The sequence below is a fragment of the Pantherophis guttatus genome, chromosome 2 (assembly GCF_059756535.1).
Source record: "Pantherophis guttatus breed Tessera chromosome 2, ASM5975653v1, whole genome shotgun sequence".
Taxonomy (NCBI): Eukaryota; Metazoa; Chordata; class Lepidosauria; order Squamata; family Colubridae; genus Pantherophis; species Pantherophis guttatus.
This window is the reverse complement of record NC_142064.1, coordinates 278,527,925-278,600,013: the sequence shown is the minus strand read 5'-3', so window position 1 is coordinate 278,600,013 and position 72,089 is coordinate 278,527,925. Positions and strand designations below refer to the sequence as shown.

The 72,089-nt window shown below is 42.2% G+C and overlaps 2 protein-coding genes across 2 annotated transcripts; both read left to right on the top strand.

The window, feature by feature from the left end:
* The first annotated feature begins 7,060 nt into the window (after nucleotides 1-7,060).
* LOC117668165 (vomeronasal type-2 receptor 26-like) lies at nucleotides 7,061-7,975 on the top strand. The gene has a single exon (XM_034421875.3). The coding sequence runs from the start codon at nucleotides 7,061-7,063 to the stop codon at nucleotides 7,973-7,975; it is 915 nt and encodes a 304-aa protein (XP_034277766.3).
* Nucleotides 7,976-43,089: 35,114 nt separating this feature from the next.
* LOC117668166 (vomeronasal type-2 receptor 26-like) lies at nucleotides 43,090-52,106 on the top strand. The gene is made up of 3 exons (XM_087885335.1): nucleotides 43,090-43,275; nucleotides 43,701-43,827; nucleotides 51,208-52,106. The coding sequence occupies exons 1-3, from the start codon at nucleotides 43,090-43,092 to the stop codon at nucleotides 52,104-52,106; spliced, it is 1,212 nt and encodes a 403-aa protein (XP_087741461.1).
* The last annotated feature ends 19,983 nt before the right edge of the window (nucleotides 52,107-72,089 follow it).

Here is a 72,089-nt window from a genome sequence, read left to right as displayed (position 1 = left end):
TTGAGGGGCTGCCACAAAGAAGACGGAGTCCACCTATTTTCCAAAGCACCAGAGGACAGGACAAGAAACAATCGATACAAAACTAATCAAGGAGAGAAGCAGCCTGGAATTAAGGAGAAACTTCCTAACACTGAGAACAATTAATCAGTGGAACAGCTTCCCTTCAGAAGTTCTGGGTGCTTCAGTGATGGAGGTTTTTAAGAAGGGAATGGGCAGCCACTTTTCTGAAATGGTATAGGGCAGTGATGGCTAACCTTTTTGTTACTGTGCGCCGGAGCGCTTGCATCCATAATGCAATGCGTGTGTGACCCCCCCACACCCCTACCCCTGCGCATACCGAACCCTGTGCTTCTCCCACCTCCGTCCATGTGCACACGACCCCCCCACGCTCCCCCCACCCCATTTTGGGCCTTGTAGGCCTCTGCAGCCTCCTGGGAGCAAAAACGGCCCATGGGAGGGCTGCACTGCACCCCCCCCCCCGTACCCCCTTTTGGTCCTAGTAGGCCTCCCTGCACTTATAACCCACAATGCAATGCGTGCTCGACCCCCACCCCCCTGAGCACTCCCTGGCCTGCCCCATGCATGCGCGCACGTCTCCCATGAGTCCCCCGCACATGCACGGCAGAGACCCAAAAATCAACTTGCTGGCAGGAAGCGTGCATGCATGCCCCTGTCCTGGGGCAATGGCTCCATGCCTGCAGAGGGCTCTGTGTTCCACCTGTGGCACAGGTGCTATAGGTTCACCATCGTGGGTATAGGGTCTCCTGCTTGAGCTGGGGGTTGGATTAGAAGACCTCCAAGGTCCTTTCCAGCTCTATTCTAATTTCTAAATAATTTAATTAATCTTCTCAGGAATTCCTCTTTTCAGATATTGTGTCACATTGTAGCCATTGGGATAACTGTGAATGTCATCCCTTTCCAGTTCCATGCATGCTTGTCATGTCCTATTTACCTTCTTGAGTTAAGATCCTTATGTATCTCCATTTAAGTCAAAGAAGCAAGAAGTAAATATGACATTGATATTGAATTTGGACAGTGATGTGATACATAATTTATGCAGGAAACAAAGACAGGAAAACTGGTACCTCTTGTCCTTCTTGATTGCCATCCGTGAGATCAACCAGAACCCTCTGATCCTACCCAACATCACTCTGGGCTACAATGTCCATGACAGTAACTTCAATGCAGAAATGAATGCTGAAGCCCTGCTGGACCTGCTTTCTACAGGGGAGGCAAATGTTCCAAACTACAAATGTGGAAGAGAGAAAAACCTGCTGGCCCTCCTTGAAGGCACCGATTCTGACCTCTCCTACCATATTGCAACCATGCTGAGCATCTACAAAATCCCACAGGTAAGATTTGTGGATTTGAGACAAGGTCTTAACTGATTTTGACCTAGGAAGTTCCCAAGCATTTAGCAGATGGGCAATAAATATTCAAGCTGGACTGCAGACAAAAAAATAGTTTTTAAAGGGGTGTCATAAAAGATGTTTTAGCGTTTTCCTGTTTTCTGGCAGAAATTTATTTTTCATTTATTAGGTCAATGAATTTTGAAAGGTAAAATCAGGTCCCTGAGGGAACATATTAGAAGCACCAATCTGTCAACCTTCAACCCAGTGAAAAATACTACCATTTGGTTCCAATCATTTATGAATACTTTACTGCAATGCTCTGGGATTTCTCCTTAGCAAGCATGTTTAGTGGTGCAGGCGTAAGGATGCTTATTTATCCAACTTTGAAAGCAATATGAGGAGAGATACTACACAGTCTGTCAAGGAAAAATATGAAACTCAAGAAATGATCACTCAGATCCAACTATGGATCTTGTAGTTCTTCCTAAGTGCCAATCTTGTTTCATAGTTCTTGGATGAAATATGCCCAGGGCTAATAGGTTGGTCTGGGATCTCAAAAAACAGAATAAAACAATGGCAACCACATTCGTATACTTGCCAGAAGAGCTGAATGGATACTTCCCTGTAGTCAACTGTTGCTTTATCTACTATATCAAACCGAACAGGGCACTGGTCTGTTTATGCACTGCTGGCTAAGACTAAAGCTAGGATCCATAGTATCCTTAAGTTGGTTTCATGGACATAAGTGGTACATATGATGGCAATATCTTTAGCTGTTCTTGGTTGTCTGTAAAAAGTAAACACATTCTGAAATGTGTTTCTTGGTGTTAGAAAGATAATTGGGAAAGTGAAATGAAATTCTGGGAGGCTTCATCTCTTTTGGAAGTGTAGAATATTAGGGAGTTCAATACTTTGCATCTGAATAGACACATATATTAAACAGTTTGATTTAACTCATAGTTAGAAACAGCTGGTGATAATGGAGAACTGGACCTCCCTTGAAGAAATAAAATTAGTCTTGCTCCCTGTCACAATTATCTCCCACTTTACAATTTTCTTTAAAATTTAAAGTAAAAAAAAAAATTGATTTTGCTGGGCATGATCACTTTCTTCATTTTTTTCTCCAGATCTCATATGCTTTTTTTTCTGATGATATGAATGATCAAATCCAATTTCCTTTTTTCTACCGGATGCTCCCAAAAGAAGGAACCCAATATGCAGGGATCATTAAACTGCTGCACTATTTCAGATGGACTTCAGTGGTTCTTGTCGCTCCAGAAACGGACAATGGAGAAAAGTTCTTGAAAGCTCTAACACCTTTACTGGCCAAAAATAGTATTTGTGTTGTTTTTGTGCAGTGGATCACAGTAGTCCAAACTAGGCCATTTAACATGAACCGTGCTTTGTACTACAAATGGAGACAAGTCAATGTATTTATTTACTATGCAGAATCTACTTTGCAGAGTATGTATTTCTATGGGATGGAAATCATCGAGAACATATTTCAATTCTTGGTAAAACCTAAAATAAAAAAAATCTGGGTGGTGACAGCTATGTGGGATCTCTCTTTCAATTTGAGACCCAAAACTTTCCGATACGTTGATGGTATTTTCTCTTGCTCCATCCAGTCAAAGAACTGGATAAAATACGACACAGCTGAAGTTCTCTACTCTTCAATGAATCAGTTTGCCATGAAAGCTTTTACATGTTCATTTGAAAAGCATCCCTTCCCTGCTAAACGGTGGTTTAGATGCAAAGAGAGAGAAGAACTGGACACTCTGTCGCAGGAGGAGATTGAAAACACCCTTTCTCACAACCATCATATTTACCACACCATCTGGGCTTTTGCAAGGACCTTAGATGCTGCCTCTTTCTCCAGATCCAGGGAGAGGCTGATAGGTGGACATGCCTTGAGAGTGGAAAGGCTGCAAGCTTGGCAGGTATTTCTTGCTCCATCAGAGAGATCTCCACTAAAATCAAGAATCGTGGATCCTACCAGTAATGTTATTAATTACTATCAGTTGAAAATGGTAAAGTAAATGCAGTATAACATATTTGTGGGTGGACACCAGAGTTTTCTCAAGAGGTATTGATTCTCGGTAATGACCAGCTACATACTCTAGATTGGGATTGAGACTGATATGGCATGGAAGAGGTCAATTTTGGGAATAAAATAGGCTCCATGAAGAGACTGCTGCTTCTGTATTCAAGAGGTTCTGTTCTGTGAATGAGCTCCTTAAGAGAAACCTTTTCTTTATCTATTGACACCACATATTTAATAAAAATCTTAAAGGCCATCTTTTCCAGCAATGGAGAGAAAAATATTCCTAATGGTCGCTTCTTGCTATCACTAACATCTTTGATCTGGGAATTGTTGCTTCTTGATTTACCACTTAGGGTAATAATGAAAATGTTGGGCTAGATTTGTGGAGACCCAAAAGGATAGTTGTAATGGGGAAGAATCTGAGCAGGGAATGCTATGTATACAGTACATCTTTAAGTTAATGAAGAAGAGGCAGGCTGTTAAATAAATGCATGGCTTTATGATAAATAATATTTATAATATCAAATTCTTTCCAAAAATGAAGATGGTTCACAGGAACTCGGATATAAAATCAGCAATGAATCAGGACTGAGAAGGTGACTTTAATTGGTAGAATTTGTCTGGGCTAGAAAACAATGTAGAATTGGGCTTGGTGAGTACTTGGGTGGGAGATTTACAGAAAATCCCAGGGTTGCAGACTGGACTGGGGAGATGCAAAGCATATCTGATCGAAACAATAGCAAATGATTCCGATGTTCTTGCCAAGAAAATTCCATTGATATGTCCATAAAATGATCAGAAATTGAAGGTTTCTTCAACCAAAAAAAAAAAAAAAGAAAAGAAAGAAAAAGAAAGAAAAAAAGAACTGAAAAAAAAGAAAAAAAACCTTGATTTCTTCATCGAGTGAATCAGAAAACCTAAGCTCGAGAAGGTTGTAATTGAAACCAAGTGATTCTTCTATTAAAGGCTGCAGTTTTTCTTACTGATGTTATCCTTACCCTGCCAGCTTCATCATTTCCTGCAGAACACTCAGTTTCACAACAGTTCCATGGATGGGGTGTATTTGGCCAAGAATGGCGAGTTGGCAGCTGACTTTGACATTGTGAACTATGTGACATTCCCAAATAGATCTCTCCTTCGAGTGAAATTTGGAAGTTTTGCAAGAGAGAAATCCCAGGAACCCAGATTTGTCATTGACCAAGATACCACTGTATGGCCCCAGTGGTTTAACAAGGTAGGAAAAACCAACTCAGTCACCATATTTCTAATTTTTTTATCACCAGTACTAATAAGTACAACACATTCTCTCTGCATCTCATTTACAAGTATCTGTGGGAATCTCACTGTGACTGGAGAGAATCTCTCCCTAAGGTTTGTGTGTAACATAGGCTACTCTTTTTTTTTTTCAGTTCAAGTGCTGGGGTGAGGATTCCTGCATGAAACACGATTTTTAAAAATTTTATAACTCCAAATTGCCTGCTTTGCACATGATATTGGGGAGCTAGCAGTCCTAAGATTCTTACCAGTGGTGGGTTCACCTGAACCGGTAGCAGGGGAGGCAGCTGGAGGCTCTGCCGACCTGCCCAGACATCTCTGTGCACATGCAGGAGCTTCTTTTTTTAAAACAAAAAAAGGTTTTTTTTTTATTTTTAAACAAAAACAAAACGTAAAACAAAACCATCCATTACAATTAAAGAAAGTGTGTCGATCGGTTACAAATCTTTTGTGCTTAATCCCATATTCATAATTTACAAGTTAACTAATTTCTCATATTTATCAATGTTATATTTCTTTGTATTATTATTCTCATTTGTCATTTATTTAACAATGGCATTTTCATCCCATAAAAAAAGCCCTTTTCATATATTACATTATTACATTTGTTCCATATTTCATCTTTCATTTCCATGCTTTATTATCTAGCCATTGATAGAATAAATCCCATATCATATAATATTGTTCATCTTCCTGTTCTCTAATTTCAAATGTCAATTTACTCATTTCAGCACATTCCATCATTTTCTTAACAACTTCATCTTCTGTAGGTATTTTCTCCTCTTTCCAATTATTAGCAAATACAATTCTAGCCGCTGTTAAGACATTCACCATTAAGTATCTCAGTTCTCTGTTATATGTTTCTGGTAAAATCCCTAATAAAAATATCTCAGGTTTAAAATCAATATGTTTCTTTATCATTTTTTCCAAACATGTGTGAATTTTAATCCAATTTTTTTGGCTTCTGCACATGTCTACCACATATGGGAATATGAACCTGGAGTCTGATGACACCTTCAGCACTTCTCCGATTTATTCTTAAACATTCTGGCTATTCTCGCCGGGGGTAGATACCACCTGTAAAACATCTTATACAAGTTCTCCTTATATGCTGTTGACATTGTCATTTTATAATTTTGTGACCACAATTTTTGCCATTTCTCTAAATCAATCCCATGACCAAAATTTTTCCCCCAGGCAATCATTGTTTCTTTAACTTGTTCTTCTTCCAGTTTTAACTGTAATAAATAACCATACAGTTTTTTAATTACATAGTCATCAGAACCTGTTAAAATTTTATCTAAATTTGTCAAATTACTGTAAAAACCCTGTCTTAGAATCTTCATGATATCTAGACTGTATTTGCATATATGAAAACCAATCCATTTTAATCTCTTGTTCTTCTAATTCTTACTTTGATTTAAGTTCACCCTTTTCATTCAATAGTTCACAATATCTAACAATTTGTTCCTTTCTAAATGTTATTGAGTGTGAGAATGCGTCAATAGTAGATAACCAGACTGAAATTTTTAAATAATATCTTTTGATCTTCTCCCAATTTAATCACACGCAGAAGCTTCTGTGCATGGGCAGAATTGTCACATGCATGCACGCACTCCCACTAGCAAACCGGTAGCGAAAGAAATTGAAACCCACTACTGATTCCTACAGAAGAAAACCTATAGTGAATAATAGAAAAGACAGGAAACTTTTGTAGGCAGAGTTTTGTAGAAAGAATGGTTTTGGGGAGCTGTTTTAAACTATCACAATTCACTTCTCAGTTTAATAAACTGAATACATACATTATACAGTAACCCGATAAGGATTAGTCATAAGAATGTTCCCAATTTTGCTGTTTCAAACATATTTGGACTATATCTGAAATTCCCATCAAAAACGTTACTGATTCTACCTTACTATTCCTTTATTCAACAACTCATCCTTAAACTGTATTCCTTTATGTTCCCCATTTTTTCCCTTCTGCTTAGAGTCTGCCTCCTTCCAGGTGTGTGGAAAGTTGTCAATCTGGATTTTTCAAAGTGGGTCATGAAGGGAGGCCCATGTGCTGTTACGACTGTGTCTCCTGTGCAGAGGGCACCTTCTCCAGTCAGGAAGGTGGGTGAAAAAATCAACAGCAAAAGCCTCTCTCCGAGGGAGATGGACACTGAAGAAATATGACAATAAATTAATACTTCCTGTAAATGTTTTGCCTCTGTGTTGTACCTTGCTTGTTCTGTTCATGAAACAAATGATAAGGAACTGGGAAAAGGACAATCCCTCATTAGTTCATACCTAACTTTTATTATTCCTTTTATTCTACTTAGGCAGTTACCCTATAAGGTTTTCTTGTTACTGGTATGGAAAAAAAATAAAACAGAAAATATTAAAAATGTCCTTCTCTTCAGATGCAGATTATTGCACCAAATGTCCGGACGATCAGCATCCAAATAAGGAGCAAGATCAGTGTCTCCCTAAGGAAATAAGCTTTCTCTCCTATCAAGAATATTTGGGAATCATTGTGGTTTCACTTGCAGCCTTCTTGTCCTTAATTACTGCCTTAGTGTTAGCAATCTTCACTAAATACAGAGATACTCCCATTGTCAAAGCCAATAATCGGAACCTCTCCTACATCCTTCTCATCTCACTCCTGCTTTCTTTCTTAACAACCTTCCTCTTCATTGGACGCCCAAGGAGAGTCACCTGCCTTTTTCGACAAACAGCCTTCAGCATAATCTTCTCAGTTGCTGTTTCTTCTGTATTGGCCAAAACAATCATGGTGGTGCTAGCCTTCCTGGCTACAAAGCCAGGAAACAGAGTGAGAAAATGGCTAGGAAGGAGTTTGACTAACTCCATCATCCTTTGTTCTTCCAGTATTCAGGCGGTCATCTGCAGCATCTGGCTGGTGGTCTCTCCTCCATTTCCTGATTCTGATATGCACTCCCAGTCAGGAGAGATTGTACTTCAGTGCAACGAAGGCTCTCTTCCCATGTTTTATGTTGCTCTTGGTTACATGGGCCTCCTGGCCACCATCTGCTTCATAGTGGCTTTCCTGGCCAGGAACCTCCCTGGGACCTTCAACGAAGCCAAGCTGATCACCTTCAGTATGCTGGTCTTCTGTAGCGTCTGGGTGTCTTTTGTACCCACCTACCTGAGCACCAAAGGGAAGTACATGGTTGCTGTGCAGGTCTTCTCCATCTTGGCCTCCAGTGCTGGCCTGCTGGGCTGCATCTTCATGCCCAAGTGCTACATTATTTTAATAAGACCAGATCTGAATATAAAGGAACAGCTAATAGTGAAAACATAAACCATTCATTTTCTGCATTTTTCCTCTCCAGATTATAAATTTACATACATCTTCTATCTCAAAAAATATTTGTATCAGACTTTAAGTTGTGTGGACTTCAATTTTTACAGATTGTAACAATGATGATGTCAGATGGGAATTCTTGGAAGTCTACACATTTGCCAAGACTGGCAAATGCTCTTCTAGAAAATTCTTTAGTATTAGAGGTGCAATCTCCACTTTAGTGGGAAGCACTTTCTATCTGTTTAAGATAATGGATTTACCTTTTTATGGCATTGTTATATTATTATTACTATTTTCTCCTCTCTCAGTGTGAGTCCCATTACCCAACACCCATCTGTGCCCTCATGGATCCCCCTCCTCCTGCATATGTGTGGCAACTCCAAAACGATGCATTGTGGCAACTTTGAACGGTGCACTGTCTTGGACATTGATCCACCCATCCATCCATCCATCCATCCATCCATCCATCCATCCATCCATCCATCCATCCTCTTGATCATTTAATCAACCTTCTCAGTGGTTCCTTTTTTCAGATATTATATATCACAAGTGTCACTCACGCCTGTCACATACTATTTATCTTCCTGAATTAAGAACTTTACTTATTTCCATTTAAGTCAAAAAAGCAAGAAGTAAATTTGACACTGACATTAAGTTTGGATAGTGATGTGATACACCATTAATTTATGTAGGATATTTAAACAGGATAACTGGTACCTCTTGTCCTTCTTGATTGCCATCCGTGAGATCAACCAGAACCCTCTGATCGTACCCAACATCACTCTGGGCTACAATGTCCATGACAGTAACTTCAATGCAGAAATGAATGCTGAAGCCCTGCTAGACGTACTTTCTACAGGGGAGGCAAATGTTCCAAACTACAAATGTGGAAGGCAGAAAAATCTGCTAGTCCTCCTTGAAGGCACTGATTCTGACCTCTCCTATCATATTGCAACCATGCTGAGCACCTACAAAATCCCACAGGTAGGAAGACAAACTTGCAACTTCTAGTACTTGGTACATTTCCATTCTGGAATTTATCAGAACCATCCCAAAATAGGAGATATTAAATGATGGAATAGAGATATAGCTAGCACAGTGTTTTAATGGCCGGATGAACTTCCTGTCGCCAATGCGGAGTTTTGTTCAACAGATACATTCTCAGTGTGCCCAGAGAGAGAAATATCTGCCTCTACCTAGAATCAAACTCCCAGCCTCCTGATTGTGAGGTGAGAGCTCCACCTCTAGGCCACCGCACCACTCCAGAAAAAAAAAACATTCTAGAATACAGCGATGGAAACTTACTTTCATAAACTGACAAAGTTATATGAGTGAGTGCATGACGAAACTAGAAATGTTAAGTCTCTGTTTACTAGTCTATATTCCTGCCTAGGAGGAAATATTTATCAATTCCTCCATATGATCATTAAGCAAATTCATGGGCATCAGTGGGCAATTTCTTTAGCTGTTTCTCAAGAAGTGAACAGGTTCCCATTCTGAGATGTGTTTGTCGAGGCGCTTGAAGACAGAAGAAGAGCCTTGGTAGTACAGTGGTCTAAGGCACCCTGTTATTAAGCTGGTTATTAAGACCAGCTACCTGCAATTACTGCAGGTTCAAATCTCGCCAAGGCTCAAGGTTGACTCAGCCTTCCATCCTTTTTAAGGTAGGTAAATTGAGGACCCAGTTGTGGGGGCAATAAGCTGACTTTGTATAAATATACAAAAGGATGAAAGCTATTGCTGAGCACATTGTAAGCCGCCCTGAGTCTCCGGAGAAGGGCGGCATATAAATCAAATTTTTTAAAAAATGGCATGAAATTCTAGGAACCTCTTTCCTTTCTGGATTAGAAAAGATAAGAAAATCCTAGTTAGTTTTTGATTTATGACCATTTAATGATGTTTTGAAGCTGTGAACACACTGAAAAAAGTGGCAAGACCCATCCTTAAAGTTATGCATTGTACTGCTCCCACATGGGGATTTCAATTTCAACTGGTTCGTATGTCAGGGTTCCAAATAACACCCCCAACAAAATCAAACTCCAAGGCTTGTGATTCCTCAAAGCTAACTTCTATTAGAGATGTCATATTGGCACATCTGGGAAAACCCGAATCTGAAAGCTTCCGGGTTTTCCTCACCCAAAAGAAAGTTCAAGACTTTGCCCACTTCTCCCACATGTCCACCAATGCTCCAATCAGTTCCTTCACGAACCGAAGACAATCTCCACTTTCTTCTCTGCACAGCTGTCGGACACCATGGACTTGAACTTCTCTGTAAAGTTTTGTTATGGCTAATTCTACTTCTCTCATGCAATCCCCTCTCCCAACTTCCCACAGTAGGATTGTGGCAGGCCTGGATCCTTAAGGCACAAAGGTAATATGGCTTCCAGGCATGACATCGTATTTATGATGATGCAGAGTTTTTGCTATCGTGTGATTGCAATTTGCAACCTTCTTGAACGACTTACAAAAAGCAAAATCAATGGGGGAATGACATGACTTGCTTAATGATTACAGGGTTGTAAATTGAAGATTACCTGTGTTGGTTTGACATCTTACCCAATTCTAAATTAGGAAACTGTTTTCACTTGAAGCTGGTGTTTCATCAAAACAAAATCTATTGCAGAAATCCATATGTTAATTAAATTTAATTAAAATTTGAAATGTCCAAAGAAATAATTGAATTTTTAATATACTGTATATCCATGTTTTCTCTGCAAACAATTCATATGGACAACCAAATGCCCTTCTTCAAAAAGATGGGACCCTTCTTCTCATTGTGGACATTATATTCCAATTCCAATTTTGAGATATAAAAATGGAAAATTTGATTTCATCAGTCATTATAAATTTCTTCCATTTTCTCCAGATCTCTTATGCTTTCACTTCCGATGATATGAATGATAAAACCCAGTTTTCTTTTTTCTATCAAATGCTCCCAAAAGAAGAAATCCAATATACAGGAATTGTTAAGGTGATCAATTATTTTAGATGGACCTCAGTGGCTCTTGTTGCTCCAGAAACTGATAATGGAGAAAGGTTCTTGAAAACTCTAGCAGCTTTACTCTTGCAAAATAATATCTGTGCTGTTTTCTCACACAGTATATCAGGTTCCATAGGAATACATTTAAAATACCCTCTAATATATACGTGCAATGGAAACAAGTCAATGTATTTATTTACTATGCAGAGTCGACTTTGCAAAGTATTTATTTCTATGGGATGGAATTTATAGACCAAATATTGCAATTTTTGTTAAAACCCACCACTGGAAAAATTTGGATTGTCACAGCTATGTGGGATCTCACAATGGCTTTAAGAGACACCACTTTACAACACATTGTCAGCATTTTCTCCTTCTCTATCCAGGCAAAGCAAAAGATTAATTATGAAAATTTAGATCACCTTTTGTCTTCAATCACTGGCTTCGTTGACAATGCTTTTGTGTGTTCACTCGAAACTGTAGGTGTGTAGGAAATGAAAATATTGCCTATTAATCTATTAGATTTGATAAGGCCTAAGTGATAGATAGCAGGACCCAAGAAAGAGATATGAACTAAAGTCTTCATCTGGGATGGTTTCATAATGACAACGAACTATTTGTAGTCTGCTGAGCTGTTACAATTTGTATAATATGATTTTGCAAAGTAGATAGTTTTGAGAGTATATTTGAACTAGAACAATGAAACTGTGAGAAATAAGGAACTGAAAGTAGCAGATGAATAGAGGTTTCAGATGTACACAAGTGAATATAGAAACTGATGGTCAGCAAGAAAGAACAAGGAAACAGTTTATGAAATGTTGCAAGAAACATTTCATTTCACAACATCTGTATGTGGCTGTTAGAAAAAGTGTATAAATGATAGTGCTCGAGATCAGCTCGGGGTCATTGGCTTATAGCTGTCCTTTCAGGACCAGCTATGTCATTGGACTACATTGCAATGAGTTATTGATTTAAGTAATGTTATGATATTGTGATACTATGATATTCATGTTCCAAATTGCTCATGAAATAAAGCTCTGAATCTTAAAGTAAGAATTCTTGTTTGTGTTGCTATCTTTTGTTTCTTTTCATTGGATTTTTCCATTTTTCTTCTGGGTCCTTCACTGTCCTGCTTTGCCCTGAAGACTTTTTTGCCTTATCGGCTTCAGAGAGATGGGGAAGAATTCATCTAAGGAGCTTTGGGGACAATTAATATATGCTATGATTGATGTATTGGGACATTTCACGAAGAGACTGCAGAAGGAGAAAAGGCACTGCAGCTTGTTGGTAACTTTTAGGTTCAAAAGGAATTTCTTCATCTGAAGTTTCTGAAAAAGCAGGTCATGCATTTGGTGTGATTTTAGTGTTGATGGATCCCCAAAGACTTTCTCATCCCCAGCAGCAATTTAGGACAGACCTGATACTGAGAACAGCCCATTGTAAAAGAGAGAGAGAGAGAGAGAGAGAGATAAAGAAGATCAGCAACAAATGAAGGAGCAGCAACTCCATCTGCCAAAATTGACTCACCAGAGAAAAACTTGACTGGATGGACTTGCACTGAAGTTGTAAAGGGGACGTATAGCTTTATTTGCAGAGATGATCCCACCAATGAGATAATCACCAGGCTTGAAATGATACTTCCAGTCTAGTGCATTTCGTGGTGAAGTTAAGGAGCATTTTGCCTTCAGCATCTCACAGGTTATCTGGGAAAGCAGAAGCAGAATAAGAACAAGATTCTCTCTTTGCATTTTTAACCACTTTACTTGTCCCAAGGAATGAGGAATAGGATTGGAAGCAGGCAAAGTCTAAGACTTCGGTGATTCTCCTGATGCAGTGTGAAGCAGGAGAAGTTTTATCTCTGAAGGGGATCTTAGGAAAAAAGTTCTTCTTCCAGTCATGCCTTGAATGTCAGTTTTCTGTGGAGCAATTACAGTACTGTCGCGTCAGACGCAAGGCCAAGATATCATCCCATGTCCTCTCTGTTCTGATATTTATGTCAAAGCCAGTCGTAGGAAAAATCCCTGGAGATTCATTAAGAAGACAACGCAAATCACCATATTGAAGATTTTAACTCTTGTGACACCCCAAATTTGCTCTGCAAAGCCAAGAAAACATGTTTTTCAAAGGTGCTGGAGGCTGCTCACTCATCTCTGATGATTTCCTGAAGGCAGAGATTTTAGCTACCTTTTCACCACAGAGAAGGATTCTGATGTAATGGGGGAATGTAGCAGTTTAGGAAACCTGACCGCATAGATCTGAAGGGCATGGATAAGAACAAATAAACATTTATTTCATTATATTTATTAACTTTTTAAAGCATCCAATAGCTGAACCTCTCTGAGCAGTTTACAATAAAACTCACTTTTAAAATTTCATGTATTAGGAAAAACAGTTTGGTGTAGTGGATAAGGAGCTGGCCTATAAACCAGGAGTTTCTGAATTCCTGGGCTGCTCATGAAGAAGCATCTTGGTATGCATGTTCACATTTCCCAGGACAATCAGCCTGGGAGTCCTCAACGCCAGATCCAAGGCCAAAGAGAGGGAGGCTGAAAAGAGAGGGAGACTAAAATCACTTGGAATCACTGTAGCCTTGACTCCTCCTAGATAGATATGTTAGGGGTGACTAGAGCATTGTCTTGCTTTATGTAGCACTCCTTTGATTTTTGGCCTCTGAAGATAGCATGCTATCTCAGTTGTCTTCTGCCATTTGCTAGTTGGTCACTTTCCCTCCCAGTTGTATAGGCAACAGGAATAGCAATGACCATTTGGGTCTGTAAAATTGTCAGTGCTTGTTCCAGAAGAGCTGGATAGCATGAAGAAGGCTGTGGGACATCCCTTCCTAAAGATGTCATCATGGACTCACTGATCCCTTCCTGAAGATGTCGTCATGGACTCACTCATCCCTTCCTGAAGATGTCATCATGGACTCACTGATCCCTTCCTGAAGATGTCGTCATGGACTCACTGATGTTAGACAACTACTGACAGGTTCCCAACCAGTCCTTTTGAAAAAAAGGTTGTTGATAATGTAGTAGTGAACCAACTTCACAGCAACCTAGATAAAGTAAATTATCCAGATCCTTTTCAGTCAGAGTTCAAGCCTGGACTTGAAGTCAAGTGTTCAAGTGTCCAAGGTTGAGAAACACTGCCCTAAGGTATATTCAGAAACTGCACTTGATTCAAAACAACCCACCTATTTTTGGGTTGCAACGAGTGCAAATCCCACGCTTCTGAGGGTTGCCTTTTCTGTTGCAGCCCTCTATTTTTAAGCAGCCTCCCTGTGGAGATCAGTCTGGCTCCTTGCTGGTCCCTTCATTTGACCTGAAGTTGATTTGATGCTTTTATTGTTATACTTGTATTATGTTTTTATTATGTAAGGGATACATTTTATATTGTGATGACAGAGAAACATAAAATAAAATGCCCCCAAACAATGGGAAAATCTTGTAGAACAGTGCAGTTAAAAAGCTGGAAGAGATTCTGGAATAAACCAGTGAAAATTATCCTCAGAATTGTAGTATTTTTAGGAGCTACCCACAACGAGCCTTGAGAAGAGCCTTGGTAGCACAGTGGACTAATGCACTGTTATTAACATCTGCTGCTTGCAATTACTGCAAGTTCAAATCCCACCAGGCTCAAGGTTGACTCAGCCTTCCATCCTTTCAAAGGTAGGTAAAATGAGGACCTAGACTGTGGGGGCAATAAGCTGACTTTGTATAAATATACAAAAGTATGAAGGCTATTGCTTAACGCATTGTAAGCCACCCTGAGTCTCTGGAGAAGGGCGGCATATAAATTAAAGCAAAAAACCCCTCAAAAAACTGGAATTGTCAAAATAACTGGCAAAATTAAAATTATTTGATCACATAACATTTAGTTTACAAAGGCAAATTTTTTAGAATCACGTATGTATTACAATGGATATAAAACTTGACTTGACTCTGCAATGCTAGCATTTGGTGAAGCAAATGGCTTCAGATGAGACAGTAGTAATAATAATATAATAATAATATAACTATGCCATAAAAAAGTAAATCTATTATCTTAAACAGATAGAAAGTGCTTCCCACTAAAGTGGAGATTGCACCTCTAATATTAAAGAGTTTTCTAGAACAGTATTTGCCAGTCTTGGCAAAAGTATAAACTTCCAAGAATTCCCATCTGACATCATCATTGTTACAATTTGTAAAAATTGAAGTCCACACAACTTAAAGTCTGATACAAATATTTTTTGAGATAGAAGAGGATGTATGTAAATTTATAATCTGGAGAGAAAAAATGCAGAAAATGAATGGTTTATGTTTTCACTATTAGCTGTTCCTTTATATTCAGATCTGGTCTTATTAAAATAATGTAGCACTTGGGCATGAAGATGCAGCCCAGCAGGCCAGCACTGGAGGCCAAGATGGAGAAGACCTGCACAGCCACCATGTACTTCCCTTTGGTGCTCAGGTAGGTGGGTACAAAAGACACCCAGACGCTACAGAAGACCAGCATACTGAAGGTGATCAGCTTGGCTTCGTTGAAGGTCCCAGGGAGGTTCCTGGCCAGGAAAGCCACTATGAAGCAGATGGTGGCCAGAGGCCCATGTAACCAAGAGCAACATAAAACATGGGAAGAGAGCCTTCGTTGCACTGAAGTACAATCTCTCCTGACTGGGAGTGCATATCAGAATCAGGAAATGGAGGAGAGACCACCAGCCAGATGCTGCAGATGACCACCTGAACACTGGAAGAACAAAGGATGATGGAGTTAGTCAAACTCCTTCCCAGCCATTTTCTCACTCTGTTTCCTGGCTTTGTAGCCAAGAAGGCTAGCACCACCATGATTGTTTTGGCCAAGACAGAAGAAACAGCAACTGAGAAGATTATGCTGAAAGCTGTTTGTCGAAAAAGGCAGGTGACTCTCCTTGGGCGTCCAATGAAAAGGAAGGTTGTTAAGAAAGAAAGCAGGAGTGAGATGAGAAGGATGTAGGAGAGGTTCCGATTATTGGCTTTGACAATGGGAGTATCTCTGTATTTAGTGAAGATTGCTAACACTAAGGCAGTAATTAAGGACAAGAAGGCTGCAAGTGAAACCACAATGATTCCCAAATATTCTTGATAGGAGAGAAAAGTTATTTCCTTAGGGAGACACTGATCTTGCTCCTTATTTGGATGCTGATCTTCCGGACATTTGGTGCAATAATCTGCATCTGAAAAGAAGGACATTTTTAATATTTTCTGTTTTATTTTTTTTCCATACCAGTAACAAGAAACTTATAGGGTAATTGCCTAAGCAGAATAAAAGGAATAATAAAAGTTAGGTATGAACTAATGAGGGATTGTCCTTTTCCTAGTTCCTTACCATTTGTTTCATGAACAGAACAAGCAAGGTACAACACAGAGGCAAAACATTTACAGAAAGTATTAATTTATTGTCATATTTCTTCAGTGTCCATCTCCCTCGGAGAGAGGCTTTTGCTGCTGATTTTTTTAACCCACCTTCCTGACTGGAGAAGGTGCCCTCTGCACAGGAGACACAGTCGTAACAGCAAATGGGCCTCCCTCTATGACCCACTTTGAAAAATCCAGATTGACAACTTTCCACACACCTGGAAGGAGGCAGACTCTAAGCAGAAGGGAAAAAATGGGGAACATAAAGGAATACAGTTTAAGGATGAGTTGTTGAATAAAGGAATAGTAAGGTAGAATCAGTAACGTTTTTGATGGGAATTTCAGATATAGTCCAAATATGTTTGAAACAGCAAAATTGGGAACATTCTTATGACTAATCCTTATCAGGTTACTGTATAATGTATGTATTCAGTTTATTAAACTGAGAAGTGAATCGTGACAGTTTAAAACAGCTCCCCAAAACCATTCTTCCTACAAAACTCTGCCTTACTTTCCTGTCTTTTCTATTACTCACTATAGGTTTTCTTCTGTAGGAATCAGTAGTGGGTTTTAATTTCTTTTGCTACAGGTTTGCTAGTGGGAGTGTGTGCATGCACATGACAATTTTGCACATGCATAGAAGCTTCTGCGTGTGCACAGATGTCTGGGCAGGTGGGCAAAGCCTCCCCCCGCCGCTGCTACCGGTTTGCCCAAACTGGGGCGAACTGGTAGGAACCCACCACTGGTAGGAACCATAGGACTGCTAGCTCCCCAATATCATGTGCAAAGCAGGCAATTTGGAGTTATCAAATTTAAAAAAAATAGTTTTTCATGCAGGAATCCTAACACAGCACTTGAACTGAAAAAAAAATAGCATATGTTACAGACAAACCTTAAGGAGAGATTCTCTCTAGTCACAGTGAGATTCCCACAGATACTTGTAAATGAGATGCAGAGAGAATGTGTTGTACTTATTAGTACTGGTGATAAAAAAAATTAGAAATATGGTGACTGAATTGGTTTTTGCTACCTTGTTAAACCACTGGGGCCATACAGTGGTATCTTGGTCAATGACAAATCTGGGTTCCTGGGATTTCTCTCTTGCAAAACTTCCAAATTTCACTCGAAGGAGAGATCTATTTGGAAATTTCACATAGTTCACAATGTCAAAGTCAGCTGCCAACTCGCCATTCTTGGCCAAATACACCCCATCCATGGAACTGTTGTGAAACTTGGTGTTCTGCAAGAAATGATGAAGCTGGCAGGGTAAGGATAACATCAGTGAGAAAAACTGCAGCCTTTAATAGAAGAATCACTTGGTTTCAATTACAACCTTCTCGAGCTTAGGTTTTCTGATTCACTAGATGAAGAAATCAAGTTTTTTTTTCTTTTTTCAGTTCTTTTTTTCTTTCTTTTTCTTTCTTTTCCTTTTTTTGGTTGAAGAAACCTTCAATTTCTGATCATTTTATGGATATATCAATGGAATTTTCTTGGCAAGAACATCGGAATCATTTGCTATTGTTTCGATCAGATATGCTTTGCATCTCCCCAGTCCAGTCTGCAACCCTGGGATTTTCTGTAAATCTCCCACCCAAGTCCTCACCAAGCCCAATTCTACATTGTTTTCTAGCCCAGACAAGTTCTACCAATTAAAGTCACCTTCTCAGTCCTGATTCATTGCTGATTTTATATCAGAGTTCCTATGAACCTTCTTCATTTTTGGAAAGAATTTGATATTATAAATATTATTTATCATAAAGCAATGCATTTTTATTAAATATGTGGTGTCAATAGACAAAAGGTTTCTCTTAAGGAGCTCATTTACAGAACAGAACCTCTTGAATAGAGAAGCAGCAGTCTCTTCATGGAGCCTATTTTATTCCCAAAATCAACCTCTTCCATGCCATATCAGTCTCAATCCCAATCTATGAAGCTGGTCATTACCGAAAATAAATACCTTTTGAAAAAACTCTGATGTCCACTCACAAATATGCTATACTGCATTTACTTTACCATTCTCAACTGATAGTAATTAATAGCATTACTGATAGTATTCAAGATTCTTGATTTTAGTGGAGATCTCTCTGATGGAGCAAGAAATACCTGCCAAGCTCGTAGCCTTTCCAGTTTCAAGGCATGTCCACCTATCAGCCTCTCCCTGGATCTGGAGAAAGAGGCAGCATCTAAGGCCCTTGCAAAAGCCCAGATGGTGTGGTAAATATGATGGCTGTGAGAAAGGGTGTTTTCAATCTCCTCCTGCGACAGAGTGTCCAGTTCTTCTCTCTCTTTGCATCTAACCCAACGTTTAGCAGGGAAGGGATGCTTTTCAAATGAACATGTAAAAGCTTTCATGGCAAACTGATTCATTGAAGAGTAGAGAACTTCAGCTGTGTCGTATTTTATCCAGTTCTTTGACTGGATGGAGCAAGAGAAAATACCATCAACGTATCGGAAAGTTTTGGGTCTCAAATTGAAAGAGAGATCCCACATAGCTGTCACCACCCAGATTTTTTTTATTTTAGGTTTTACCAACAATTGAAATACGTTCTCGATGATTTCCATCCCATAGAAATACAAACTCTGCAAAGTAGATTCTGCATAGTAAATAAATACATTGACTTGTCTCCATTTGTAGTACAAAGCACGGTTCATGTTAAATGGCCTAGTTTGGACTACACTGATCCACTGCACGAAAACAACACAAATACTATTTTTGGCCAGTAAAGGTGTTAGAGCTTTCAAGAACTTTTCTCCATTGTCAGTTTCTGGAGCGACAAGAACCACTGAAGTCCATCTGAAATAGTGCAGCAGTTTAATGATCCCTGCATATTGGGTTCCTTCTTTTGGGAGCATCCGGTAGAAAAAAGGAAATTGGGTTTTATCATTCATATCATCAGAAACAAAAGCATATGAGATCTGGAGAAAAAATGAAGAAAGTGATCATGCCCAGCAAAATCAGCTTTTCTTTTTTTACTTTAAATTGTAAATAAATTGTAAATTGGGGGATAATTGTGACAGGGAGCAAGACTAGTTTTATTTCCTCAAGGGAGGTCCAGTTCTCCATTCTCACCAGCTCTTTCTAAGTATTAGTTAAATTAAACTATTTAATATATGTGTCTATTTAGATGCAGAGTATAATATTCCCTAATATTCTCCTATACTTTCAAAAGCTTTCCAAAATTTCATTTCACTTTCCCAATTATCTTTCACAACAACAAGAAACACATTTCAGAATGGGAACCTGCTCACTTTTTACAGACAACCAAAAACGTAATGACTTTGCCATCATATGTACCATTGATGTCCATGAAACCAACTTAAGGATACTATGGAGCCTATCCATTCCTATGGCAAATGGATACCAAGTATTTACTCTTAGCCAGCAGTGCTTAAAGAGACTAGTGCCCTGTTCAATTTAATATACTAGATAAAGCAACAGTTGACTTCAGGGAAATATCCATTTAGCTCTTCTGGCAAGTATACGAATATGGTTGCCATTGTCTTATTCTGTTTTTTGAGACCCCAGACCAACCTATAGCAGGGGTGAAATGCTCCCGGTTCGGACCGGATCCCCTGATCCAGTAGCGATGGAAGTGGGTGGTTCGGGGAACCGGTAGCAAAAATCCCTGCCCCCCCCCCCCATTGCCTAGCTGAGCCGCGCAATCATCAGAGGCTTTTTTTTTATTTTTAAAAGTATTTTTTCTACAACCTCTTTGGCCGAAAAAATGCTTTTAAAAGTAAAATAAAAAGCCTCTGATGATCACGCGGCTCAGCTGGGATCATCAGAGGCTTTTAAAAGCATTTTGTCTACAACCTCTTTGGCCGAAGAGGTTATAGAAAAAATGTTTTTAAAGGGAAAAAAAGCCTCTGCCGATCAGGCAAATCAGCTGGGATCGTCAGAGGCTTAAAAAAAAGAAACAGCTTCTGCCGATTAGGCAGGTCAGCTGGGATCGTCAGAGGCTTTTTTTTTAAAAAAAGAAAGGCTCTGCTGATCAGGCAAGTCAGCTGGGATTGCCAGAGGCTTTAAAAGCATTTTTTGTAGAAAAAATGGTTTTAAAAGTTTTTTTAAAAAAAGTTGGCCACACCCACTCACTCATATTACCACCACCACCACCCCACAAAGCCATGCCCACAGAACTGGTAGTAACAAAATTTACATTTCACCACTGACCTATAGCCCTGAGCATATTTCATCAAGTCCTAAACCAGATTGGCGCTTAATGGTCACTGATGCCCTTGTCACCTCCCGCCTGGACTATTGCAACGCTCTCTACATGGGGCTCCCCTTGAGGAGCACCCGGAGGCTCCAACTGGCGCAGAGTGCGGCCGCGCAGGTGGTAATGGGAGCGACATGGCGTTCCCATGTAACACCTCTCCTGCGCGAGCTGCACTGGCTCCCGGTGGTCTTCCGGGTGCGCTTCAAGGTTTTGGTTACCACCTTTAAAGCGCTCCATGGCTTAGGACCCGGGTACTTGCGGGACCGCCTACTACCACCAATAGCCTCCCACCGGCCGGTACGCTCCCATAGAGAGGGGCTCCTCCGGGTGCCGTCAGCCAAACAATGCTGTCTGGCAGCCCCCAGGGGGAGAGCCTTCTCTGTGGGGGCACCTACTATCTGGAACGAGCTCCCCCCAGAGATACGGAGGATCCTGGATCTGCGCACCTTCCGCCGCGCCTTAAAGACCTTACTATTTCACCAGGCCGGCCTGGCCTAATTTTCCCCCTCTTTTATAAAAGATTTTTAAAATTTTAAACATCTTTTAGTATTTATATATTCAATTTTAAATTGGTTTTAAAAGTCTGGGGTTTTAAATTTGTCAGGGCCAAAATTATTTAATTTGATTTAATTTGATTTTATTCTATTTTTTAAATTTTGTATTGTATGTGTTTTTATTGTTTGGCTGTGCACCGCCCTGAGTCCTTCGGGAGTAGGGCGGTATAGAAATCTAATAATAAATAAAAAAAAAGAAAAGAAGAAGAACTACAAGATCCATAGTTGGATCTGGGTGATCATTTCTTGTCTTCCATATTTTTCCTTGGCAGACTGTGTAGTATCTCTCCTCATATTGCTTTCAAAGTTGGATAAAGAAGCATCCTTACACCTGCATCGCTAAACATGCTTGCTAAGGAGAAATCCCAGAGCATTGTGGTAAAGTATTCAAAAATGATTGGAACCAAATGGTAGTATTTTTCACTGGGTTGAAGGTTGACAGATTGGTGCTTCTAATATGTTCCCTCAGGGACCTGATTTTACCTTTCAAAATTCATTGACCTAATAAATGAAAAATAAATTTCTGCCAGAAAACAGGAAAACTCTAAAACATCTTTTATGACACCCCTTTAAAAACTCTTTTTTGGTCTGCAGTCCAGCTTGAATATTTATTGCCCATCTGCTAAATGCTTGGGAACTTCCTAGGTCAAAATCAGTTAAGATCTTGTCTCAAATCCACAAATCTTACCTGTGGGATTTTGTAGATGCTCAGCATGGTTGCAATATGGTAGGAGAGGTCAGAATCGGTGCCTTCAAGGAGGGCCAGCAGGTTTTTCTCTCTTCCACATTTGTAGTTTGGAACATTTGCCTCCCCTGTAGAAAGCAGGTCCAGCAGGGCTTCAGCATTCATTTCTGCATTGAAGTTACTGTCATGGACATTGTAGCCCAGAGTGATGTTGGGTAGGATCAGAGGGTTCTGGTTGATCTCACGGATGGCAGTCAAGAAGGAGAGGTGATGCCAGTTTTCCTGTCTTTGATGCCTGTAGAAATTATGTATCACATCACTGTCCAATTTCAATGTCAATGTCATATTTACTTCTTGCTTCTTTGACTTAAATGGAGATACATAAAGATCTTAACTCAGGAAGGTAAATAGGACATGACAAGCATGCATGGAACTGGAAAGGGATTCACATTCACAGTTATCCCAATGGCTACAATGTGACACAATATCTGAAAAGAGGAATTGCTGAGAAGATTAATTAAATTATTTAGAAATTAGAATAGAGCTGGCAGGTACCTTGGAGGTCTTCTAATCCAATCCCCTGCTCTAAGGAGGAGACCCTATACCATTTCAGAAAAGTGGCTGCCCATTCCCTTCTTTAAAATCTCCATCATTGAAGCACCCAGGACTTCTGAAGGGAAGCTGTTCCACTAATTAATTGTTCTCAGTGTTAGGAAGTTTCTACTTAATTCCAGGCTGCTTCTCTCCTTGATTAGTTTTGTATCCATTGTTTCTTGTCCTGTCCTCTAGTGCTCTGGAAAATAGGTGGACTCCGTCTTCTTTGTGGCAGCCCCTCAAACACTGAAATGTTGCTATCACGTCACCCCTCGTTCTTCTTTTCTCCAGACCAGCCAACCCCAAGTCCTGCAGCTGTTCTTCTCCAGGCCTTTAATCGTCTTAGTTGCTCATCTTTGCACTTTTTCCAAAGTCTCAACATCTTTTTTGTAATGTGGCGACCACAAATGGGTTCAGTAGTCCAGGTCTGGTCTTACTAAAGTTTCATAAAGCGGAACTATTACTTGACATGATTTTCATTCTATGCCTCTGTTTATACAGTCAAGAGACTTACTCTGATCTCTTCTACTTAATTTTGAAGTATTCAAACTCCAAATTAAAAACGGAGCAATGGACGAAATATTTCATGTCTACCTCTAAATGAGGTGATTCCCAGCTGTAACTAAGTTTTTGAAGAACTTTGCTTTCGGAATCTGTCATATTTATCTTAGATATGGATTGCCATGCCTAATTTTCATCCAGTGGAAAATATGTCCCTCATTTCAGGCAACCACTCAGGTTCAGCTGCAAAAGTCTGAAGTAGTCTCTCTCTCTCTCTCTCTCTCTCTCTCCCTCCCTCCCTCCCTCCCTCCCTCCCCCCCCTCTCTCTCTGCTATTCTGCAGTGTAAATTCAACCATAATTCAATAGTCTGCAATTGGAAAAACACCACCACTGCCACTTAGCACTTTCTCTTTCCTGCTAGATGCAGTTTTGCATATCACAACAGAGATAATCGTAACTCCCCAGTTTTTCTGACGGTCACCCTCTCTGGTGTTTCTTTATTTGTGCTGCAAGTTCTCTTCTACATTTGGCTGCATACAGTTTGCATAGCAAAGGAAAGGAACATTATTCTTCTTTTTCAACGTTAGGAAAATTCTGAGAAGGGGAAATCTGAAGATGTTGTGCTACTTCAAACTGCACCAAATTTAGATTTGCATATGAATAGAAAATCAGTGAGAGCTTTACCTCGGAATTATGGATCTCCCTGATCAGAACACTAGACTTTTTGCTTCACACTTGAAAGTTATGGAGCAATGTTCTTTAAGCAGATTTTAAAGAAATCTGACCAATTGCAGGGTTTGAAGGAAAAAGCAGCACTCTTGGCAATCCCTTAATCTTGATAAATCCCCAAACCTTTGTCATTTCCAATAGCAATGTAGGTAAAGAGAAAAGAGAAAAAGTAAAATCAGTAGGAAATGGATTGGCAGCAAAGTGACCTCCACATAATGACTCACCAGAGAAAAAATTGGCTGGAGGGGATCACGTTGAAAGTGTAAATTGATCGTATCGCTTTCCTTGCCGAAATTACTCCACCAATGACATAATGGCCTGGCTTGAAATGATTTCTCCAGAATTTTCCATGTTCTTTTAAAGTCAAGGGGCATTTTCTTTGTGGACTCTCCCAGGATACCTGGGCAAGCAGTAGCAGAAAAAGGAGAACCATTATGTGCATTTCTGGCATAGCCACTGGCTCATCCGAAGCCATTTTAAGAAGGATCAGATGGAGCTCAGTTCTGCGGCTTTGATGACTTTCCTGATTGAAAGGAAACCCAAGGAAAGCTTTATGTCTGAAGGAGATCTTAGAGACTAAACCCACTTCATGTTTCCTTGTCTTCAGTTTCAACTCCCAGTGGTCCAGGAGGCATATAGGATTGTCAGATGTAAATGCCTTATTCTCCAATGTGTAAATAATGTATATATGGAACATCAGAGGTTAACTTATTCTTTGGACTTTAATGTATTCATAACTTACCACTCCCATTCCTAGCTCCACCCCTTGTATATATAAGGAGCCACCCTCACCATTCTCGTTGCTTCTACCTTGAATATTCAGTGAATATAGAATGCCTATCATAATTAAAAAGAAATATATTTAAAGCTTTAACTTCTATTATCTTTATTGAGTCTGATCCTGGAAATATTGCAACAAGCTGGTAGCAGAGGATGGTTAATTGACTCAATAAGTAATTAAAAATGTCCAAGAAAGATAGGCCCAACACCAGGGCCTACAGCAAAGAAATAGAAACTGATCAAGAGATGATCAACGAATCCACCAATGCGATTTCGAGAGAATCCGAAGAATACACCACTGAAGAAGAAGAACTAATGAGTGAAAATAATGACCAGAAAGAAATCGAAATAGAAAATAACGAACTCAGGTCAGAGATATTAAAGATACTAAAAAGCCAAAAGAATGATGAAAGTCTCATCGCGGACCTCCAGGAGATGCTGAAGAACAGCGGAGCAGCGAGAGAGAAAAACGTCATTAAAGAAAAACCCAAAGATCAAAAAATCGTAAGTGAGATGACTACTGAGAAAATAGTTGTTAAAAAGAAAAGATGTGATCCCGCGCGAAATTTTGAATGGCAGCCATCTTGGTTTCAACGAACTTCAAAAGAGAATGGAGCAGAGCCAATCAAAACGCTCAGTTCAAAATTTCTGGCGCGAAAAACACTATCAGACGAAGAAAGTGAGAAAGAAGTCTCAAACTCTTCAGATGATCCAAAATCAGAAAGTGAAGACGATTTAACAAAATCTCAAGTAAAATCAGCAATGAAAACGCTTTTTGCTGCTTTTGGGCCAAGACTGAAAATTACCAAGACATCTACGAAGAAGCAAGAAATCAAACCGGCGACTCAAGACCTGCACGCTCCCATCCTGACTTCGAAAGCGACGACGCCCGAGCCCAGAGAGCCATGCCGATTTCGCCCTACACCACAGACAAAATCGAATACCAACGCACACAAAAAGAAGAAAAGAACCGTCACCACCACCAGAACCCCAAAAACCGAGCCAGAGACCGACTCATCTGAGGAGGAGCGGATCGAGAGAGCTGAAAGGGAGAGAACCTTCCACGACGCCACCAAAGAAGAAATGAACAACGCGCATGTGCGAAACTACGTAGACGACCCAGAAGGACTTGAACTGGCCAGAGAACCGCGCAGACTCATTGCAAGCATCCCAATGCCGTTCTGTAATTTCCTGCACTTGAGAGATCACGGACTGCCCCAGGTTGTAAGTAATGGACAGAATAATGTAGGTAACTTACCCAGTGACTTCCCAAAACTTAGAATTGATGGCATTAATTTACAAGAGTGGTATCAACAGCTTCAGGTTATTTTCATGAAAGAAAATTTACTATTCTTTATAACTAGCCCTCCAAGAAGACCTTGGACTTTAAAAATAGATTGTTTACATCATAGAGCATTTTTCATAATAATATCTAGCGTGTCTCCTGCAATGTATCATAGCATCAAACCAAACCTAACTGTATCAGAAATAATTCAATGCATGTTTAATCTATTTCACAGCGATAGCGTAGCTACAACCACAAGAATGTCTAAGGATTTCTTTTCCTCTAGAGTAAAACCAGGGGTTTCTATAAGTGAGCATTTGATAAATCTAAACAAAATAAGAGCTGAGCTACAATTGAGGGGGGAAGTGATTTCAGATCAAACAATGAAAAGTGTTATTATCAATTCACTTGATCCATCATGGGATAGCTTTATGTCACACTTAGATACCATTAATTTGGGATATTTATCCATAGAAAGTCTATCTAACAAATTGATAGCAGAAGACAATTCAAGAAAAAATCGATCCAGTAACCAAACAGACCACAAACCTTTTAGGAAAGTAGTCTTTCAAGATAAACATAATGAGGCCTTTAGATGCTACAATTGTGGATCCAGGGAACATAGTAGAAGAGACTGCCCCAAAGTCTCAAGAGAGAGACATAGACCAGAATATAGGAGCAAATATAATTACAGACAATCTTCCACAGATAGACACAAATATAGAAGCCCACCAAATTACAAAGAAGGTAGAGGGGGTAGAGAAAATTCAAAAGAGAGGAAATCTGGGTCACTGAATGGGCTAAATAAACAAGACAGCACCAGAACACAGCAGGATGAGAATAACAATTGGCTTATTGATTCTGGTGCAACAAATCACACCACCAACAACAAAAGTATATTATCTTCATTTATAGAAGATAAGTTTGTGATAAAGGTAGCTAATCAAGAAAAGGTTCAAGTACTAGGCAAAGGAAATGTGACCTTGCCTGGTCTAGGGAAAATAGAGGGGGTATTATTAATCCCAGAAATACCTCACAACATACTAAGTGCCATAAAATTAAGCAGAGAATCTGATATCAATATAGTTTTCTCAAAGGGGAAAGCAACTATAGAAAAGAACAAAACAAATGTAGGTACTGTAATGATAAAAGGAGGTCTACCCTATCTGATAACTAAAGAAAGATGTTTACATAACATTGATTCAAATATGGAAGATTGTATTGAAGCAGATGATGAAAATGTCAGTAACAGTGACAATGATGAGTGTAGAATAACTCATGATCACAAAAACACATACAAAGAAAAGAAACCAAAAATAGGTAAACCAATTCATGATGAGTGTGCTCACATCTTACACAGGAAGTTAGGACATGCAAGCTTTCCTGTAGTACAAAAAATGACCGAACACGCAGAAGGTGTCAAAATAAAAAATTGTGAAAATTATTTGGAATGCTCAGTATGTAAGTCCACCAAACTAAAAACCAGTCCCAGACCAAAAAAATCTAACAGATCAACTAACAATATTTTTGATTTGGTACATATGGACTTAGTTGGTCCATTAAGTCCCTCAATTACCTATAGAAAACGTTACTTCCTAACAATAGTGGATGACTACAGCCGATATGGTTTTGTTTACACATTAAAGCACAAGGATGAAACATTTCAGAAATTTAAGGAATTCTACAAACGCATAGAAACACAACATAATATCAGAATAAAGCAAATTATGACAGATAGGGGATGTGAGTTCATGTCTAAAGAATTCTCCCAATGGTTAAAGGATAGAGGAATGTTACATTTCACGTCCAATCCTTTTTCTGCATTTCAAAATGGAGTTGCAGAGAGGAAAAATTCCACACTACAAACCATGATTAGGTGCACATTAGAGGATGCTGGTTTAGGCAAACAATTTTGGTCAGAGGCATTACATTATTCGAATTACACTCAAAATAGAACCTGGTCCAGTATTGTGAATAAGACACCATATGAGGTGATGTACAATAGAAAACCCAAATTATCACACATGCACATATTTGGAGTCACTGCAGACGTACACATACCTAAACAATTGAGGAGAAAGGGAGAAAACGTATCCAGGAGATTAAGATTCATGGGATACGAAACTGGAACCAAAGGGTACAGATTTATTGATAGTAATAACAAATTTATAGTATCCAGAACAGCTGTGTTCCATGAACAGGCCAATTGGTCAAAATTGCACCTTAATGAAATATTTCCTAATAAATGTAAAGATACGATATCTTGCGAGGAAGGAACAACAGAAAATCAAAATATTAACAAAAGTAAGAACAAAACCAAAACTTGGACTAATAGTCAGCATAAAATAAAGACAGACACATTAACAAAAAAGGAAGCTAGATATTTGCATGATAACCATAGCAAGCCTGAAAGAACTATTAGAAACAATAGAAACCAAATACCAAATAAATACAAAGATTACATAATGCATATGAATGGAGAACAAATAACACCTAATACATATGAAGAAGTATTGAAACTTCCACATGAAGAAAGAGAAAAATGGGAACTAGCTATGGAAAAAGAGATGGAAAGTTTACAAGGATTAAATGTATTCACACCTGCGATCGCACCTAAGGATAAAACAATTATAGGTACCAGGTGGATTTATAAAATTAAGAACTTAGAAGGAGGCAATACCTTATACAAGGCTAGACTAGTTGCACAAGGCTATGCACAAAAATATCCAGAAGACTATACTGATACATATTCACCCACAGTGAGAACAGAGAGTGTCAAAACAGCCCTTGTAGTAGCATCTGCACTCAATCTGGACGTATTCCAATATGACATACAGACCGCATACTTACATGCAAAATTAGATAAGGAAATATATGTAAGAGCACCACACAGTCAATACACTAATAAGAACGAAATTTGGTTATTAAATAAGAGTCTGTACGGATTAAAGCAATCCGGCAAAAGATGGTACGATTGCTTAGTAAAAGTACTTAAGACCATGGATTTCAACGCCACCACTGCTGATAACTGTTTCTTTGTAAAAAAGAGTAATGATCATATTGAATTTGTATTAATTTACGTGGACGATATTTTATACATTGGAAAGCATAAAGAGAGCAGGGAAATCTTTGTAAATAAGTTAAATGAACACTTCTCACTGAAATCTCTGGGTAAAGTGAATAAATACCTTGGTGTGCAAATTAACAAAACTAAAAGGGGATTCAAACTTACACAGAAAGATAAAATCATCGAACTCCTAAACAAATGTAACTTAAATAATGCTAAAACCTGTGACACCCCTATGCAAACTGATTTTCTTAGAAACACTGATGAATCTTCCCCTGAGTTTAAAGACAACACATTTTACAGATCAGTTATAGGTTCACTCCTTTATATATCTAATTGGACTAGGCCAGATATTGCATTACCTCTCAATCTATTGTCAAGATATGTTAGTAAACCAACCTTGTATCATTGGGAAGCTGTCAAAAGAATTCTAAGATATCTGAAGGGTACATTAGATTTTTGTTTAATGTTGGAACCCAATAATGACAGAGAACCAAAAATTACTTGTTATGCTGATGCAGATTGGGCTGGTGATACATCATGCAGAAAGAGTACTTCTGGTTATGTTTTTCTATTGAATGATTGTCCAGTTTACTGGTATACTGGTAAACAAGAACTAGTAGCCACTTCTACTACAGAAGCGGAATATGTTTGTTTGTCCAAAGCTGCAAATAACCTTGTATGGTTCAATGATCTGATCACTGATGTTTGGAAGAAACCCACCTTACCATTTATTATGCATGAAGACAATAAAGCGGCCATTGAAATATCCAGATCCGATGCAATTGGACAAAGGTCCAGGCATATTGATATAAAGTTTAAGCATGTGAGACAACTGTCTCAAGACGGATTCATTAAAGCAATACATTGCGATACTTCTGAACAATTAGCTGACATATTAACAAAACCCTTACCTTCTAAACAACACAAATATTTAACTTCTAAATTATATGTATTATATTGTCCTGAATCAGAATGTAATTGGTGTTGTGTAACGAACCGGCATTTAGAGGGGGATTTGTCAGATGTAAATGCCTTATTCTCCAATGTGTAAATAATGTATATATGGAACATCAGAGGTTAACTTATTCTTTGGACTTTAATGTATTCATAACTTACCACTCCCATTCCTAGCTCCACCCCTTGTATATATAAGGAGCCACCCTCACCATTCTCGTTGCTTCTACCTTGAATATTCAGTGAATATAGAATGCCTATCATAATTAAAAAGAAATATATTTAAAGCTTTAACTTCTATTATCTTTATTGAGTCTGATCCTGGAAATATTGCAACAAGGATGATACACCTTCAGACCTGGAGACGAGACGTCATCCAATGTTCTGTTGTTCTGATGTTTGTTTCAAAGGCAATCTTGGGGGAAATCCCTGGAGATTCATTATGAAGGCAAAGTAAATCACAATTATTTAGAAATGTTCAGCTCTGGAACAGAATAAAATACAAAACTGCATTACGGGAACCTATTTTTTTAAAAAAAATGTCACCTTCTTCAATAGAGTTTGAGAGTGCTATCTTCTACATCCTGCAGCTCAGAAAGGATGCCAGCATACCAAGGAAGGAGATTATTTGTAGATCAGAAGTTGAAATGATCCTTGGTGCTCTCTGAGCTTGGGAGTTTTCTTGCAGATGTTTCATTATCCAAACTAGGTAACATCATCACTGCTAGTGTCTGATGATGATGACTATTACCTAGTTTGGGTATCGAAATGTCTGCAAGAAAACAGCCAAATCCAGAGAACCCCTGATGACAGGGCACCATATAACAGTAGTTCTCTTCCTTCCTTCACAGCCAATTCCAGTGAAATGAAGAATTTGCTCTCCTATATGGGGTGCTACAGGATTCAATCCTCCCTCCTAGCCTGTTCAACATCTACCCAAAACTGTTGGATGAGGTCATCTGCCAGTTTGAGGCAGTAGTGAAATCCAATTTTTTTTACTACCGGTTCTGTAGGCGTGGCTTGGTGGGCATACATTCCCCACCCCATATTGGTGGGGAAGGATACTGCAAAATCTCCATTCCCACCTCACTCTGGGGCCAGCCAGAGGTGGTATTTGCCGATTCTCCAAACTACTCAAAATTTCTGCTACTGGTTCTCCAGAACCTGTCAGAACCTACTGGATTTCACCCCTGGTTTGAGGTATAGTATTGTCAATATACTGGTGACATTTAATTACAATGTTCAACTCCAGGCCATCCAAGTGGGGCTGTCAAAGCTGTGTTGCAGGGCCTGAAGGTTGTTGAGACTTGGATGAAACCAACCCTGGCAACTCAGAGGTCTCTGTCCTACCAAAATCAAGTACCTATGATTGACCACCTTGGTTTGGATATTTTCCAGCCTTACTTCTGGATGGGGTTGCATTCCCCAATCAAAAGTAGCGTGCAACTCAGGGATCTTCTTGGACTCATAGTTCCAACTTGAAGACCAGGTGGCAGTTATGGCCAACAGGACCTTTGCGAACCTCCATTTGTGCCCTTCCTTGAAACAAACTGCCCTCCAGTTCATCACAGACTTGTAATTTCACAGGTCAACCACTGTAACACTGCATGAGACTGACCTTGAAGTCCATGTGGAAGCTTCAGCTGGCCCAGAATGCAGACAATGATGGGCTTACCTCAATATGCGCATGTGACACCTCTGCTTGTGAGTTGCACTGGATGCCAGTTTGCTTCTGGATGTGATTCAAAGTGCTAGTTATTATCTATGAAGCCCTACATGGCACAGGGCCTGGTGATCTGAGTGACTTCACATCTCCTGCAGTTTCCGCATGATTGGAACCCAGTGGTGGGATTCAAATTTTTTTACTACCGGTTCTGTGGGCATGACAGATACTGTAAAATCTCCATTCCCACCCCACTCCAGGGAAAGGTTCAGTGGTGGGTTGCCCCCGGTTCGCACCGGTTCTATAGAACCGGTAGTAAAACCGGTGGGAGGCTCCGCCCACCGACCCCGACGTCATCAAAATGCTTCTGCGTGGCCCCACTGCAAACTGGTAGTAAAAGTAAGTAGAACCCACCCTTGGGGAGGATACTGTAAAATCTCCATTCCCTCCCCACTCCAAGGGAAGGTTACTGCAAAATCCCCATTTCCTCCTGAACAGCCGGGACTGCTGCTTTCTGATGTACCTCTCAACAGCCCACGGGCAAATGAATAGGGACTGACTGGGTTCCAGTGTTATATGTAGTGATCAGCTTGCCATGTTGAAACACAAGAGTCAGATTCAAACACAAAGCCCAGGCTACTCAATTTCATCACATTCTCCACATTGAACATGTCAATTACTTTAAGTACAGTAATACAGTTGTGGAATTCAGGTTACAACCAGCCACCTGATGGAAAAGAAGGACTAGAGCAGTGGTGGGTTCCTCCCTGTTCGGTCCGGTTCGGCCGAGCTGGTAGCGGTGACGATATGATGTCACCGAACCAGTTCTCCCCTGAGGAGGGGAAAGGATTGAGGGAAGAAAGCCAGAGCTCTGGCGGTCTGTTTACTCTGTTAAACATTTTTCCAAACTCGAAAGCAACTGAAGGGCAGGCTTCGAAGGTCTTTTCAAAATTATCTCAACTGTTCACAGGCAGCCCACTCTAAGAGAGCGACCAGAGCGACCAAGCCTTCCAGGGGGTGTGATGTTCACACCAGAGGTGTATCCTCTTTAAATAAGCAAACTTTATCCTTTCTTCGAGACACCCCCCCCCCCACAATACTCTTCGCTTGAGGAGGAGGGGAAAGGATCGAGGGAAGAAAGCCGGAGCTCCGGCAGCCTCTGGAAAAACAGAGTAACAGACTGCCAGACTGGTGAATTCCAGACTGGTAGTTTGCTGTGGGGGGAAGGTGGGCAAGACCGCAATGCAGCCCCTCGCGTTTCAGCGGCATGGGGCTCTGAGCATGCAAAAGAGAACGGCCGTCGGGAGAAAAGTTTTTCGGGCAGCTGCGCAGAGCCACCGTTTACTTCCAGCAACTGGAGGAAGGCACTTTTCTTGGCTCCTGCACAAATTAGCCAAGTTTGTTCTTCACAGCACTCCTTTTAGACCTGTAATCACTCTCCTTAGGAGGGAAGCCACCAGTAGGGCATCCAGCTAGCCCTCTCTCCTCCCACGTCCGCTGCTCCTGCTGCCGCCACTCCATTGCCCCCGGCAACGGCGGTTCTCATGCTGCCATTTTCCTGGAGGCGCCAGAGCAGCCGGCAGGGCAGAGAGGGTCGTGGCAGGCTGCGGTGGCAGGCCATTCATGCCAGCTAAGAGATAGAGGCTCCTCCTGGAGCAGCCAGGAGAAGGAGAAGCCACTGGTGGGGAGGTAAGCTGCCCCAGGAGGACCGGAAGAGAGCGCAGCTCCTCACTCATGGAGATCCACAGCCAGGAAGTGGTCGCAGTAAGTGGTAAGAGGCATGCTGGCCAGGAAGCGGTCATGCTCCTTAGTAGGAGAGGGTTGCACCAACCTTTGCTGGTGCAAACAGCCTGCCCACCTCGCGCTCCTCGTGTGTGAAATGCATGTGTGGGGGCACGCATGCACAAAGCGTGCATGCATGTGCAGTGGGGTACATGCGTGGGAGGAGTGGGGGGTCATGCGCACATGCACATGTGGGGGGGGTTCGCATTGCATTATGGGTGCTGTAATGCGAGTGTGCTGTCATGCGCACCCACACACACTTTTGGCAAACAACAAGAAAAAGGTTCACCATCACTGCTCTATAGCATCGTTTTGAGGATAGGAGCTGACACAATTTATGTCCAAGATGCGAGGGGTCTGCAAATAAGGGGTAAATAAGGGGTCTGTAAAAAAGTGAAAAAAGAAAAAAAAAGAAAGAGCCTAGGAGATTTCATAGAGACAACCTGGGATAGGGATGCTGGTAATGTTAGCACAATGCCGATAGGGCAGCCCTGTGAAACTGAGTTCCATACTCCACAGCATCAGGACCTGAATGGAAGGTAGGTGATTCCAGAAGTTTTCCTCAGTTCCAAAATAATGTCAGCTATGGGATAGCCACAGTCTTTTTATGTGCACCACCACCACCCCATTTGAATGTCATCATTTAGAAAGGAACTATGGGAAGAATGGAACATTCTTGGCAGTGTTGTCACAAAACGTAACAACTATCAAATTTCAGTCCTATTAACCTATTCCTATATAAGACCTTCAAATCAGTGGTGGGTTGCTACTGGTTCGACCCGGTTTGGGCGAATGAGTAGTAGAGGTGGCGGGAGGCTCCACCAACCTCCCCGGACGTCATCAAATACCCTCTGCGCATGTGCAGAAGCTTCTACCAAAGCAAAGGTAAGTGAAACCCACCACTGCTTCAAATCTATGAGATCAAGTATCTCAGGAGTCCCCACTCCCAGTCTATGGACCAGCACCAGGCTGTGGCATGCCAGAAATTGGGCTATGCAAACAACTGAAGCCCCATCTGTAGATGCAGGCAGCACACGAAACCACTCCCCTTCCGGTCCATGGAAAATCCACTCTCCATGGAACCAGTCCCTGGTCCCCCCAAAAATTGGGGGCCACTGAAGTATCCTAAAATGCCATGTACTTCAGAGTCAGTTTCTATGTTGAAAAGGCAGCTAAACTTCTTCCCTACCCAAAAAAAAAAAAAAAGAACATTGGGGAAGAGGAGGCCACACCTGGGAACTTTGGAAATATGTTTTCTCGGGCTCCATCTATAACCCCAGAGCAAATTCAGGACGTCCTGAGATTTTTTAAAACGATAATAATTTGTTTTGTCTCCTTTACAAATCTCCAAGGATTTGACCTCCTTAGAACAGAGGGGGAATAACAGCATGGTTAAAGAGCAATCCTTAAGTGCCTTCAGGACTAGTGAGAATTAGAGCTGAAGCCCAAGCGCATGAGAAAGATTGCTTCCCTAGGATCCCCTTTGGAAAGACCATAAATCATCTTCTGGATTCCCTTTGCATCAAAAAAAGCCACCAAGCTATCAGACCCGGACAAAAACTAATCTTCTTTATAATTGAGCAGGGGGTCGGACAAGGAAACCTTCAAGATCCCTCCCAACTCTGTTATTCTGTTGTATCTGTTCTATCTGTTTGAAAGGAGGGAGTGCCAGACACAAGAAGAATGATTCTCCTTTTTGTGTCCCTGCTTCCCCAGATAAGCTGTGAGATGCAGAAGGCAAAATGCTTTTTGGTTTCATCCTACTATTCCGAACAAAACTGGAAAACCTATTTCAGACCAGGCGACTACCATATTGGTGGGGTCATCACAGCAAGAAAAGCTCTGTGTCCACTTTACAGCTTCAAGGTGACTCCCTCCAAGCAACATTTTCTCTGGTCAGTCAATATCTCCCCAGAAATTTCTCTGCTTGGGGATGAAGTTACTAGATTATTTAGAGCTGGTTTATTATTATTATTATTATTATTATCGCTCATTTTCTTTGGCCTCTTCTTATGTGGTACCTCTTAAATTGGAATGTGTTAAGGGCCCCATTTGTTGGCTCTATTAACATCTATGGCAATAGTTTCCTGATGGATTTGTCAACTAGCCAAGTCTCTCGATTCCTATGTATATTTATTCTGAATGTTTCTATTGTTTTAAAATGTTTTTAATACTGTGGTTGTAATACCTATTTTGAATTGTAAGCCTTCCAGAATCATTGATTGAGATGGGCGGCTGTAGAAATTAAATACATAAATATTTTTACTTGGCAACCCTATATATTTATTTTCCATTGTTTTATGTTTTTAGGATGCTATGCCCCCTAGGGTCACCTGTTGAGATAAGCAGCTATAGAAATCAATCAATCAATCAATCAATCAATCAAATAAATGTAAAAACAAAATATGAGGTTGGAGCCCTCTGGAAATTGGCCACAGGACCAAAATGGTGATTTCTTGTTTCATTTTGTTTTGTTTTTTAACCACCAAAACTCAGATTGGTAACTTCCTCCTGATCTTTTCTTTATGTAGTAGTTTCACACTTCATTTATGTCAGGGCTGACAAACTTGTGGCATCACGTTGTCGTCATGTGACATATCATGACTTCGCTAAACCGGGGGAGGACGTGGCCAGCACATGATGCAGCCGGCCCACGAGTTGCAAGTTTGACACCCCTGGTTTATGTCATCTGAAACATGGTCTTCTCACACTTTTCCTAACTTGGAAATGACGGAAGGTGTTCGGTTCAATTTTTCAGACATGGGCTTAGGCGGGCTTGCATGGGAAATAAGGATCACCAAGGTGGGAGAGGAGAGGAATTGGTAAAGTATTTAGGAAGCCCAGACTTTCTTTTAAAAAATGAAGTACCATCTCAATTCTGCTGTTCAAACTTTGTGAGAGAAAGAAGGCAGGGTAGATGCAGTGCCCTACCTCCTCCCCGCTTCATCTTGGCAAGTGACATGATGTTCCAATCCCACCAAATATTACATTTCCTAATTCCCCTCGGATGAATTTGTCTCCTCTTTCTGAAGCTGGTTCCACAAAAGAGTTTTCAAAGCCCAATAAAGAAACCCAAACACAGCTAACTTTCCACCTAACTATGAGTGTTAGTGTAGATCAGCAGAGAGGAATTGGGGGATGAAAAACATGAAAATTGGTGGTCACAGAAGGAGGGGGAGCAAAATTCATGCTCAGCTTTTACGAACTGATCACGATCAGTCGCCGAAAATTAGAGCAATTTTCATGAGGGAAGATAGACATGACATCTGTGGATTTCTAATGCCTTAAACATGACTTAAATCAAGAAATGATCAGTGAGCAGGTGGTTTTTGTTAATAATCTGAAATTTGCCACTATTGCAAATCGGAAATTATTTAGGATGATAAAATTCAAATGAAAATATCTAAATCTCAGAACTGGTACTGGTTCATTTAGTATGTGAATGAATGTGAAACTGTGCTGTTTTGAAGAAGAAAATAATATTACAAGCTGCAGGTACAGTTATTGTTAGAAAGTTAGCTATGATAGGATTTCCAAAAATCTTTTTTTAAAAAGCTTCAATTTTATTTACTTGCTAATGTTTTAGTTCTAATATTGAGCAGTGGGGTACCCCATGGCTCGGTCTTAGGCCCAGTACTCTTCAATGCCTTCATCAAGGACTTAGATGAGGAGATAGAAGGGGAACTCATCAAATTTGCAGGTGACACCAAGCTGGCAGGAATAGCCAACACCCCAGAAGACAAGCTCAAGATACAGAAGGATCATAAACTTGAACACTGGGCCCTAGCTAACAAAATGCAATTCAATGTAGAGAAAAGTAAGGTTTTACATTTAGGCAAGCAAAGGCAAATGCACAAGTGTAAAATAGGTGGCACCTAGCTCAACAGTAGTAACTGTAAGAGGGATCTTGATGAACCATCACTTGAATATGAGCTAGCAGTGTGTGCAGCTGCCAAAAAAGCCAACACATTCCCAGGCTGTATTAATAGAGGGATAGAATCACAATCACGTGAAGTGTTAATACCACTTTACAATGCTTTGGTAAGACCACACATGGAATATTGCATCCAGTTTTGATCACCACAATATGAAAAAGATGTTGAGACTCTAGAAAGAGTGCAGAGAAAAGCAACAAAGGTGATTTGGGGACTGAAGGCTAAAACAAACAGTTGTAGAAATTGGGTATGTCTGGTCTAGTGAAAAGAAGGACTAGGTCTGACATGGTAGCAGTGTTCCAATGCCTAAGGGGCTGCCACAAAGAAGAGGGGGTCAACCTCTGTTAGGATATGGTTTGAGCCTAACAAGTTGCCCAGGCAATATATGTGTTCTGTGACTTTAATATGAATATGTATTGTGTGACTTTCAAGTTTTCTTGCTGATTCATTGTAATGCTGAGTCATGCTGTAATTAGTTGTGAACGTATTTAAGGAAGGTACTGTAACGTATTCAGTTGATGATAAGCTACCATTGTGTGTGGAGTTGCAACCATTGTGCTATCATCGGTTGGATGGATCTGCTACCATCGTGGTTTGTGAACCAGACTGAGTTTGTTATTCTAACCAACTACTGTTTGTGTGGTAAGAAGATTTTGTATTACTGGACTGATTTACTGGCAAAGACTTGGATTGATTCAAAGACTATGAGATTGTTTTTCCACTATAAAGTAAACTTTTGATAAACCAGTTTGCACATCTCTTATTCATTGCTCTCAGCAACGTTTCTCTGTGCTCTACACTCTGCTGGTTGGTAACACAACAACAATATCCTTAACAACCTCTTCCCCAAAGCACCAGAAGGCAATACAAAAAGCAATGGATGGAAACTAAACAAGGAGAGACCAATCTAGAGAAATTTCTCTAAAGAGAAATTTCCTGACAGAACAATTAATCAGTGGAATGACTTTTTCTGCAGAAGTTGTAGGTGCTCCAGCCCTAGAGACTGGAAAATCATTTGTCTGAATTGGTACAGGGTTTCCTGTTTGTGCCAAGGGTTGGACTAGAAGACCTCCAAAGTCCCTTCCAACTCTGTTATTTTATTATTTTTAGGAAGACATACAGAATTTCTTCTATTGCTTGCTTCTTAGTTAAGATCAGTGTTTCTCAACTTTGGTTAATTTAAACTAAGCAACATTGGGTTTTTTTATACTCACCTACCACTCGAATTTATAATAAGACATCAGCAGAAATTAATTCATTGTTTTAAAAGCCTTCTGTATTTTTCCTTTTTTAAATAGTGTATAAAACATTGTAGCCTATATACCCATGGTGGCGAATCTATGGCACACGTGCCAGAGGTGGCACACAGAGCCCTCTCTGTGGGCACGCCTGCTGTCGCCCCAGCCCAGCTCCATCGGGTTTCTCCAGGGAAAGAGAGGGGAAGAGAGAGAGAGAGAAAAAGGGAGAGAGGGAGGGAAAGAGAGAAAGAGAGAAAAACAGAGAGAGAAAGAGAGAGGGGATGAAGAGAGAGAGGGGGAGGGAAAGAGAAATGATATTACAAAAGTTTTTCTTTTTTATTATTGCTAAACGTAATATTTCAAAAGCAGAAAAAATGAAGGGGCATAAAAGTGCAATTTATCAAGTTTTTCTTAGAACAATTAGCTGAACTCTACCTTGTTTATCATTATTTTAGGTAGTAAAACCTCAGTATTCAGGTTAAATTGCCGTGTTGGCACTTTGTGATAAATAAATGGATTTTGGGTTGAAGCTTGGGCACTCGGTCTCTAAAAGGTTCACCATCACTATATACCCATGGTGGGGGTGATCTCAATCAATTTTCATTGATTTCTATAACATCGTATTTGCTTTCCTGAATTAAAATCTTTATTTTTGCCTCTTTAAGTCAAGAAACCAATAAATTATTATAGTATTATTCTTAAATGTGGAATAATGAGGAATACATAATCCATTTTGCAGGCATGGAAAACTAAATGCGTGGTACCTCTTGTCCTTCTTGATTTCTGTCAGGGAGATCAACCAGAATTCTCTGATCTTACCCAACATCTCCCTGGGCTACGACCTCCATGATAGTCATTTCAATGCAAAAATGAATGCTGAAGCCTTGGTGGATCGGCTTTCTGATGGGGAGGCAAATATTCCAAACTACAAATGCGGAAGGCAGAAAAATCTCCTGGCTGTCCTTGAAGGGACTGATTCTGACCTCTCCCAACATATGGCAACCATGCTGGACATCTACAAAATCCCACAGGTAAGCATAAAAAGTTAGGGATTCAAGCATTTGGTTGATTTCTGCTCTGAAATTTCCCAGAATATTCCACAAATGGACAGAAGATGTCTAAAGTTGGAGTAGAGACATTAAATTGTTTCTGTAAGAGTGTGAAATACAATTTTGTAGAAGCAACATATCATATATGACATCATATAACAATATCGTAGATAATGACATAAGCCTAAGGGCACTGACCCCAATCTGAATTCTTTGGTGAGCAGTAAGTTTCTGAGATAGCTTCCCTCATAGAAATGCTGTCAATCAGATGATCATGGCACATTCATGGCTACATATGAAAGGAAAGTCTTTGATTGTTCATGGATGTCCTTAAGAAATGAGCAGGTCTCCAGTCTGAGTTGTGTTCCTTGGTTTTATGAAAGACATTGGGTAAGTGGAATGAATGGGCTGGGAAGCTGCTTTCTCTCAGGAGTGGGAGAATATTAAAGAATCCTAGCAGTTAAGGTGCAAAGCTTGTTGATCAGAAGGTTGGCAGTTCAAGATCCAAATACCATACAACAAGATAAGTGCCTGTTCTGGCCAAACTCCTGCCAACCTAGCAGTTCAAAAGCATGCAAACGCAAGTAGATAAATAGGTATCATTTCAATGGTAACTGCGTTCAGTACACCTCAATATAAAGTCATGTTGGCTATGACCACAGAAGTGTCTTCGGACAATGCTGGCTCCCTCGGCCAAGGAATCGAGAAGATCAGCATCCCCTAGAGTTGGACATGACTAGACATGGGAAAATCTTTACCTTTATATGGCTGATGTCCTACTTTTTCTAACACAGGATTGTTCACTTCATCGGGAGAACATTCTATCAGAAAAAAAATTATCACATATAACTAATCAATATATTAAACTATATATTAACTTATTGAAAGTTTAGAAATATACAGTGGAAAATAGTTGATTTTTTATTATATATCAACTTTTCTTTCTTATAGCCTATTGTGGTACAACAAATCCATATTTTCCACAAAGCATCTTCCTTGACATAGGTGGAATCCTTCCTCATTTGGGCCATTATTTTCCAATTATAATTACGAGTGATAAAATACAAAATCTGATTTCCCTGGTTATTACCAAGTGTTTTCATTTTTCTGCAGATCTCTTATGCATTTGTTTCTGATGGTATGAATGATAAAAACCGTTTTCCTTTTTTCTACCGGATGCTTCCAAAAGAAAGAATCCAATACACAGGGATTGTTAAAGTGATCCAGTATTTCGGATGGACATCAGTGGCTCTTGTTGCTTCCCAAACTGATAACGGAGAAATGTTCATGAAAAATTTCACTCCTTTACTCATACAGAATAACATTTGTCCTCTTTTCTCACAAAGTTTATCAGGGTTCAGTATGAATCTGTTTAACATCCAAGCTGATTTATTTTTGAAATGGAAACAAGTCAACGTGTTTATTTACTACGCCGAATCTATGTTGCAAACTCACTATTTCTATGGAATACTTATGATAGATCAACTATTTCAACACTTTTTAAAATCTTCAGGGAAAATCTGGATAGTAACAGCCATGTGGGATCTCACTTTGAATTTGAGGTATGACATCTTCCACTATGTGGACAGTATTTTCACCTTCTCCATCCAGACCAAAAACTGGATAAAATACGAGAACGTTTACCTCCTATCTTTTTTAACCACTGAGTTTGCCAACAAAGCTTTTTCATGTTCATTTCAAAAGCATCCCTTTACTATTAAAAGCTGGGCTAGGTGCAAGGAGAAAGAACACCTGGAAATGTTAGCACAAGAGAAGATTGAAGAAATCCTTTCTCTCAACAACCATCACATTTACAATTCCATCTATGCTCTGGCACGGATGCTAAGTACTGCCTATATCTCCACATCTAAGTGGAGAACACTGAAGGAAGGAAGGAAATTCTTGAACCTGGAAAAGCTACAACCTTGGCAGGTATGAGGCCTTAGTAAGACCATACTTAAATACTGCATCCAGTTTTGGCCACTGTATTAAAAAAAAAGATGTAGAGATTCTAGTAAAAGGGAAGAGCAACAAGGATGATTAGGGGGCTGGAGGCTAAAATGTATGAAGAACAATTGGAGGAATTGGGTATGTCTAGTCTAGTGAAAAGAAGGCCTAGAAGTGACTTGATAGCAGTGTGTCAATGTTTAATGGGCTGCCACAAAGAATAGGAGGTCAAAGGAGTCTCTGGAGGCTGGGGACAGCAAAAAGTGTCACTTCCTGTCCCACCGGGAGTTGGGAAATGGGCCATTTCAGGACTCCGGAGGACCTCTGAGGGGATGAGGAAGCCTGTTTTCACCCTCCCCAGATGCATAGAGAGGATCAGGAGCCAGGTGAGAAAGAAAAATGGGCCTACCGGGCCATCGCATGCCAGGAGCGGGGGGGTTGGACTAGAAGACCTCCAAGATCCCTTCCAACTCTGTTATTCTATTTCTATATCTAAGGACTTTATCTTCTAAATTGTCTATCATGGTGAAAGATATTCCTTAACGAAATTTCCCCCCTTTAAACTTGAAGACATTTGCAAATGAATCATTATTGAGAAGGACTCTGACCAGGCAAACCATGTCTACATTGGGAAACTAGATGAGGTTTGGCCTGGCGAGTAGGTGGATGAGAACCACTATGATATCTGAAGACTATGGGCTAAACAGAGAATTTGAAAAGAAGTTTTAAGTTTGAAAATCGGAAAGAAGTTTCCAGGTCCTTCCAGAAAAATGTCATCAATGTTTCTATGACAGTGGTTCTCCACCTGTGGGCCGCGGATGCCTGGGAGGCCACGATGTCATCACAGGGGGTCTGCAAAGGCTTGAACAAATGTTATGAGTTAGGTCTTGGGGGTCCTTGGCCCCAAAAGGTATTTAAAGGGGGTCTGTGGTGAAGAAAAGGTTAAGAACCACTGGTCTATGAAATAACCAAGGACAGTGTTTGACTTGACTTTATTCTTCTAGTAAAGGGGTATCAAACACAAGGCCTGCGGGCCGGATGTGATCAGATCCGGCCCATGGGACTGTTCCGGTCTACCCAATCCCATCAGGCCCAGTCTACCCAATGCAAAGAGGAAAAATCAGGCAAGAACTGCTTTGGCCCAGTCTACCCAATTCTAGCAGGCACGGTCTACTCAATGTGAAGAGGAAACATCAGACAAGCCTGGGCACTCAGGTGAGAGGCCCAGCGAAGAGCTGAAGAGGCTGTGCTTGCGCAGGCCAGGCTAACAGGCTGGACAGGTCTAGGCAGCTGGTCAGTGTGCCCGGCAACTGCTGGGTAGCCTGCCCAGCAACAACTGGCCAGTCTGCCTGGCAACAGACAGGCAGACTGGCCAGCTGCAGCTTGTTGGCCTAACCCCACCCAGCCTGTTCACCTGACCTGCGCAAGCACAGCCTCTTCAGCTCTTCGCCTCTCAGCTCAGTGCCCAGCCTGGTGCCACGCCCAGTGAGTGACATCAAGATGGCCATGCCCACTCAGTTGGCCACACCCACCCCAGCCACGCCCGCCCAGCTCCCTGAGTTCAACCACAGCCCTGATGTGGCCCACAATGAAATTGAGTTTGACACCCCTGTTCTAATGAGTCAGAAGATCCAAGCTTTAGAATGGAATCTCTAAACTCAAAACCGCCGTGTCCTCCATGAAAGGCTGCAGGGGTTTTATTGATGATCTTCTTCTTCTTACTATTCCAGTTTCACCCCTTTCTCCAAGAGCCCCAGTTTCACAACAATGTCATGGATGGGGTGTATCTGGACAAGAATGGAGAGCTGGCAGCTGACTTTGACCTTATGAACTGGATAAAGTTTCCCAACGGGTCACTAGTCAGAGTGAAATTCGGGAGTTTCGCAAGACAGAGATCTCAGGAGCCCAAGTTTATCATTGACCAGGATGCCATTATTTGGCCAAAATGGTTTAACAAGGTGGGGGGGGGAAATTTCATTCAGAACATTTCTATTTTGGGTTACCACCCTTCCGAAATCTATAATAGATTATCCGTGGAGTGTCTTTCAAACAGTCTTTAAAAGTTTACAGTGTTTCAGAATACAGGTCCTCGACTTATGACCACATTTGAGCTCAAAATTCCTGTTGTTAAGCAAGACAGTTGTTAAGTAAGGTTGGCCCATTTAAGTTAAGTGAATCACTGAAGTTGTTAAGTTAGTAACATGATTGTTAAATGAATCTGGCTTCCCCATTGACTTTGCTTATTTTAGAAGAAGATCTGTTACAGGCATTAATTTAAATCAAGTATGACCGGTTGCTAAACAACTCTTTGAATCTTTCCAACTCTCCCTCCATAATCCTTCATAAAACTGTATTCCTTTACAATCCCTCTTTTTCCATGTAGAGTCTGCCTCCCTCCAGATGTGTGGACAGTTGTCAGTCTGGATTTTTCAAGGTGGGTCAGGAAGGGAAGCCCATTTGCTGCTATGACTGTGTACCCTGTGCAGAAGGCACGTTCTCCTCTCAGGAAGGTGGGTGAGTCCAGAATAAAGCAACCCTTCAATGAAAAAGCTAACAATTCTCCACGTGTGAAGATCTGACCTTGCTTAGTTGATTTCTGAAACAAAGTAGAATAAAGTAGAATAGAGCTGGAAGGATTCTTGGACAGAGGTGGGTTTCAGCAGGTTCTGACCAGTTCTGGAGAACCGGTAGCGGAAATTTTGAGTAGTTCAGAGAACCGGTAGTAAAAATTCTGACTGGCCCCACCCACATCTATTCTCTGCCTCCCGAGTCCCAGCTGATTGGGAGGAAATGGGGATTTTACGGTATCCTTCCCCTGGAGTGGGGAGGGAATGTTTGTTTTATGTTTGTTTTATTAAATTTATATACCGCCCTACTCCCGAAGGACTCAGGGCGGTGATCAGGCACAGAATAAAATACATAAATACAAAAGTTAGAAACAATTTAAAACCACGCATTCCATCAGCCAAGGTCACAGGGGAGGGGCGGGGGAGTAGCAGTTATTATTAGAGAAGGCCTTAGGCCGAGGGAGACCACTGTACCTCAGACAGCTGGTTGTGAGTCCCTCCTTGTGAAGTGGGGCCACGGGGTTCAGATGGGTTTGCTGATCACGTACCTGGCTCCCTGCCACGTGGCGGCAGCCCTGCCTGAGCTACTCAACGTTATTGCCGCGGTGGCGGTTGATATCCCCAGACTTATGGTCATGGGGGATTTCAACCTGCCATCCGTGGGTGAGGCGTCTGAGGTGGCTCGTGAGTTCATGGCTTCCATGACGGCCATGGACCTGACCCAACTAATTCATGGCCCTACGCACACTGTGGGAAACACACTGGACTTGGTTTTTGTCTCTGGACAGTGGTTGAGTGATCTCGAGATAGGGGATATAGTCATCGAGCCCTTGTCATGGTCAGATCACTCGCTCCTTCGCCTTGACCTTCGAACCGCGGCACCCCGCTGCAGGGAGGCAGAACCAGTAAGATGGTACCGCCCCAGGCGCCTGATGGAACCTGATAGGTTCCAGATGGAGCTTGGGCCAATCCCGGAGGTTCTGGCTCACGCCTCATCTGGGGACCTAGTGGCCGCCTGGGATAGGGCGGCTGCTGGAGCCCTGGATCGAGTCGTGCCTTTGCGGCCTCTGACCCGGCGCCGATTTCGCCTGGCTCCTTGGTTCACCGAGGAGCTGAGGGAGATGAAGTGCCGGAAAAGATGCCTAGAGAGCTGTTGGAGGGCTAGTCTTTCTGAATCTGACCGAACACTAGTAAGATCTCATATTAGGAGTTACCTAGTGGCAATAAAAGCAGCAAAATGTACTCATTTTACTGCTCTTATTGCATCATCAGATAATCGCCCGGCCACCCTGTTTAGGGTGACCCGCTCCCTGCTCCACCAGGAAGCACGGGAGGACCCCTTGGAGGGTAGAGCCGAGGATTTTGTTCAGTATCTGTATGACAAAAATCACTCAGATTCGGGCAGGTCTGGACTCTGACGGGATAGATCCAGCGAGGGTGACGGAGACAGGTCTTGAGACTGTTATCTGGGATGAGTTTGATCCTGTGACCCCAGATGACATGGACAGGATTCTGGGTAGATTGAACGCGACCACATGTTTGTTGGACCCGTGACCCTCCTGGTTAGTGTTGGCTTCCCGAGAGGTGACGCGAGGCTGGCTCCAGGGGATTATAAATGCTTCGTTGGGTGAGGGTGTCTTTCCCGCCGCCCTGAAAGAGGCGGTGGTAAGGCCTCTCCTCAAGAAGCCTTCCCTGGACCCGGCAGTATTGGCTAATTATCGTCCAGTCTCCAACCTTTGCTTCGTTGCGAAGGTTGTTGAGAGTGTGGTTGCGCGACAGCTACCCCAGTACCTGGATGAAGCGTTGTATCTAGATCCGTTCCAGTCGGGCTTCAGACCTGGGTACAGCACGGAAACGGCATTGGTCGCGTTGGTTGATGATCTCTGGAGGGCTCGGGACAGGGGTTGTTCCTCTGTCCTGGTCCTGTTAGACCTCTCAGCGGCTTTTGATACCATCGACCATGGTATCATGCTGCACCGGCTGGAAGGGTTGGGGGTGGGAGGCACCGTTTTACGGTGGTTCTCCTCCTTTCTCTCTGACCGGTCGCAGTTTGTGTTGACAGGGGGGCAGAGATCGACCCCGAGGCCCCTTATATGTGGGGTGCCGCAGGGATCGGTTCTCTCGCCCCTTCTGTTCAACATTTATGTAAAGCCGCTGGGCGAGATCATCTGTGGTTTCGGGGTGAAGTACCATCTGTACGCTGACGACACCCAGCTGTACATCTCCACCCCGGACCACCCCAACGATGCCCTTGAAGTGATGTCCCAGTGCCTGGAGGCCGTACAGATCTGGATGGGGAGAAATGGGCTCAGGCTCAACCCATCCAAGACCGAGTGGCTGTGGTTTCCGACGTCCCGATATAGTCAGTTGACGCCATCTCTGACTATTGGGGGTGAATCATTGGCCCCCACGGAAAGGGCTCGTAACTTGGGCGTCCTCCTGGACTCAGGGCTGTCTTTAGAAGAGCACTTGACGGCCGTGACGGGGAGGATTTTTCATCAGGTTCGCCTGATTCGCCAGTTGCGTCCCTTTCTAGATCGGGACTCGTTACGCACAGTAACTCATGCCCTCATCACCTCTCGTCTGGATTATTGTAATGCTCTCTACATGGGGCTCCCCTTGAGGTGCACCCGGAGGCTCCAACTGGCGCAGAGTGCGGCCGCGCAGGTGGTTATGGGAGCAACATGGAGCTCCCATGTAACACCTCTCCTGCGCGAGCTGCACTGGCTCCCGGTGGTCTTCTGGGTGTGCTTCAAGGTTCTGGTTACCACCTTTAAAGAGCTCCATGGCTTAGGACCTGGTTACTTACGGGACTGCCTACTACCATCAACAGCCTCCCACCGACCAGTACGCTCCCACAGAGAGGGGCTCCTCCAGGTGCCGTCGGCCAAACAATGTCGGCTGTCAGCCCCTAGGGGGAGAGCCTTCTCTGTGGGGGCACCGACGATCTGGAATGAGCTCCCCCCAGAGATACGGAGGATTCCGGATCTGCGCACCTTCCGCCGCGAGCTGAAGACGCTTTTATTTCATCAAGCTGGCCTCGCCTAAATCCTCTCCCTTTTAAGTGTAAATTTTAAATTTTTAATGTATTTTAAAATATGGGTATTTTAAATTATGGGTATTAATTCAGCCAAATTTATTTAATTCATTTTATTCGATTTTAAATTTTGTATATCTATGTGTTTTATTTCATGGCTGTGCACCGCCCTGAGTCCTTCGGGAGTAGGGCGGTATAGAAATTCAAAGAGAGAAAGAGAAGGTACAGACAAGCATGAGTCCTCCACAGGGCTAACAAGCAGAAACGCATCCACAGCAGTGGTGAAATCCCCATTTTTTTACTACCGGTTCTGTGAGCGTGGTGTGGCTTGGTTGGCATGGCTTGGTGGGTATGGCAGGGGAAGGATACTGCAAAATCTCCATTCCCATTCCACTCAGGGGCCATCCAGAGGTGGTATTTGCCAGTTCTTTGAACTACTCAAAATTTCCGCTACTGGTTTTCCAGTACCTGTCAGAACCTGCTGGATTTCACCCCTTGTCCCACCCCTCGCCCCTCTCTTCCCAGCCACTTCCTGCATAGCTGGCTTTTCCTGGCTGATGGGGGCCCTGGGGAGGCCTCCTCCAGCCATCGCCATCTTCTACTGTCTAGCCGCACTTCCCACTTCTGCTCATTTCATTGGTTCAATGCTCACTATACGTTGCTGTTGCAAAGGTAAGGCTGAAGGGCAGAGGTGGGCAGGGGAGGACCCAGGGGGGTGAAAAAAATGTGTTTTTTGGCCAAAAACACGGTGTATTTTTGGCCAAAAAACTGAGCCGTTTTGGCCTGCAGAATACTTCTGGAGATGGGGGGAGAGGCAGAAAAATGGGCGAAAAATGGCCCAGTTTTGGTCAAAAAACGAGCCATTTTTGACCTGGTTTTGACCTGCAGAATACTTCTGGAGTTGGGGGGGGGGTGAAAGGAGGCAAAAAAACCAGGTGAAAACGGCCCATTTTTGCCTAAAAAACGAGCCATTTTTGTCTGGTTTTGGCCTGCAGAATACTTCTGGAGGGGGGGGCAGTGGTTAAAGGAGGCAAAAAAATGGCCAAAACCAGCCCGTTTTTCACCTCCCCTGCCTCCAGAAGATAGAGACACAGAGACAGAGAGAGAGAGGGGTGGGAGAGAGAGACAGAAAGAGAGGGGGAGAGAGAGAGAGAGAGAGAGAGAGGGAGAGAGAGAAATTTCTCAAGCTCCTTGGGGCTGAAAAGCAGGGCCAGATTTTCCTATAGGCTAACTAGGCTTCAGCCTAGGGCCTCAAGATCAAGAGGGGCCTACACAGTGGTGGGATTCTGGGGGTTCTAGGGGGTTCGGCCGAACCCTTTGTTAAATTGCTGGCTCGCCTGCCCCTCGCCTCCCACCCGCACGGCGCCAGCCTACCGTAGCCAGGGGTAGGCAATTGTGGCTCTTTTACAACCTGTGGACTTCAACTTACAGAATTCCTGAGACAGCTTGGCATGGTTCCCACCGGCTCTGGACGCAAGAGAGCAGGATGGAGAAAGCAGCTTCCACGCCTTCACTCACCCTCACTCTCTGCTCTGTTGGATCGCCAGCCGTTCGCTTACCCCGCCCACTCCCAATCTATTGCTGCCTCCGATGGCTAGAGGAAAAAAAAACTTCAAATTCTTGCCGCGGGGCTTCAAAGGGCCGCCCTAGAGCCAGTGGTGCAGCCGAACCCTTTGTTAAATTGCTGGCTTGTCCCGCCCCTCTGCACCACTATTTATTGCCAATAAATAGTGGTGGGCGAGGGGCGGGGGAGCCAGCAATTTAATAAAGGGTTCGATGGTTTTTTTGTAATTTTATTGGCCCAGGGAGCTTCAGCATAGGCTAATTGGCCTCCCGGCTCTCAGCTGATTTGTCTCAGCTGTTTTGCTCAGGGCTCTTCTGCTTCCTTGCAAAGAGTGCTGATTTTTTTCCCCCTAGCTATGCTGAGAAACGAAACTGAAACTGCTTTGCTGTTGCTGCAAGGTTGGAAAATTAGGCAGGCAGAATTCTTTTCTTTTTCCTCACCAAAAAAGGTAGGTGCAAACAATGGGAAATTTAGGGAAAAAGAGGAGAGTTCAGGATTTTAAAACACAAAAGAAAAAAAGCTCTATTTAACTAGGGAATTGTAATAATTGAGATACTATTAATTGTATATTTCTGAAAGCAGAAATGGTTAAGTTGTGGTTTGGAGGAATATATGGGGGAAATTATTTGGTTTATTATTATTGGTAAATATAATTAATTGATTTGTAAGAAATTGGATTACATGGAAATAATTGGAATATTCATGTTCATATTGATTAATATACAAAAAAGATAGTTATATAACTAATTGATTTATATTAAAATGTTGAATTTCTATTAAACAACTGTAATATTACATAATTAACCAATGTGAGGATGAATATAAAAATAGATGACAACGGGAAGGGGTATAATATAGAATAGAAGGGAAAAGTTGAATTTGATTAAGATTAGAGATGAGGATGAAGGGTAATATTGGTTTTTTTAAAAAAATAGATGAGGAATAAATATGGCAAAAAGGAAATATAGAAATTGTAAATTTAATTGAAATGACTAAACACTGTTTAAATTTGTGAACCGGCCAAATACTCTGTTCAAAGAAAATACATTGTATGTTTGTATGTGTGTTTCTAATTATTGTTATTTATTCATATTTGTTCTCTTTTATTCTTTAAAGTTTAACAATTCATTCTTTATCTTTATATTAGTTTGGGGTTGGCTTTCTTCCCTTTCATCTTTTTTATTGTACAGCAATCTTTCTCCTCAAACCTACCACCTCTCTCTTTTCTTTCTTTCTTACTTTCTCTTTCTCCCCCTCTTCTTCTCCACCCTACTTCCTCTTCCTTTCTCCTTCTCCTCCTCTCTTCCTCCCTCTCTTACCCTCACTCCTACTCTAATTTCCCTTCCCTTCCTTCATCCCTCTCTATTGCTGTATTCTTTTATGCATATGGACTACTCAGAGGGCTGAAAAAGTTATTTCTGATTGGTCCTCGCACTTTTGACCAGTCCTCGAACTTACGACTGTCTTCACATTTTACGTTTTTGCCCTATCTTGTCACCATGGTGAAGAGAAGCAGTTGTGAAATGAGTGACATGGTTGTTAAGAATGCTGCACGGGCATAAATGTGAGGATGGTCATAAGTGTGAGGACCGGTCAAAAGTGCGAGGCCCAGTCAGAAATGACTTTTTTCAGCCCTCTGAAAAAAGTCTATGCACATAGCCACGCCCACCCGGTCACACGACGAGCTACCCACGCCTACACAGTCACGTGACCAGCTAGCCACGCCCATCCAGTCAAATGATTGCCAAGCCACACACCCCAACTAAGCCACGCCCACAGAACCTGTTGTTAAAAAAATTGAATCCCACCACTGGGCCTACATTTCCTACATTCAAATTGTTAGCAAAATTAAAATTACACTTTCACTATAGGTGAAAGGGCCTCATAAGTGGAATAGCCTAGGGCCTCTTTTCATCTAAATCCGGCCCTGCTGAAAAGAATTGCTGCAAAACTGAGTTTCCTGAAGTGGACCACTAGACTCCTAAACAACTGAAAAAATGGTCTAGTAAAAAGAAAAGGCAACCAAAAGAGCAAAATGCAAACAAAAGCAAATAAAACACCCCCAGTAACAAAACAAATTTAAGTTTAATTTTTGTGCATTGTTCAATGGACTGTTAAATTGGCCATGCCCACCTAGTCACATGACCACCTAGCCATGCCCACCAAGCTGATCCGGCCCCCCAACAGTCTGAGGGACCGTGAATTGCCCCCCCCCCCGCGGTTTAAAAAGTTTGAGGACCCCTGTTCTAAAGTGTTGGCTATTGGTGTCATCTGCAGATTTTATGAGTTCCCCTTCTATCCCCTCATCTAAAACATTGATGAAGACATTGAAGAGTATTGGGCTAAGACAGAGCCTTGGTGTACCCCACTGCATACTTCCCGCCACAGAGATGCAGATCCTTCAAGGACTACATGTTAAGTGCGGTTGGTCAGCCAGGTGCGAATCCATCTGGTGGTGATGCCTGGTTATTAAACAAAACATACATGTTAATAAGATTAACCTGAAGAAGAAAGATGCTTGACGATGAACTAGCAACTCATTAATCTGAGCTCCCACACTGAAAAACAGAAAGATGCCCTGGGATTTAATACAGTTGAACACAGTCCCTACAATTCTACTTTTGGTTTTTCTGTTTTCTTTTAACCGTGAACCATCTCTGGTGGTGGGAAAGAAAATCTAGACATAATAGGAGATGATAAGTACTATTTTTCTTCTCTTCAGATGCAGATTATTGCACCAAATGTCCAGAAGATCAACATCCAAATAAGGAGCGAGATAAATGTCTCCCTAAGGAAATAACTTATCTGGCCTTCAGTGACAATCTGGGGACTATCTTAACTTCTCTTGCATCCTCTTTGACCTTAATTACTACCCTAGTCTTAGCAATCTTTATTAAATGTAGAGAAACTCCCATTGTCAAAGCCAACAACCGGGACCTCTCTTACATCCTCCTTGCCGCTCTCCTGTTTTCCTTCCTCTCCGCATTTCTCTTCATTGGACGACCAAAGAGAGCCACCTGCCTTCTCCGACAAGCTACCTTCAGCATCATCTTCTCAGTGGCCGTCTCTTCTGTCTTGGCCAAAACAATCACAGTTGTGCTGGCTTTTCTGGCCACAAAGCCAGGAAACAGAGTGAGAAAATGGCTTGGAAAGAGTTTGACCAACTCCATCGTCCTTTCTTCTTCTGGTGTCCAGGTGGTCATCTGTAGCATCTGGCTGGTGGTCTCTCCCCCATTTCCTGATTCTGACATGCAGTCTCAACCAGGAAAGATTGTGCTTCAGTGTAATGAAGGGTCTCTTACCATGTTTTATGTTGCTCTTGGTTACATGGGATTCCTGGCAGCCATTTGTTTTATAGTGGCTTTCCTGGCCAGGAATCTGCCTGGGGCCTTCAACGAAGCCAAGCTGATCACCTTCAGCATGCTGGTCTTCTGCAGTGTCTGGGTGTCTTTTGTGCCAGCCTACCTGAGCACCAAAGGGAAGTACATGGTGGCTGTGCAGATCTTCTCCATCTTGGCCTCCAGTGCTGGCCTGCTGGGCTGCATCTTCATGCCCAAATGCTACATTATTTTGATAAGACCAGATCTGAATGCAAAGGAGCAGCTAATTGTGAAAACCTAAGTCACAATTTTTCATGAATTCTATGTTCTAAAAAGTCTTGTAATGAAAAATATTTATTTTTATTCTGGGCTGTAAAAACATGCATTCAAATCTATTACTAGTATTCCAACTCTCACACTTCCTTATTTTTTATGTATGGTTACTTATGCATTTCCTATTCTTTAGAGCCACATAGTTTTACTAATTTTTTAGAACCAGAATTTAAAATTATTATTCTGATCAATCTATATATGTTGACCTGCATTTCTATAACAGTCAGTGGATCGGGGCTCGGTGTTACATTTCTATGGTGCGGCATTGCAGGTCCCAAAGATGCTTTTTCCAAAAGGGGAAACTTCTTCTTTTCCCCAAGAAAGTTCCAGTTGCCTTTTGGAAAAAAGCACCTTTGAGACAACCTTGACCTGGATGGTTGAGAATCTCCATAGACACAGCATTACAGGCTTTGTGCCACATTATGCCAAAATATGAAAGATCCAAAATTTTGGATTTGACAGTCTGTTTAGTCTCTTTCTTATTATTTTTCTGGGATTAAACCTTTTATTGGTCTTTTGGAATTTTTTTTTTCTTTTTCATTGCTGTTTTCAGCAAATCTTAGCAAATTGCGGTGAGTCTATCATTCCTGTATTGTATGAAAGTGAAGAAAAGAAAGATTGTCTTCTCTCAGAGCCAGCTCTGATTCTCTTGGAGAAAAAGCTGTAGGAGGGAACTCTGAAATTTCTGCCCTATTTGTGTCCTCTCCCTTCTCAAGATGAGCTATGTGCTTGCGCTTCAGAGTCCAAACATACCAGGCTCAAGGTTGACTCAGCCTTCCATCCTTCCGAGGTCAGTAAAATGAGGACCCAGGTTGTTGAGGGCAATAGGCTGACTCTGTAAACCACTTCACGAGGGCTGGAAAGCATTGTGAAGCGGCATATAAGTCTAAGTGGAATTGCTATGCCTCTCCAATCTGCAAACAAATTTGTTAACCTGTTACAAAGCTCCCCCCATTCCCAGTGTCTCTTCTTGTCTACAATAGTCTGCAGTTGTATTAAACTGTGACATCTCCCATCTTGGAAGACAATCATTTGTAGCAGACCATCCTAATAACTGTGTGGTCTTCCTGAAATATTATATATATATTTTTTTTCCATGCTTCTTTTAAGGTACAAAGTAATTCATAATTCTGTTTGTTTGTTTGTTTGTTTGTTTGTTTGTTTGTTTATTTGTTTTAGTGAAATTCAGTTTTGTAACCATACAGATATTTCCTATCTTGCCCGCCCATGTTGAGTTGCTGGGCCTCATCTTCATCTTCACCCCCAAGTGCTACATCCTTGTATTAAAAACAAAGCTAATACAAAGATGCAGTTATATTAATTGTGAAAATTTAACACCTGGGGGGGGGGGGTTTCTCACTATTTTAACCATGTTTTAGAAATCCCAAAAATGCTTTTCTGAGGCAACTGGACTTTCTTGTTTTTCTTTAAAGATGTTTTGCTTCTCATCCAAGAAGCTTCTTCAGCTCTGACTGGAAGGATTTATATTCCTGGCAGACAGATGGTCATTTGCATTCTTTTAGAGCAAGGGTGTCAACCTCGTGGGTTGGATCTAAGGCCAGGTGCAGGAAACAACACCATTCATGGCCCAGGTTCACAGCTCGCTCACATGTCCGACAGCAGCCTGACAGCCAAAGGGCTCTGCAGCACGTGCAGTGCAGCTGGGTCTGGGGCATTGTGACTGCCAGGCTGACCTTAAGCAGCAGGTAGAGGCACGGGGGAGGAGACTCGTGATCCGGCCCATTGGAACAGCTGAGCGGCCACCCTCCCGCCTACATGCTCCATGCCACTTCCTGTTTTTGCTTTCCCATAGCCACCACAGCTGGGATGGGGCAGGTGGCCGGGCAGCTGCCTGGTGTGTTTGATGGCCCACATTGCATGCCTCCCCACCATACATCTACCTTCGCTTGCTGCCAGTGCTGCTGCAACGAGGCAAGAGGAAGTAGGTGGGGGGGGGGTGAGGGTTGAGCCATCCAACTTCATCTTCTAATTCCTCTGCACATACGGGATGAGTCTTCCACCTGCCGCCCCACTCACGGAGGCCCCAGCAAATGCGAAAGGCAGGGAGCCCCCCAAGAGGCAGCTGGGAGTCCTCAGCTCGTGCAGCACAGGTGGGTCCAAGCCCCGCAACCACCGGGTTGATGCTCCAAGCAGCATGCGGAGGCACCCAATCAGGCATGCCAGATGCCCAGACAGCCATGTGGCCTGTCAGATATGCAACTGCCTGCTCCTTCCCAGCTGTGGAAGCCACAGGCAAAGACAGATTATGTGGTTGTGATGAGGCAGCCCAGCTGGTCAATGCCATGCTGAAACCCTTGTGCGTTCGGCCCCCTCCCTCAAACTTCATCCTCCAGTGAGCCTGCTCCCCATCCTTCCAATCACCAGGACCGTAGCGCTTGGACCGACCTACACTGCATGGGCTGTGGACTCCCAGATGCCTCCTGGGAATGGGGTCTTTCCCGTTTTCCAGGGCCTTCACAAGTGGGCAGGCAGGGGGGTGGGCAGCAGGCTTGATGGTGCAGCACAGCGTGCAAGGGTCACAATCTGGTGATGATGGTGACCGACTGGGCTGCCTCGCGGCAACCCCTCTGTCTGTCATTGCTCCTCCAGTGAATCAGGCCCCAGCACCCACCCTGATCTTGCCTCCTTCTGCCAGAGACCTCTCTATTCCTCCGAGCCCTGCCCAATCCCCCACAGGACCCATCCCTGACATGAGCAATGTCAAGCTGGCCACGCCCAACCTGCCCAACCAACCCATTGGCCACAACCACCCGGCCATGCCCACCTGCCCTCCCGAGGGCAGCCACAATGCTAATGCGGCCCTCAATGAAATTGAGTTTGACACCCCTGTTTTAGAGAGTCATTGAGGCCACCTGGAGGTTTATCTGTGTCGTCAGGGTCACCTGAGTAGTGCAAATGGGTGTGGAGCCTTCTTGCAACTGCTGAAAGGACTGTGTTGTAGACTGGAGATAGATCATGTCATATCCCTCCCCCTCTTTTGAGAAAGGGCTGTTCAGTTTTGACATATATGGCCCCTTCCACAGGCCTCTCTGTCCAAAATGTGGGTTTGGCTGTCTTCGAAAGAGTGGCCTTTGTCTTTTAAATGCAGATGGACTGCTGAATCTTGTCCTGATGGGTTCATTCTCCTATGTTTTCGAAAGACAAACACATGCTTTCAAAAATTCTTTGAATGGATCTCAACCTTGTTCCAGTTCCCTTGGTTTATTAATGTTATCTGACTGCCCTTTTATCCAATGAAACTCTGAGCTGTGAACACAATAAAAAACACCAACTCAAGCCCACTCTTAAAATTACACACCAGAACTTCACATACCTGAGATGCAGTAAGTAACATCCTGACCCCTGACCAATGCTGGGGGAATGAACCATTGTTCTGCCCCAGCTATGGACCCCAAAGAACGCAGCACACACAAAGTCTGTACAAGCCTTACTCTCGAGGAGACCTCCTCCTGAGGAGCCACTCCTGCCTTTTGGCAGCTCTGCGCGCCCGTGCATTGAGAAGAGGCTCCTCCTCTTCATCCTCTTCACTTAAGGGAGCTTCTGGAGGTTCTGAAGGCCCTGGCTGAATCCCTGCCTCTGGCACCACATCTTCTCCAGCCTCCTCACTGTCCGACTCGAGTGCCAGCTGCACAGGCTGCTGGTGCAGCACCACACCAGCCTCCTCGCTGTCCGAATCAGCCACCAGCCAAACAGGCCGTGTATGGGCCACAACAACCATGCTTTCTCAGCCTTCTGAAATGCCAGTAGAATCTGCATCTCTGAGAGAGAGTATTCCATAGCAAAGCACCATAGTAAATAAGCCATGTTTTCTGGGCTCATCAGAGGACACTGATTCATTGAGGGGGACTGGAGCATTTACACTGTACAGGTAGTCCTCAACTTACAACCGGTTCTAACCATCTGAAGTTACAGCAGACCGAACCTTCCACCAAAGCTACTTAGGACCTGATTTCAAAGTTACAATGGCCGCACACACACCCTATGGTAACATGATTGCATTTTGGTTGATTGGCAACCGACTCTCCTTTACAGCCATTTGCAGCATTCTGCAGTCATGTGACCAGGATTTTTTAAATGTATTTGGTTGCCACTTTCTGGCTTATGCTTTTGGTTTTCAGTAAAATATGCCCATTAAGTAAAATGGGTTCATTTAATGACTGCAGCATTCGCTTCACTGAGTCATGGTGGTGCAGTGGTTAGAATGCAGCTTTGCAGGCTGACTCTGCTCATTGCCAGGAGTTCGATCCTGACCAGTTTTTTATTTTTTTTTATTTTTAATTTGATTTATATGCCGCCCTTCTCCGAAGACTCAGGGCGGCTTACAATGTGCTCAGCAATAGCCTTCATCCTTTTTTTGTATATTTATACAAAGTCAGCTTATTGCCCCCACAACTGGGTCCTCAATTTACCTACCTTAGAAAGGATGGAAGGCTGAGTCAACCTTGAGCCTTGGCGAGATTCGAACCCTGCAGTAATTGCAGGCAGCTGGTCTTAATAACCAGCTTAATAACAGGGTGCCTTAAACCCCTGTACTACCAAGGCTCACTCAAGGTTGACTTGAAGAAGGGGGGGAGGAGGTGGAGGAGGAGGAGGAGGAGGAGGAGGAGGAAGGAGGAGGAGGAGGAAGGAGGAGGAGGAGGAGGAGGAGGAGAAGAAGAAGAAGAAGAAGAAGGAGAAGAAGAAGAAGGAGAAGAAGAAGAAGAAGAAGAAGAAGAAGAAGAAGAAGAAGAAGAAGAAGAAGAAGAAGAAGAAGAAGAAGAAGAAGAGGAGGAGGAGGAGGAGGAGGAGGAGGAGGAGGAGGAGGAGGAGGAGGAGGAGGAGGAGGAGGAGGAGGAGTAACTGTATTTACAACTGCTAAATTTACTGTCTCAGAAAAGATCAGATATGAAGGAAGCACATCTGGTCCATTTGGGACATTTTTCTCTGGCTGCATCTCCTCTGTCATGGTGGTGCAGTGGTTAGAACGCAGCTTTGCAGGCTGACTGTTCATTGCCAGGAGTTCGATCCTGACCAGTGGAGGAGTAGGAGGAGTAACTGTATTTACAACTGCTAAATTTACTGTCTCAGAAAACATCAGATATGAAGGAAGCACATCTGGTCCATTTGGGACATTTTTCTCTGGCTGCATCTCCCCTGCCCTCCCCCGTGAGTGAATTCAGGATGTGACTGAGCTGATTGTCTTCCCTCTGTAATTTGTTCATTTCGCCTTCTGAACAAATCTCCAGAGATTTCCCTCAAGGTTGTCTTAAAACAAAAAGCAGAGCAGAGACCAGGGTGATATCTTGCCTTTCAACTGGAAACAGAGCAGCATAAATCTCTGCTGACCCTGAGAAATGTTGCTGAAGACCAGGGCACAAGAGAAGAAATGTTCCTTCCCTAGGATCGCCTTCATACCTGAAGCTAAGGAAAGCCAAACAAGGCTTTAGGCTGCTTTTCATCCTTCTCTCTTTTCCTAACTGTGAGGAGCAAGTGGATCTGCCAGCTCTGCCACAAGTGAATCTCCTCTTTTTTCTGCTTCTCCTCCCACAGATCCCTTGGGGGATGCTGAAGGCAAAATGCCCCTTGACTTCACAACGAGATCCAACCGAATGGAAGAACCATTTCAAGCCAGGTGATTATCTCCTGGGAGGAATCATCACTGCAAGGAAGGGTCTAAATCCACTTTACATTTTCAACCGGATTCCCTCCAGCCAACGTTTCCGCTGGTGAGTCACAAATTGGGAACAATTTTTTCCAAGAGTTCATTGGCTGCTAGTTTTCTTTACCCTGAATTTATTTCACTCTCTTCTCATTATCTCGTCCCTCCTAAATTGCTGCTGGTGGTGAGAAAGGATATGGAGATGTATCATCCCAAGAGCTGCAGTGGTGCAGTGGGTAGAATGCAGTATTGCTGGCTGACTCTGCCCACTGCCAGGAGTTCGATCCTGACCAGCTCAAGGTTGATTTAGCCTTCCATCCTTCTGAGGTTGGTAAAAATGAGGACCCAGATTGTTGGGGGCAATACGCTGACTCTGTAAACTGCTTAGGGCTGTAAAGTACTATGTAGTGGTATATAATCGTCTGATTTTCGGAAAAAAGCAAGAATTATGTATGCTGTTGAAAATATTTTTTTTAACATTTTTTATTTTTATTTCTCATAAACACATTTATATGTACAGTCATTTCCATCATTTTTCATTCATCTTTTCTTTTAACTTTCATTTTTCATTTTTACTTTTTCGGGGCTGCTCTTTTACCCTTTACCTTTACTCCAACCTTACTTCTTCTCCTCCCTTTCTCTTCCTTCCTGTTTCTCCTCATACTTCCTTCGTTCTTCCTCTCCTTCTCTTTCCTCCTTCCCTTTCTCTTCTCCCACTCCTCTCTTCTGCCCCCCTTCTAACCCTCTCCTCTGCTCCTCTTTCCCCTCCCTCTTCTTCCTCTCCTTTTCCCTTTCTTCTTTCTCCTCTCCTCTCCTGTCTTCTCCCTTCCTCTCTCTCTACTCCTTCCCCTCTCTCCTGTTGAGTTTCCCTTTTCAGTTCAATCTAAAGTGGCATTCGAGCAGCCCCGATTTTCTAATTATCATTATTCTCATTTCAATTTCTTCTTCAATTATTATTTATTTTTATTTCATCATTTGCATACATTTTTATAATATCTCACTTTTTTCCCTTTTACACCCCCCTTTCTCCTTTTACTTGACATCATCTGGGTATCTATTTTTCTCATTGTTTTCTTCCATCTATTCTCTATCTATTTTATCTCTCTATCCTTATTCATGTTTCTTTTCTAATCAATCATAAAATTTATCCCATGTCTTAAAATACATCGACTCCTCTTTATCTTTTATTATATACAGTATATGTGTTGAAAATATCTGAAGAGTGCCTCTGTGTCCAAAATGCTTCTTCCTAGACATTTTGGTCCCTTAAGTTCCCACTTCCCATAAGTGTGGAAGTTGGGGGTGTCAGAAGAATAATTAGGGGTTCCAACTCCAGCCGGGATTGGTCAGGATCAATGTTTTCACCTGTTCATTAAAGTTCTTATCACTTCCTTTTTACAGATGGGTCAAAGTCTGTAGCCTTTCCACCAATCATGAGTACCATCCCACCTAATATCATTCAGGCCTATCATACAGGTAGTCCTCGACTTAGGATCACAGTTAAGACCAAAATTTCTGTTGCTAAACAAGACAATTGTTAAGTGAGGTTTACCCCACATTTTAAAACCTTTCTTGCCACTGTTATTAAGTTAATAATTGCAGGTCATAAGTCAGTAACATGGTTGTTAAGTGAATCTGGTTTCATCATTGACTTGGTTTGTCAGAAGGTTACAAAAGGAGATCATGAGACTCCGGGATACTAAATCATCATAATTTTTTTTTTAATTTTTATTGTTTAAGAATTATAGTACAATTCCACCGTTTCCGGTTTCATGGTGTTAATATACATATACAAATATACCTTCATAATATTTACATTGTTATTTACATGGTATTAGTTCATTGTCTTAATTTCGAGATACTGCCCGTAGTATTTCTTACTTTTATAATCCTTAATATATAGTATTACCTTTTATTTACATAAAATTGCATCTTTACTCCATTTTATTTCCTACTACCGGTAGTATGACTCATATCCATATACTCATTTAATTAATCATCCATTTAAGCTTTTAGCTCTCTCGAGCTTCACTTCGCTATTCTTTTCTTCAACCACTCATACCACATATCTCATACACTATAGTAATCAGTTTCCTCTCTATCATTAATTTCTAACGTCAGTTTGTTCATTTCAGCACATTCCAGTACTTTTCTAATTACGTGCTCTTTGGATGGCAATTTTTTCTCCTTCTAATGTTGAGCAAAGGAGATTCTCGCTGCTGTTATTATATGTGTAATAAGATATTTCTTCTTTCTTGCATATTCTGTCTTCAAGATTCCCAGGAGAAATATTTTCGGTTCTAATTCGATGGTATCTCCTATTATTTCTGACACCCATTTGCGTATCATCCTCCAAAATTTTTTAGCTTGTGGGCAGGTCCACCAACAATGATAATAAGTACCTTGTTAATGGCCACACTTCCAACAGTTTGGGGTCATATTTGGATAAATTTTTGCAATCCTAGCTGGTGCTAGGTGCCACCTGTATATCATCTTGTATTGATTTTCCTTGTAAGTTGTTGCCCTGGTCATTTTAAGATTATTGTTCCAAATTTGGTCTCACTCGTTCAAATTTATAGTTTGTCCAAAATTTTTGGCCCATGCTATCATTGGGTCCTTAACTACCTCCTCCATCAAATCATAGTCTACCAGATAATTGTACAATTTGGCCAGAATTTTATTGTCCGTGCCCATCCATACCTTATCAAAACCATTACTAGCTATCTCTATACCATATTCTTCTTTGTCTTTTTTGTATTGTGATTTAATTTGTGTATATGTCCACCAATCAATATGGGTGCCTTGTTCTTTCAATTCCTCCATTGTTTTGAGGTTCCCTGCCCTGTCTAATATCTCTTTATATTTCGCTGTTTTGCCTAATTCCAATACGTTTGGATATATTATTGCCTCCATCGTGGATAGCCATCTGGGAACTTGAGTTTATTGTTTTTGCCTTATTTCTCCCCATGTCAACATTAGCGTATCCCTTATTTTATGTTTGTGAAAGTATGTTCTTGTTCTTTTCTCTGTTTCCCAGAGGTAAGCATGCCATCCCTTCTCGAGGTCATGCCCTTCCAATGTCAGGAGTCTTTTATTTCCCAAAGTTGCCCATTCTTTTAGCCATACTAGATTTGCTGCTTTTTGGTAAATTTCCCAAATTGGCAGTCCAAAGCCACCCCTATCTTTTTTGTCTTGTAAATTCCTAATTGCAATTCTAGGTTTCTTCCCTGCCCAAATGAATTTTCTAATGATAGAATTTAGTTCCTGAAAAAATTTCCTGTCTAGTTTGATTGGGGCAGTTTGGAATAGATACAACAGCTTGGACAGAACGCTCATTTTAATTGCTGCAATTCTCCCTAAAAAGGATATTTGGAGCTTCTCCCATTTTTCTAAATCTTGTTTAATGTTTTTAACCAGGGGTACATAGTTATCCTCTTTGATGGCCGAACATTTTGTTGAGATCCATACTCCCAGATATTTTACTTTCTTAACAATTTGTATCCCCATTGACTCCTCCAACAATTTCTTTTGGTCTTTGATCATATTTTTAGTCAACATTTTAGTTTTGGATTTATTTAATTTGAACCCTGCCACCTCTCCATACTTACCAATTTCCTCCAAAATTTGGGTGCCTGTTTCCAATGGTTCCTCCATAATGTCTGTCATGGTCTGACCACTCGCTCCTTCGACTGGACTTTCTAACCACTGCACCCCGCCGCAGGGAGGCGGGACCGACCAGGTGGTTCCGCCCCAGGCGCCTGATGGATCCTGATAGGTTCCAGATGGAGCTTGGGCCATTTCCTGAGATTCTGGCTCATGACTCGGCTGAAGACCTGGTGGCCGCCTGGGATAGTGTGGCTGCCGGGGCCTTGGACCGTGTCATGCCTTTGCGGCCTCTGACCCGGCACCAAACTCACCTAGCTCCTTGGTTCTCCGAGGAGCTCAGGGAGATGAAGCGCTGGAAAAGACGCCTGGAGAGTAGTTGGAGGACCAGCCACTCCGAATCTGACCGAACACTGGCGAGGTCTCATATTAAGACCTACCTAGTGGCGATAAAAGCGGCGAAAACTAGCTATTTTGCCGCTCTTATCGCGTCATCAGATAATCGCCCGGCCGCCCTGTTTAGGGTGACCTGCTCCCTCCTCCATCTGAAAGTGCGGGATGACCCCTTGCAGGGCCGAGCTGAGGATTTTGTACAGTATCTGGATGATAAAATAACTCAGATTCGGGAAGGGCTGGCCTCTGACTGGGTATGTCCGGACGGGATGACTGAGGCAGGTCTTGAGAGTGTTATCTGGGGGGAGTTCGATCCTGTGGCTCCCAAGGACATGGACAGGGTCCTGGGATGGCTGAATGCGACCACATGTTTATTGGACCCGTGTCCCTCCTGGTTGGTACTGGCTTCCCGGGAGGTGACACGAGGCTGGCTCCAGAAGATTGTTAACGCTTCTTTGAGTGAGGGGGTCCTGCCGGCCGCTTTGAAAGAAGCAGTTGTGAGGCCCCTCCTCAAGAAGCCCTCTCTGGATCCGGCTGTTTTGGCTAACTACCGTCCAGTCTCCAACCTTCGCTTCGTTGCGAAGGTTGTTGAGAGTGTGGTGGTGCAACAGCTTCCCCGGTACCTGGATGAAGCTGTCTATCTAGACCCGCTCCAGTCCGGCTTCCGGCCTGGGCACAGCACGGAAACGGCATTGGTCGTGTTGGTGGATGATCTCTGGAGGGCTTGGGATAGGGGTTGCTCCTCTATCCTGGTCCTGTTAGACCTCTCAGCGGCTTTTGATACCATCAACCATGGTATCATGTTGCACCGGCTGGCGGGGTTGGGAGTGGGGGGCACCGTTCTGCGGTGGTTCTCCTACCTCTCTGACCGGTCGCAATCTGTGTTGACAGGGGGGCAGAGGTCGACCCCGAGGCACCTTGCTTGTGGGGTGCCACAAGGGTCGGTCCTCTCGCCCCTTCTGTTCAACATTTATGTAAAGCCGCTGGGTGAGATCATCCGTGGCTTCGGGGTGGAGTTCCATCAGTACGCTGATGACACCCAGCTGTACATCTCCACCCCAGGCCACCCCAACGATGCCCTTGAAGTGATGTCCCAGTGCCTGGAGGCCGTGCGGGCCTGGATGGGGAGAAACAGGCTCCGACTCAACCCCTCTAAGACCGAGTGGCTGTGGCTTCCGGCGTCCCAATATAGCCAGCTGATGCCATCGCTGGCTATTGGGGGTGAATCACTCGCCCCCACGGAGAGGGCTCGTAACTTGGGCGTCCTCCTGGACACACGGCTGTCTTTAGAAGATCATTTGACGGCCGTGGCCAGGGGGGCTTTTTATCAGGTTCGCCTGATACGCCAGTTGCGCCCCTTTCTAGATCAGGACTCTCTACGCACAGTCACTCAGGCACTCATCACTTCCCGCCTGGACTACTGCAATGCTCTCTACATGGGGCTCCCCCTGGGGTGCACCCGGAGGCTCCAGCTGGTCCAGAACGTGGCCGCGCGGGGGATTATGGGGGCAACGAGGCGCTCCCATGTGACATCTCTCCTGCGCGAGCTGCACTGGCTCCCGGTGGTCTTCCGGGTGCGCTTCAAGGTGTTGGTGACCACCTTTAAAGCGCTCCATGGCTTAGGGCCGGGATATTTATGAGACCGCCTTCTGCCACCAATAGCCTCCCACCGGCCAGTACGCTCACACAGAGTGGGCCTCCTCAGGGTGCCGTCTGCCAGACAATGTCGACTGGCGACCCCCAGGGGGAGAGCCTTCTCTGTGGCGGCGCCCACCCTCTGGAACAACCTCCCCCCAGAGATACGTACAATAACAGACCTCCGGATTTTTCGTCGGGCCCTGAAGACCTATTTATTTCAACTAGCTGGGCTGGCTTGAGTTAAATTTTAAATTGATTTTAAATTGGATTGTTTTAATTTATGGCCAAAATATTTAATTATTTTAAACTGTTTTTAAATTTTGTATGTCCTGTTTTTTACTTTGGCTGTTCACCGCCCTGAGTCCTATTTGGAGAAGGGCGGTATAGAAATTGAAACAAACAAATAAATAAATAAATAAATAAGTGCCACATCATCCGCAAATGCTTGGGTCTTATATATTTCCTTTCTAATTTTTAGTCCCTTAATTTGCTCATTTTCTCTGATCCTCTTTAATAATACTTCTAGTGCTAGAATAAACAAGAGTGGTGATAAGGGACATCCCTGTCTCACCCCTTTTCTGATTTGGAAAGTTTTTGTTAATTCTCCATTCACTAAGATGTTAGCCCTTTGTTTCTCATAGAGTGCACTAATTGTATTCACAAATTTTTGTCCGAATCCCATTTTGTTAATTTGTTGCTTCATAAACTCCCAGTTCAAATTATCAAATGCCTTCTGGGCGTCTAAAAAGACCAGCGCCATTTCTTTGTCAGGGTGTTCCTCATAGTATTCTAGCACATCTAAGACTGTCCTTGTGTTGTTTCTTATTTGTCTCCCTGGCAGGAACCCATTTTGATCACTGTGTATTATCTTATTTAAAATTACCTTCAACCTTTCCACTATGATACTCATATATATTTTGTAGTCAGTGTTAAGAAGGGAGATTGGTCTATAATTCTTTATCAATTTTACATCTGTTCCTTCTTTTTGAAGAAGTGTTATATACACCTCCCTCCATGATTCTGGTATTTTGGATCTTATCAAGGCCTCATTATAAATGACTAGTAGTTTTGGTAGGAGGTTATCCTCTAGATCTAAATTTTTATATAGTTCCCCTGGGAATCCATCCGGTCCCGGTGATTTGTTCTTTTTTAGTTTGGAAATCGTGGTCTTTAACTCTGTCATTGTGATTTCTTTATTTAGCATCTCTTTCTCTTCCTCCCCAATCAATGGTAGCTCTTTTTCCGATAGATATTGTTCTACTTTTACTTTGGGGATGTCTTCTTCCTTATATAGGGTGGTGTAGTATTCGCGAATAGTCTCTAATTTCTCTTCTTCCTTATTTATAATATGACCCTCTTGGTCTTCTAATTGGTAAATGATCCCTTTCTCTTTTTCTTTTTTGATTCTATAGGACAGCCATCTACCCGGTTTGTTGGCATTTTCGAAATGGTATTGTTTAGTTTTTTTGATTTCATACGCCAATTTTTCCTGATCAATTATGTTTATTCTGTGCCGAATAGTCATCCAATTTTCTTTCGTTGTCTCATTGTCCGGGTTCTGCTGTACTTCTTTCTCTGCTTTCTCCAATTCCTCCAGCATTGTCCTCTGAATCTTTCTTTTTTCTTTGTTTTTGTGTGCTTCGTATGCCATTGCCAATCCTCTCAGGAACGCCTTCATTGTATCCCAAATTATCCTTCGATCGGTTCGAAGGATATTTCGACTCCTCTTTATCTTTTATTATATATATGCTGTTGAAAATATCTGAAGAGTGCCTCTGTGTCCAAAATGCTTCTTCCTAGGCATTTTGGTCCCTTAAGTTCTCATTTCCCATAAGTGTGGAAGTTGGGGATGTCAGAAGAATAATTTCGGGTTCCAACTCCAGCCGGGGCTGGTCAGCCTCAGTGATTTCACCTGTTCATTAAAGTTCTTATCACTTCCTTTTTACAGATGGGTCAAAGTCTGTAGCCTTTCCACCAATCATGAGTACCATCCCACCTAATATCATTCAGGCCTATCATACAGGTAGTCCTCGACTTAGGATCACAGTTAAGACCAAAATTTCTGTTGCTAAACAAGACAATTGTTAAATGAGGTTTTCCCCTCCATTTTATAACCTTTCTTGCCACTGTTATTAAGTTAATGATTGCAGGTCATAAGTCAGTAACATGGTTGTTAAGTGAATCTGGTTTCATCATTGACTTGGTTTGTCAGAAGGTTACAAAAAGAGATCATGAGACTCCGGGACACTAAATCATCATAAATATGTACCAGTTGCCAAGCACCTGAATTTTGATCACATGAGCAATGGGATGCTGCAATGTTATAAGTGTGAAAAACGGTCATAAGTCACTTTTTTCAGTGTCATCGTATCTTTGAACAGTCACTAAACTAATGGTTGTAAGTCAAGGTCTACCTGTATGTTTCTTCCTTAATTACTGTATTTTTCAGAGTATAAGATGTACCTTTTTCCCCCCTAAAAGGGGGTGAAAATTTAGGTGTGTCTTATACACTGAATGTAGCTCCGCCCACCCACTGACCCCCACCCTTTGGCCTCTGCCTCACAGCAGTTACCTCCTTTCAAGCAAACAGTAAGAAAAAACAGCTCCTTTCAGCTTCAGCACAGGCTAATTAGCACAAGTTGATTGGATCGGGTTCCTGACTCCCAGCTGATTTGCTCTCAGCTGTTTTGCGCAGTGCTCTGCTGCTTGCTGCAAAGAGGTAAATTGCTGGAGCAGATTTTTTTTTTCCTTGTGCTAATCAAGCCATGCTGAAAACAAACATGAAAGTAAAGCAGGCTGTTTGCTGCAACAAGGCAAAAATGAGAAGTTGTGACTGAATCTATTTTTCAGGCATCGAAACCTACATATCTGGTACCTCTTGTCCTTCTTGATCGCCAGCCGTGAGATCAACAGGAATCCCCTCATCTTACCCAACATCACTCTGGGCTACAACGTCCTTGACAATCATTTCAATGCAGAGATGACTGCTGAAGCCTTGCTAGACCTGCTTTCTACTGGAGAGGCAAATGTTCCAAACTACAAATGTGGAAGACAGGAAAATCTCCTGGCTGTCCTTGAAGGGACCGATTCTGACCTCTCCCGCCATATTGCAACCATGGTCAGCATCTACAAAATCCCACAAGTAAGTGTGGAAGTTTTCACTCTCGCTGTGGTTCAAGTTACAAAAATGTGCTCCTTATAAAAGATTGGAACTTCTGCATAATAAGCATCATTTAAAAATTATATACTGTAGTATACACTACCATTTTACAGATCGTTGTCAATTCCTCCCATTTCCTGCAGATCTCTTACGCTTTTGTTTCAAACGACCTGAGTGATAAAACCCGGTTCCCTTTTTTCTATCGGATGCTCCCAAAGGAAGGAATCCAATACACAGGGATTGTTAAAATGATCCAGTATTTCAGATGGACCTCAGTGGCTCTCGTCACTCCAGAATCAGACAACGGAGAAACATTCATGAAAACCTTAAGACCTTTACTCACCCAAAGTGGCATTTGTGCTGTTTTCTCACAAAGCGTATCACGATTCAGTACCAATCAATATACGCTAACACTGGATTTGTATCTCAAATGGAAGCAAGTCAATGTATTTATTTATTATGCAGAGACGATGTTGCAATCTTCCTATTTCTATGGGATGGAACTCATTGACAAAATTCTGCAGATCTCAATGACTCCCTTAGAGAAAGTCTGGATTGTGACGGCCATGGGGGATCTCACTTTTAATATGTGGTATCAAGATTTCCAACGTGTTCACAGTATTTTCACCATTTCCATCCAGGCTAAGAAATGGATAAAGGATGACGCTGATCAATTTTTTCCTTCAATCTTGGAATTTGGCGACAAAGCTTTTCCGTGTTCATTTGAAAAACATGCTGTCTCCATTAAAGGCTGGTTGAGATGCAGGGAGAATGAAAAAAGGGAAAGTCTAAAGCAGAAGGAGATGGAAGCCAGCCTTTCTCTGGAAAGCTATTACATTTACAACTCCTTCTGGGCTGTGGCAAAAGCCGTAAGTGCTGCCTTGGTCTCCATATTTAAACGGAGGATCCTGAAAGAAAATGGAAAAACCATGGAACAGAAAAGGATGCAGCCTTGGCAGGTATTTGCTATTCTATCAATCAAATCTCTGCTGAACATAATGATTAGATTATTATGTAATAATACAATGTCCTACAATGTCCGACCTACCTGTCAATGACTACTTCAGCTTCCACCACAACAATACACAAGCAAACAATAGATACAAGAGCCTTGGTAGTACAGGGGTTTAAGGCACCCTGTTATTAAGCTGTTATTAAGACCAGCTGCCTGCAATTACTGCAGGGTTCGAATCTCGCCAAGGCTCAAGGTTGACTCAGCCTTCCATCCTTTCTAAGGTAGGTAAAATGAGGACCCAGTTTGTGGGGGCAATAAGCTGACTTTGTATAAAAATATACAAAAGGATGAAGGCTATTGCTGAGCACATTGTAAGCCGCCCTGAGTCTTCAAAGAAGGGCAGCATATAAATCAAATTAAAAGAAAAAAAAAAAAGAAAAGATACAAATTCAAGGTAAGTCACTCCAAACTCAATTGCAGAAAATATTTATTTATTTTATTTATTTATTTTATTGGATTTCTATACCACCCTACTCCTGAAGGACTCAGGGCGGTGAACAGCCACAGAATAAAACACATAAATACAAAAATTTAAAATAGAATAAAAATGAATTAAATAATTTGGCTGAGACAAATTTAAAATACCCAATAATTTAAAAACAAATTAAAATTTACATTTAAAAGAGGAGAAGATTTAGGCCAGGCCAGCTTGATGAAATAAGAAAGTCTTGAGCGCGCGATAGAAGGTGCGCAGATCCGGGATCTTCCGTATCTCCGGGAAGAGCTCGTTCCAGATCGTAGGTGCCCCCACAGAGAAGGCTCTCCCCCTGGGGGCCGCCAGTCGACATTGTTTGGCCGACGGCACCCGGAGGAGCCCCTCTCTATGGGAGCGTACTGGCCGGTGGGAGGCTATTGGTGGTAGCAGGCGGTCCCATAAATAACCAGGTCCTAAGCCATGGAGCGCTTTAAAGGTGATAACCAAAACCTTGAAGTGCACCCGGAAGACCACCAGAAGCCAGTGCAGCTCACGCAGGAGAGCTGTTACATGGGAATGCCACGTCGCTCCCATAACCACCTGCGCAGCCGCACTCTGCGCCAGTTGGAGCCTCCGAGTGCACCTCAAGGGGAGCCCCATGTAGAGAGAGTTACAATAGTCGAGACAGGAGGTGACGAGGGCATGAGTGACTGTGTGTAGGGAGTCCCGATCTAGAAAGGGATGCAACTGGCGGATCAGGCGAACCTGATGAAAAATCCTCCCGGTCACGGCCGTCAAGTGCTCTTCTAAAGACAGCCGTGAATCCAGGAGGACGCCCAAGTTGCGAGCCCTTTCCGTGGGGGCCAATGATTCGCTCCCAATAGTCAGCGATGGCACCAGCTGACTATATCGGGATGTCGGAAACCACAGCCACTCGGTCTTGGATGGGTTAAGCCTGAGCCTGTTTCTCCCCATCCAGATCCGTATGGCCTCCAGGCACCGGGACATCACTTCAAGGGCATCGTTGACTTCAGCAACAGAGTGCTCAATGCCTAGAATGCACTATGTGGCAATGTGGCATTTTTTTTCCTACAATCTCTTTGGCCGAAGGGGTTGCAGAAAAAAATGCTTTGAAAAGCCTCTGATGATACCAGCTGAGCCGCACGAGGCTTTTTTTTTTTTACTTTTAAAAGCATTTTTTTCGGCCGAAGAGGTTGTAGAAAATACTTTTAAAGGTAAAAAAAAAACAGCCTCTGATGATCCCGCGGCTCAGCTGGGCATGGGGGGTGGGGGCAGGGATTTTTGCTACCGGTTCTCCGAACCACCCACCGCCATCGCTACCGGATCGGGCGATCTGGTCCAAACTGGGATCATTTCACCCCCGGATCAAATTATTTTCCAAAGCACCAGAAGGCAAGACAAGAAAAAATGAATGGAAACTAATTAAGGAGAGAAGCAACCTAGAACTAAGGGGAAACTTTCTAAATAGTGAAAACAATTAACCAATGGAACAGATTGCCTTCGGAAATTGTGGGTGTTTCATCACTGGAGGTTTTTAAGAAGACACTGGACAGCCACTTCTCTGAAATGATATAGCAATAGCACTTAGACTTATATACCATTTCGCAGTGCTTCACAGTCCCCTTTAAGCGGTTTACAGAGTCAGCCTACTGCCCTGGATCCAATCTGGATCCTCATTTTTACCGACCTCAAAAGAATGGAAGGCTGAGTCAGCCTTGAGCTGGTCAGAATCAAATTGCTGGCAATCGGCGAATTTGCCTGCAGTACAGAGTTCTAACCATCACACCACCATGGCTCAATATAGGATATTGGGTTTCCTGCTTGAGAAGGGGGCTGGACTAGAAGACCTCCAAGGTCCCTTCCAGCTCTATTCTATTCTAATAATTACTTTTAAAATTAGTCCTGCGGGATTTTATTTTATTTATTTATTTATTTTACTGTTTATGTTATTTTATTGTTTATATTTTCTTTATTTTTATTCTTCTTTATTTTCTTTATTTTTTATTATTTTAATACTGTAAGTATAGATAGAGGTCATTTTTTACTTTTAGAAGTAGTTTTCAGTTTGGAGGCAAATGTACAACAGTGAGAAGGTATCCATCAAAGGGGTTTAACTTCCACATCTCATAATACATATTGGAAAAAGTACTCAAGAGGAAAATTGGGTTTCTCCAGACAGTAATGTTTCAAAGTCAATCAGCTGACTTTGTATAAAAAAGAACACCACTTAGGGGGGGCTGAAAGCCCTACTAAGCAGGTATATACTAAAAAAGAAGCCTTGGTAGTACAGTGGTCTAAGGCACCCTGTTATTAAGACCAGCTGCCTGCAATTACTGCAGGTTCGAATCTCGCCAGGCTCAAGGTTGACTCAGCCTTCCATCCTTTCTAAGGTAGGTAAATTGAGGACCCAGTTGTGGGGGCAATAAGCTGACTTTGTATAAAATATACAAAAGGATGAAGGCTATTGCTGAGCACATTGTAAGCCGCCCTGAGTCTCCGGAGAAGGGCGGCATATAAATCAAATTTATATATATATATATACACACACACACACACACACACACACACACACACACACACACACACACAAAAGTATGAAGGCTATTGCTTAACGCATTGTAAGCCGCCCTGAGTCTCCTGAGTTCTTCCTTGAACATGGTGTTTCTAGTGGACTGGAGAACCCAAACTTGGGAATGATACCCTGGAGATCGATTCTTTCTTCTATAAAATGCTTCAGGATTTTTCTTGTTGATCTCACTGTGTTTACCTTTCTAGTTTCACCCTTTCCTGCAAACCTCTCAGTTTTACAACAATTCCATGGACGGGGTGTATCTGGGCAAGAATGGCGAGCTGGCAGCTGATTTTGACATTGTGAACTGGTTATGGTTTCCCAACAAGTCTGTAGCCAGAGTGAAATTTGGGAGTTACGCAAGGCAGAGTTCCCAGGAACCCATCTTTGTCATTGACCAACATGCTGCTCTCTGGCCCCAAAGGTTTAACAAGGTGGGGAAAACTATTTCATTCCTATTTTACCCCTTCAGCCTTGTCATCTCTTTAACACAGTTTCTTTGAAGTCCCTGAAACCCTTCAAGATTTCAGAAGAGTTGCAAAGAGCCTCACCCAACCCTTGTGGTTGACATATTCCATTAATGTGCCTGATTCAGAGAGTTTGGATTCGCTGAACATTTTGTTCTTATTTTCATAGCACTTTCTATAATTGGTGTGTCTTACAAATGTGGACCAGTCTCAAGATGGAATGGGACAAGTCACCACGGCCATCTTGTCTCAGCCAACTTGCCTCCAGAACCAACTTGCGATGGCCAACTCACCAAGGGACAACTAACCACAGGACAATTCAACAATTCAATTTAATTATTTAAAATAATTTTAAAATATTTTAATTCTTGTCATTCGCCTTTCCTTTTGCTGCTCCTTTTGTGTCCTTTCTTTAATGATTCTATTACGCTAATCTCAAAGAAATGGTGGAATTCTTGTTTCACGGCAAGTTGGCTGCAGTGAGTTAGCCGTGACGAGTTGGTCACGGCGAGTTGTCCTAGATCTGTCCCAAGATACCTGCAGACTACAACTGATAACAAACAATAGACAAACATGCAAAACAACCTGAAGCAGCAGATTCACTGGAAGACATAGTTTGTTTCTCTTTTTGCAAGTTCAGACTAACATGACCATGTGACTCATGTCTTTTTACAAAAATAAAACACAGGTATTAGAATAAACATTCCCCAAGATGCTATAGTGGCTCTTAAAAAGGATTTTTAATTTTCAATTTTATTATTTCTCTCAAAGGGCAACAAAGTTGAGGCAAATATACAATAATCTCCAACTGCAAATTATTCCACAGTCTGGAGGCAAAAAAGAAGAAAATCTCCTAGCTCCGATCTCACAGAAGGGAGATTCCCTGGATAAACTGTTGTTTCCATTAAATGGACCTAATCTTTGTTAGAGGCTTAAATAGAGTTTGGCCTGGCTCTACTATTCCTTTCCTTTGATGTCAACTCTAACATTTATGTTCTGGCTTTTTTCCAC

Excerpts from the sequence above, each read along its gene's own strand:
- LOC117668166 (XM_087885335.1), top strand. The coding sequence starts at position 43,090 with ATGGATGGGGTGTATCTGGACAAGAATGGAGAGCTGGCAGCTGACTTT. Across the intron at positions 43,276-43,700 it reads GGCCAAAATGGTTTAACAAG|AGTCTGCCTCCCTCCAGATG; the intron begins GTGGGGGGGGGA and ends TTTTCCATGTAG. Across the intron at positions 43,828-51,207 it reads CACGTTCTCCTCTCAGGAAG|ATGCAGATTATTGCACCAAA; the intron begins GTGGGTGAGTCC and ends TCTTCTCTTCAG.
- LOC117668165 (XM_034421875.3), top strand. The coding sequence starts at position 7,061 with ATGTCCTTCTCTTCAGATGCAGATTATTGCACCAAATGTCCGGACGAT.